Source organism: Microchirus variegatus, assembly GCF_963457635.1.
Source record: "Microchirus variegatus genome assembly, chromosome: 1".
Lineage (NCBI taxonomy): Eukaryota > Metazoa > Chordata > Actinopteri > Pleuronectiformes > Soleidae > Microchirus > Microchirus variegatus.
The window spans coordinates 42066663-42138751 of record NC_139802.1 but is presented as its reverse complement, the minus strand read 5'-3'; the positions used below and the strand labels follow the sequence as shown (position 1 = coordinate 42138751).

The 72089-nt window shown below is 40.7% G+C and overlaps 3 protein-coding genes across 3 annotated transcripts in view; 1 reads left to right on the top strand and 2 right to left on the bottom strand.

Moving 5' to 3' along the window:
- Nucleotides 1-40727: 40727 nt before the first annotated feature.
- pigo (phosphatidylinositol glycan anchor biosynthesis, class O) lies at nt 40728-48489 on the bottom strand (the record flags this gene model as incomplete). Its single annotated transcript, XM_083905570.1, has 10 exons — nt 40728-40857; nt 41977-42047; nt 42820-43010; nt 44106-44309; nt 44647-46243; nt 46474-46656; nt 46930-47089; nt 47262-47385; nt 47786-47929; nt 48009-48489. 10 exons carry the CDS (start codon nt 48487-48489, stop codon nt 40728-40730), a joined length of 3285 nt encoding a protein of 1094 aa, XP_083761696.1.
- A 2484-nt stretch (nt 48490-50973) lies between these two features.
- stoml2 (stomatin (EPB72)-like 2) lies at nt 50974-54871 on the bottom strand. The gene is made up of 10 exons (XM_083900416.1): nt 54718-54871; nt 53877-54029; nt 53674-53773; nt 53526-53584; nt 53337-53438; nt 53119-53253; nt 52886-53030; nt 52724-52803; nt 52500-52628; nt 50974-51832 (listed from the first exon to the last, which is right to left on the bottom strand). Exons 1-10 carry the CDS (start codon nt 54757-54759, stop codon nt 51725-51727), a joined length of 1053 nt encoding a protein of 350 aa, XP_083756542.1. The 5' UTR covers nt 54760-54871; the 3' UTR covers nt 50974-51724.
- Nucleotides 54872-56413: 1542 nt separating this feature from the next.
- Nucleotides 56414-72089, top strand: part of LOC310933289 (protein unc-13 homolog B-like) — a gene marked incomplete at both ends in the record, with an annotated part of 62140 nt that continues 46464 nt past the window's right edge. Inside the window, 2 exons of the mRNA XM_083896735.1 lie at nt 56414-56435; nt 64563-64592. Of these exons, the coding sequence (XP_083752861.1) occupies nt 56414-56435; nt 64563-64592 (52 nt within the window). The remainder of the gene's footprint in view (nt 56436-64562; nt 64593-72089) is intronic.

The window sequence follows — 72089 nt, the reverse complement described above, 5'->3', positions numbered from 1 at the left end:
CCAAGAACCCTTTTAAAACCCTTTATTCAGGAAAGGGGTTTTAAATGGTTCTCTGGATCAAAATGGTTCTCACTGGAACCATTAGTGTTACCAAGAACCCTAGAAAAACCCTTTCTTCGGGGAAAAGGGTTTTTCAGAAGCAAATGGTTCCAGATAGAACCTCAGCCCTTGTAGAAGGACCCTTTTGGAACCCTTACTTCTAAGAGTGTAACCTTAAAACCATTTCACAGGTGCTGCACTTCATAATGTTCCCTGGGTTCTGTGCTGTCAGGCCTGAAAGATATGATGGTCAAATCTACACACACACACACACTGAGTTCTGATTAATGTCAGAGTGAAGCCGCTGAGGCTCGGCCGTCACCTAAATTCACCCATTCATACGAGCGAGGCAGAGGATGATGAGGATAAAACAGTCCCTGAGGCTTCAGTGGACTCAGCATCATCATCATCATCATCATCAGCAGCAGCAGCAGCTGCCTCCACCGCTCTGCTCGGCTCGGCTCGGCTCAGCTCTCTTTTCCCCCCTGATCCTTCTGAATGATTTAAATGCCCCGGGATAAAAAAAAGGCTCTCAGAGAAGTGAAGTAGAACAGGGACAGAGCAGTTATTTTGTCAGTCTGCACGGCAACAGAACAGTCGCCAGGACGCGTGTTGCGTCAATCGCGAGCTGAGCTGTAGTTGTATATTTATCCATATTCTGCCGTGAAAACCATCGAAAATGAATCATTCATTTGGTTTTTCTCCGGGTTCTCTGACGTCTTTTATACTTTTGTACGTCTATAAACCAGAAATATACATGGTCTGTGTCTCGTTAGCTTTAGCCCAGGTTTTTGCTAGTAATTTCCCCCTCGAGTTTCTTAGCTTCCGTCGAAAGAGTTATTTTGTTTGTTAGCTTTAGCCCAGGTTTTTGCTAGTAGATTTTCCCTCAAATTAGTGGATTTTCATTTGTTAGCTTTAGCCCTTGTTTTTTGCTAGTAGTTTTTCTCTTTTATGTGTTTTGTTTTATGTTTGTTAGCTTTAGCCCTTGTTTTTTGCTAATAGTTTTTCTCTCATATGTTTTTTTTTGTTTGTTAGCTTTAGCCGTTGTTTTTTGCTGGTAGTTTTTTCTCCCATATGTGTTTTTTATGTTTGTTAGCTTTAGCCCTTGTTTTTTGCTAGTAGTTTTTTCTCTCATATGTGCTTTTTATGTTTGTTAGCTTTAGCCCTTGTTTTTTGCTAGTAGTTTTTCTCTCATATGTGTTTTTTTGTTTGTTTGTTAGCTTTAGCCCAGGTTTTTGCTAGTAGTTTCCCCCTCAAAAGAGTATTTTTTTGTTTTGTTTCTTAGCTTTCCTCGAAATAGTTATTTTTATTTGTTAGCTTTGCTATGTTTACGGGAAACTTTTTAAGCGTGTGCACCCCCAGTGGGCCGCCAAGGTACTGCAAGGTCATTAACTACAAAAATATATATATATATATATATATATATTTTTTTCAGTTTTAGTTTAAAATTGCTGGATGTATGTATGTTGGAGTTCAAGAAAGACATGTTTACGGATCTCAGATATGACATATGGAGTCCAGTTGAAAGAGATTGGTGTGTTTGGGAATTGACGATGAAAGGAGAAGTTCTTATTTCTGTGAGAATAAGACAAAAAAATATATATATATCTCTGGTTCTTTTAAGTTTCATCTCGTACCTGATGGTTAATTTCACCCGGAGTCATTTCTGTAGCTGTTGTGCATCACGGACAGTCTGCAGATAAAAGCCGAGCCCATGAATCTTTAACTGTCAGTGTATTAGAGGCCAGTGGGGACACCTTAAGGTCTTTATTAGTATTCAGTCTCTTGCTCACAGAGTGTCACTGTGAGCAAGTTATTGAGAAATACACACAAGCTATAACTATAACACCAATTTATCAGCCTAATGGGGCGAGAGAGGAAAAAAAGAAAGAGTCACCGCTACGAAGAAATGGGAGTTGGCATCACACACGGACAGAATTTGGCTTATTATTTATAATACTTAGCGGCTCAGGAGCCTCCGAGGAAACTTGACAGGATGTTACTTGAAGGTCAGCGTGACAACGAGACAGATGGTCACGAAACGGTCTCTGAAGACAAATTAATACGAGAGTGTAATCAAAATAATGAAGGAAATATAGCGAGAGGGGGGGGAGGCAGACTCTTGGTTCTTTTTTTTTCTGCAGCTTATTATTTGTCTCAAATCACAGCCGGTGAGTTTGTGTCAAAGTCATTTTCCGCACATCAGTCGCAGGTTATTGCTTCAGTCTGGATGAGCTGAAGTGCGACTGCGTCACTGGAGAGTCGACGTAGATCCACCGTTTATCTACATCTACAGGCCACTTTATTAGGTACATCACACCTCTGATAACAGCTTTCAGGGATCATCTTCTTCATAACTTGTACTATGTATTTGAGTCACTGCTGCCGCTCTCTGGTCTTTGACCTCTGACCTCTGACATCAAACATGCTGCTATTCACTGTCACTATTTATTGTCCTCTTCTCTATTAACACGAGGCATGCTAGCAAAAATACTCTGATGCTCTGGTTTAACACATTCAGCTTCTCATCTTGACTATAGTGGTGGGAATTATTAATTTTAACAGTGTTCACCACAGGTAACTTCCCTCCTCTCCCTTGTGTTTTTCCCTCCGGTCTTGATTATCTTCCCCACCCTGATCGTTTCCACCTGTTCCTCATTACCGTGTCTACATATATATGGTCTGCGTCTCACTTTGTCTGTTGCTAGTTCAGCTTTGTGGACCAGCGTAACCCAGTGCCGTTGTCTTGTTTCTTAGCTTCCCTCCAAAGAGTGGTTTTGTTTGTTAGCTTTAGCCCAGGTTTTTGCTAGTAGTTTTTCTCTCATATGTGTTTTTTTTGTTTGTAAGCTTTAGCCCTTGTTTTTTGCTAGTAGTTTTTCCCTCAAATTAGTGGGGGTTTTTCTTTGTTTGTTAGCTTTAGCCCTTGTTTTTTGCTAGTATTTAACTCTCATAATGTGTTTTTTTTGTTTGTTAGCTTTAGCCCTCGTTTTTTGCTAGTAGTTTTTCTCTCTTATGTGTTTTATGTTTGTTAGCTTTAGCCCTTGTTTTTTTGCTAACAATTTTCCCCTTGAAAGAGTGTTATTTTGTTTGTTAGCTATAGCCCTTGTTTTTTGCTAGTAATTTTCTCTCATGAGTGTTTTTTTGTTTGTTAGCGTTAGCCCTTGTTTTTTGCTGGTAGTTTTTTCTATCATATGTGTTTTTTATGTTTGTTAGCTAACAATTTTCCCCCCGAAAGCGTGTTTTTTGTTTGTTAGCTTTACCACATGTTTTTGTTTGTAGTTTGTGTTTTTTTGTTGTTGTTTCAAAATAAAATATTTATTTTTTCAATTTGTCTCCCGAGTCGTGCAATTTGGTTCAAAGTCCTTGTTCAGTCGCTACAAACAACGATAAAAAAACCTTTATTTTCAACCTAGCTTGATTGTACTTTTTTTATTAGCATGGGTGGCTAAATTTAATAAAATCAGTTTTGTTGGTTTTTGTCTCAAGAAGTCAATTAGCAGTGAATTTTGGTTTTGGGAAAAAAGAAAATCAATACAAACCTAATTATTGTGACACAAAATCCCTAACATCTACTAGTTGCTTGTGTGTGATTGGCTGAGTAGATTTGTAAGGCTTAGCAGGTGTAGCTAATAAAGCTGCTGATGATTGAATATTCATAACCAACTCTCATTTTTATATTTCTGATCCTGACGTTTGGAAACAACAAACTCAAACACTTCTCACCAGTAGTTCTTGATTATTTTTCTCTTTTTTTTTTTTTTTCAAATCATCAAATCAAACCTCATTTCTCCAAACCGCACTTTTGTCAACAAACTGTTGCATTTTTTTGATTATAAAAGGCATCATTTCTCTGCTTTTTTCTGGCTTTGCTCTGGTGTGTTTTTTTTCCCTCCAGCTGGATGATTTCCTTTCCCAAAGCTGTTGGATGTCACTGGTATGTGCTGATTAGAATCACAACCAGCCTGTCTTTTCATTCCTTGTTCCAGTGTGTGTGTGTGTGTGTGTGTGTGCGAGAGTGTGTGAATGGAAGCACCACAAAGCAATCCCGTCTTTTCATGAGAATGAATCCCACCCCATTTAGCCAAAGATCTCACCCGCGACCCAAGGAAGCAAAGACCTGGAACTAATTACACTAATGAGTTCACCCAGATCTGCAGCGAGTGAGTGAGTGAGTGAGTGGAATCATTAACAAGCGTTTAAAAACACACACAAATGTACTGTACGAGCACTGGGACACACAGGGTCTAAATCGCCGATCAGATTCCTCGTCGACCCACAGCTCTTCCTCCAGCGTCGTCTCCTGACTCCTTCTCCTATTCTCTATGTTTTCCGTTTGTTTCCACAGAAACAAAAAACCAGACGCACAATCAAAGCACAATAACTGTATGTGTGTATGAGGGTTGAATGAAACCAGATAAGGAACAAAAGGGAGCCGGAGCGGAGGAGGAATTTAAATCTCAGCGCGACCGTGAGTCTGTGGAGGCGACAGCGAAGGTTGTGGAGCTCTGACGCAAGTTGGGTTTCTAAAATCTAAATATCGCGATAAAAAAAACAACTAATGGAAACACCTACATTTCAAAGTAGATTCTCGCACGGGACGAGCTTTTACAAGAGTTACGGCTCATATGCAAAACGCGCTTCAAATAGCAACTGTATTTTGTCCGAATTTTTGCGAAAAACCGCCATGGAAACACAACTCGAGCCGTAGACTGAGCATTAGTGCTAACACATGCTAGCACATGTTTAAAAAAATGTGTTGTTTTTGTGTCTTCATACACACAAAAACCTGCCTGCACAAAAAAAATACTCTAAACGTTGTAGTATACATGCCAGGCCTGTATGTGGCGCTGTGACGCGAGGCGGGGGCTGCGACGTCATTGTTTACTCAACGTCGTTTATACGTGAAATCGCAAGGGGGGGTGGCGTTTTCCAAAAGTAGCATTTTAGTGCTTTTATGTGGCTAAGAAGCCGATAAAGTGTTTTCTTTGTGTTGTTGAGTCAAAGTTATGATTCCTGTTAAAGCCCATTTTTAGTCGTGATATGAAAGTAGCAATACGTGTGCAAGAAGTCACAGAATTAGACCGTTTTTATTTCATTTTTGGTTCATAAAAACGAGCCGAGCGAACGTTGAACTGTGACGTGTTTCCGAATTTCACAAATTCAATCCGATTTTAAGCATTTTGAGTACTTTTCGCTCAGGTGTTTTTGATATAATTCGGATATAAAAAGCTCTATATTGCAACTGGCCATAAAATCCTCCTAATATGTCACAGAGACTCAGGAATAATGTTCATATAACAAACTGAACTCACCAACAACAACAGTACAGACAAAATATTTGCATTAAAAAAAATATTTTGCAGACTGCAAATCATGTTTATGTTTTGGTTTCATGTGGCGCCACCTACCGCCGTCTACCAATCATTGCAGTCAGTAGAGTCTCAGCTGCCGAGCAACCACGGGTTGCCAGTTACGTCAGAAAACGAAACCTAAAAGACCTCGGTATTTTGAATTTGAATGTAGTAACCGTTTTTGGCCACATTCTTATTCTTACATATGGCGCCTTTAAACACAGTAACGTTACCAATAACTGATCCAAAAACGTCTTTTATTCCGTGAGCGGTTGAGCTTAAAAACTTGTATAATAACGAAGATTTTAAACCAAGATGCGACGTAAATATGAATGTAAACGTACGTGCTTTGTCAAAATTTCCCTGATGGGACAAATAAAGTGTCCATCATCAACATAAAATGGTATTTAGAGGCAGAAACGTGACACGAATGTTGCTTTATGTTGTGGGTTTGGTGTAGAAACCCATTGTTTTTGTGTTAGGAGACAATGGCTGAGCAGGTTTTGTAAACAGAGAGCGGTGGAGGACGGTGGACGACTGTGGACGGTGGGTTAATGGACAGCAGCTCTCTCTCTCTCTCTCTCTCTCTCTCTCTCTCTCTCTCTCTTTCTCTCTGTGTGTGTCCTGTGGGACAGTGCTGGGAAAAGTGAGCAGCTGGAGACGAAGACAGCTGCTGCAGAGGAGAACCACAAACACAGCTCTCTCTCTGCACCTTTGTCCACCAGGAAACACAAAACAAAACTCACAACATCTCTGGTTTTTGGGGATTATTTTGCCTCCGCCCACCAGATGAAGCCAGAATTTGTGTGTTTTTTTTTACGTGTTTGCTTCTGTTTCACTTTTCACCGTTCTCGCCTCGACAGAGGACACGAACATGACTTGACATGAAGATGAGAAAAACAGCAGCCTAGTCCTTTAACAGCCCCCCCCCCCCACACACACACACACACACACACACACACACACAGTGACGCACATGTGCTCTCTGTGGTGCAAGAATTCCCAGATTTCCTTTTATTTATTTATTTCCTTGTCTCCTCGCGTACGCATCCACACCCATGCATGCATCTCTGAGTGTGTGTGTGTGTTCTTGTTTCGGTCGCCTCTTTAGGACATTTTTTCTGTCATAAACACTGGCCTTATCAGGACCAGGAGTCCTCATCGGAGACCAAAACCTGGTCCTAATGAGTCAGAGGAACTGATTATGGTTATAACCGGTTATAACACTCATGGAAGTCAATGCAGTGTCCTCAGAAGAATAGCTGTGCAAACCTGTGTGTGTGTGTGAGGACATTTTTGGCACATTTTGAGAGCTTTTTGTGCGTTCAGACTCTCTAAGTTTTAGGGTTAGGGTTACAAGAGTGCATCTCTGTGGGGACCATAGGAATTGAGGACATTTTAGTGAACGTGGGGACAATTTTAGCTATTTCTTACAACTTTAAAGGACAATTTTGAAGGCGAGGGTTACAATATATAGGAATACATAATGTCTATAAGCGTCCTCACTCAGGAGACTGTACGGGAATCAGTGTGCGTGTCTGTGTGTGTGTGTGTGTTGACCTAAATCTGCATCGAGGCTTCAAAACACACACACACACACACACCTACACTCACTCAGTGCCGTCACTGCCTCGAGGTTTGCAACATTAAAAAACACATGTCAGTTTGTTATGTAAGAGAGTCTCACTCACACACACACACGCGCACAGACACGCGCGCACACACACACACGTGTGTGTAAAACACACACACACTGACCTTGTGATTAAAGAGGCTGATGTCCACACACACTTTGTCCTTCCCGTCTCAGAGCCGGCGGTGCAGCATGGCAGGACTTTACACCGGAGAATGAAGTCTGTGCTCGCAGCCCCGCAGAGAGATGAATGAATGAATGAATGAATGAGTGGATGAATGAATGAATGAGTGGATGAATGAATGAATGAATGGCAGGAACAGTAGTTTGTTATTCCTTCCCCTCCTCACGGCGTGCCCGTGTCCACTCTGTGTGGAAAGCAGCTCGTCTCTTCTCCCGTGCCGTGGACAGCTCCAGTGCTGAAATCTTCTCCTCCTCCTCCTCCCCACACCCTTCCTCCTCCTCCTCCTCCTCTTTCCTCCTCCTCCTTCTTCTTCCTCTTCCTCAGCTGCTCCTTCAGCATCTACACAAACAGCCAGAGGGAGACAGACTCGCGGACTGAACACAGGACAACTTCAATCTGGGATTTATCATCCTCTCGCTCCCTCTCTCTCTCTCTCTCTCTCTCTCTCTCTCTGTGGTGCTGATCCACGTTGAAGAACTTGTCTTCTGCTCTGGTCCAGCACAGTCCGGAACCCCCAAGGTCCCCAAACACGTCACATGACGTGGTAGAAAAAGAGAGAGCGAGAGAGAGAGAGAGAGATGCTTCCTCAGCAGCCAATTACATCCTCATAGAAATGTGAGCTCTAAACAAAAGAGGGGGAGTGATGGAGGGATGAGAAGTCTGAATTTTAGCACATGAAGCCTGTAGATTTAAATACACTTGTGTTTTATTCTAATTAGAATAGAATGTTATTTAAATAGGGACAATAGTATATAGTCAGTACACTTTACAAGTCAAATACATAAAAATACTCAAACTTTAAACAGTAGAAAGTACAAAACAATAAGAACACCAGTCTAAAGGCAGCAAAGGGATAAAAGGGTTAGCGATTGTGTCTTGAAATGTGTCTTTGGAACCACGAGTAACATCTGACCTGGTGAACTCGGAGTTGAGTGTGAACCTGTAAACAGGTCAGAGATCTAACTGGTAACCAAGGAAGGGAGGCTAAGGCTAGCTTAGCCGCAAAAGTGGCGTTGCATTTCCCACTTTTTATTGCGCGTTTAGACGAGCGTCTTTGGGTGGAAATCTGCGCGCACTCACGGTGACGTAAAAAACGTGTGAGAAAAATTTGATGTAGTATGCATGCCAGGTGGCTAGGTGGCACTGTGGAGCACTGCCATACAACTACAAATTCAGCAGGAGCGCATGCAGCGTTGAAACTTCCTTCTACTTCTCTCTAGTAGCGCGAAGTAGCAGCTACTTGAAAGCTAACTTGAAATGTCCGACTGATTGTGCTGAGTGCGGAAGTCAAACAATCCACGCAGAAAAGCAACAGCGCTAGCCACGAATCTCGCGATGTGGCCCCAAATCAGTGTATTTCTACTTAAAATGGGACTTTACAAGCCTGGTTGCTTTTTCCACCTTTTTACTTTACATCGCTCCCCGGGATTTTTCACCCTAATGTAACAGCTTCGGAGTCATTGTCTCCACTGCCCCCTACTGTCTGTTAGCGGAAAACCAGCTTTGCAAGATCAGACCTCATGACTTGGGAGTCCTCAGAATGAAAGGGTCTTTTTCGAAGTCTCGGGTCTCGAGAGAAATATAAATCGCTTCATGCGTCCCAGACTTGTACCCGCCACCTGATGGTGAAGTCAGGTACTACAGGACGTGCAATGCAGCGCGTTGCAGCATGTGCGCGGAAGTATACCAGGGTCTTTTTTAAGGAAGTTACACTTTAAGTGATTTGTTTGTCGGATTATATCCATCAGCGACCGTGAGACTTTTACGTGAACCGTATAATAACGTACACATGATCCAAGACGTTAAAACGACACTAAACACACTAAAACAAGTGAAATAAAGCTAACGTACGTACAGTAACTACAGAGATGCATGACTTCGTGAATGTTCCACAACATTCTCTAACCAGCGTTGGCGCCATGTTTGACCCAGATGTGATTAAAGTGGAGACTAATGAACGAACGAACGACTGAGAGCGAGCCTTCATTTCTCTAATTGGAGTTTCACGCAGTGACTTTCTTCCCCGCGCAGAAACACAACGTGCAGAGGAAAAAAGGCGCAATTAGCGCTGCCCTGCACAGACCAATCACTGCCATCACGGCCATTGTTCGGATTCCATGTGAAAAGGCGTTGATTGCAGTTCACCCTAAATAAAAACTAAAAAAAACCTCAAGCTCATAAGCAGAGGAATGCAGTTCAGAATGTCAGAGGTTTCAAGTCCACATTTTTACTTTTGCCTTTCCTTCAAGGCCATTTTTCTGAGAAAAGTTGAATTAAAGACGTTGGACACAGTTTTCTATTAAAAGTTCTTAAGTACAGAGGTCATTATTAAAGATTTCGTGAAACTGCAGATTAGAAATGAGTTTTTATTGTTTATTTTGCAACGCGGAAGAAACAAAACAGACAAAAGAAGTCAAATGCAGATGATGATGCGTTGATGTGAGACTCCGTGCGGAACAAGGAGCGAGTAAAGCTACGCAAGAGAGCAAATGACGATGTGATGCCTGGGAAATTAAAATTCAAAAAGATCTCATATCCAGATGCAGAAAAAAAGTTGACACCATGGACGAAGCATCTCTTACAAACAGTCCTTCTACACTCTTAGATATAAGGGTTCCAAAGGGTCCTTCTACACTCTTAGAAACAAGGGTTCCAAAAGGGTTCTTCTACACTCTTAGATATAAGGGTTCCAAAAGGGTCCTTCTACACTCTTAGATATAAGGGTTCCAAAGGGTCCTTCTACACTCTTAGATATAAGGGTTCCAAAAGGGTCCTTCTACACTCTTAGAAATAAGGGTTCCAAAAGGGTCCTTCTACACTCTTAGAAATATGGGTTCCAAAAGGGTCCTTCTACACTCTTAGATATAAGGGTTCCAAAAGGATCCTTCTACACTCTTAGATATAAGGGTTCCAAAAGGGTCCTTCTACACTCTTAGAAATAAGGGTTCCAAAGGGATCCTTCTACACTCTTATAAATAAGGGTTCCAAAAGGGTCCTTCTACACTCTTAGAAATAAGATTTCCAAAAGGGTTCTTCTACACTCTTATAAATAAGGGTTCCAAAAGGGTCCTTCTACACTCTTAGAAATAAGGGTTCCAAAAGGGTTCTTCTACACTCTTAGAAATAAGGGTGCCAAAAGGGTCCTTCTACGCTCTTAGAAATAAGGGTTCCAAAAGGGTCCTTCTACACTCTTAGAAATAAGGGTTCCAAAAGGGTTCTTCTACACTCTTAGAAATAAGGGTTCCAAAAGGGTCCTTCTACACTCTTAGAAATAAGGTTTCCAAAGGGATCCTTCTACACTCTTATAAATAAGGGTTCCAAAAGGGTCCTTCTACGCTCTTAGATATAAGGGTTCCAAAAGGGTCCTTCTACGCTCTTAGAAATAAGGGTTCCAAAAGGGTTCTTCTACACTCTTAGAAATAAGGGTTCCGAAAGGGTTCTTCTACACTCTTAGAAATAAGGGTTCCAAAAGGGTTCTTCTACACTCTTAGAAATAAGGGTTCCAAAAGGGTTCTTCTTCACTCTTAGAAATAAGGTTTCCAAAGGGATCCTTCTACACTCTTAGAAATGAGGGTTCCAAAAGGGTCCTTCTACGCTCTTAGATAAAAGGGTTCCAAAAGGGTCCTTCTACACTCTTAGAAATAAGGTTTCCAAAAGGGTTATTTTACAAGGACTGAGGTTCTACCTGGAACCATTTGCTTCTGAAAAACCCTTTTCAGAAGAAAGGGTTTTTCAAGGGTTCTTGGTAAAACTAATGGTTCCAGTAAGAACCATTTTGATCAAGAGAACCCTTTCCTGACCTCTTTCCTGAATAAAGGGTTTTAAAAGGGTTCTTGGTGGAATGCTCCAAAAGGGGTTCCAGGTGCAACCTTTATAAAAAAGGTTCTACCTGGAGCCAAAAAAGGGTTCTCCTATATGGACAAGCCGAAGAACCTTATATGATTCTACTTAGCACTTTTATATTAAGAGTGTACAGATTTTTGTAGCGACAGCTCAATGGACCGGAAGTAGACACAGGTTTGGAGTCGCTTGATTTTTGTGGTTCATTTTTGCTCGATTCCTAAAGTGTTGTTTGACAATATTATTAACACAAATCTTAATCCATACATGTGTGTAATAGTGTAACTCAGTACAGCTGTCAGGTTTATATTTGTACCTTTTGTACAAAAGGCCAGTCGTGAGTGACCACAGCAGGGGGGAAAAAAACAGCGTCACGGTCGGGTAAAAGTGTAGCTCCGGGGTCGGGTTTCCTCCGTGACTGACCACAGATGGACATATCCTCCTCCTCCTCCTCCTCCTGCTGCTGCTGCTGCTGCTGCTGAGGAAAGAGGTCAAGCGCTGTCAGAACCTCGGGGTCAGCGTGCACTTAAACGTCCTCATCAATAATGCACGTCCTTCCATTTGTTCATACATTAAGCATGCGTACGTACGTACGTGCACCCCGCTGTGCCGCGAACCGTCATCCTGACTCAGTGTTTTCTTCATGTATGACTTCGTTATATATATATATATATGTATATATATGACACAAACACTTTCATGTGCAAACAGCCTCAGACAAAGCGCGCGCTGCATGTGCTGAGGCGACACTTTCACGGTCACATTTACATGTATATTTATACACTGTATATTCTGCGCTTTGAATTTTAATCCTAGCAGTATTTTTCTGCACAGACAGGTTTTCAATTTTTTTATAGACACGGGTTTGTATTAAAAAAAACACGCTGACGGAGCTGGATTTCTGCCTGTAGCGGATTATTATTATTATTATTATTATTTATTATTATTTATTTTTCTTGCTTCACACTCCTGTCGCTAAATCAATTTCATGTCAGGTCGATGCTGGAGGCGAGTAGATGTGTCGCCTTTATGAAAAAAAAAAAAATTTGATTTTTGGAGAGACTGATGGTTTTTACAGGTTAATATATTCCTCGTATTCCTATATGAGATGGATTTTTTCTGACCAGGAGCAGAAAGAAACATCGCAACAACATATTTTTGAGCTCCCTGTTTCTTTCAGAACGGATTTCAAGATTCTTAATTAGTTTTTTAAAGCTCCAGCGTGGAACCTTCAACGTCCCTGTGGACGTCTGAGTAATTAACAAAAAACAGTGTGGTCTCTGTGACCTAGTTGTCTTTCTGCTGCCTGTAACCACTCTCACACAGAATAGAGAGAGAGAGAGAGAGAGAGGGGCTTTTGTTATGGGGTTAAGTTATAATGAAATCCAATTTGGAGCCGCACGGCGAAGGGAACAGCAGCAGCAGTGATTGTGATTAAAATAATATTGTTAAGTGAACGTCCGGGTTTATTTTAAGCGGTCATTCCTGATTCCTGTTGCTATATTTGCGATGATATTTTAATTTGATGTGTTTTTAAGAATTGTTATTTATTTAGCAAATAAACTGAATTCACCTTTTTAGACGACAAAATCTATTTGTCTAACAAAAATATTGATGGAACTCAAAAATTGATTGCAGCAAGTTGCCTTGAAATTTTGAGTTTTATAACTTTTTTTTTTTTTTACAGTGTAAATACTGGTGTATTAACCATTACAGAAACATTGATTATTAACAATGCTGTTCATTTAAAGCAGCTGTGGCTTTGTGTGGTGGTCTAATAAACTTGTCACCCTTTAAATAAATAAAGTTATAAAGTCCGATTCCTTGATTGATTGACAGATTGATGTCCTGTCCCACGTAAACCATGTGTTTGAACACACCAGAGCGTCTCACCCCAACAGCTGCAGCACGACGTTGTCAAAACACACAAACTTCTCAAGGTAAAAACCCGAACCCAGGAGTGAGAATTTATTTCGCCCGTGTCGCAGAATCCAATCGAAAAAAAAAACCCTGCGACGCGACAGATCAACGGGTGTGAAGACGGATTACTGCAGGAGGCCCCAACACGATCCGGAGAAGTACCTGGAAATCACGCTTTAATTTCTGGACTCGCAGTCGCGGAGAGTCAAAGACGCAGAGGTCAAATGAGATTTATTTTCAAGTCCCCCGAGGCAGAAAAACAACCGTGATGGAAAAATAACAACAACAACAACACCGACAAAATCAGATTGAGCTGCAGTTGCTTCTGGACATTTACTCAAGGTCTTACAGAAAGTCCAGGATCAGAGTCAGAGGATGAAGTTTTAAATCAACATAAAGTCGTAAAAAATCGTTATTTAATGTTCACCTTGTGTCTGTGTACACATATTTAATAACTTAATAACCATTTCATCTTTCTAAGTTTGACCTCCAAGGCTGTAAACCTGTTGATGCTAATACCAACGCTGTTGCCGGGCAACAAATGATGATTTAGATTCAGCCGATTGTCTGTTCCAAAGTTTAGAGGGTGTCGTGTTTTAGGGTAGGTAGATAGATGCTAGTTGCGTCAGCGCCGTTGTCATGACAACAAATATAACATATTATATTTAAATATATATATATGTACAGAAAATTATCATTTAAGAAATCTGTATTTGGACCATTCCGTTTGACATTTCACTGCCTGGGCGTTTGATGGCATAAATAATCTCAACTGTCAGGACTCCAAAAATGCTAATTTAAACATCGACATTTCATCATTTTTTGGGGCCCCGATTTTTGTTTCCATGGCAATAGCCCACACGTAAAAAGCCATTTATACAGACAGGAATATGCACTTGATTCTGACCGCTAACGGCCAAAAATAAAACTTGAAATAAATATTTAATATTGAGTGATCACGTGTAACAGATGATGACCGTGAAGTGTGGGATTTGTGTAAAACCTATTTAGACATTTTTCTGTTGGTAGTTGCGTTGCTATGTTTTCATTTCCAAATAATGAACACATGTTGTTTTACAAAACCTTTTTGAAGGGTTTGGATTAAGGATCATGTTGGTATGGCAATATATACTCTCTTTTAATAACACAGTGTTGATGCTGCACCAACACATCAACACAAAATACTCAACACATCAACACAGTATTTTTTGTTGATGTTGTACCAACACATGAATGCAGTATGTTATGTTGATGTTGCGCCAACACATCAACACAAAATACTCAAAACATCAACACACTACTTTGTGTTGATGCCTCACCAACACATCAACACAGTATTTTGTGTTGATGCTGCACCAACGCATCAACACAAAATACTCAACAAGTCAACACAGTATTTTGTGTTGATGCTTCACCAACACATTAACACAGTATTTTGTGTTGATGTTGTACCAGCACATTAATGCAGTATGTTATGTTGATATTATGCCAACACATCAACACTATACTTTGTGTTGATGCTTCACCAACACATTAACACAGTATTTTGTGGTGATGTTGTACCAATACACCAACACAGTATTTTGTGTTGATGCTGCACCAACACATGAATGCAGTATGTTATGTTGAAATTACGCCAACACATCAACACTATACTTTGTGTTGATGCTTCACCAACAAATTAACACAGTATTTTGTGTTGATATTGTACCACACATCAACACAGTATTTTGTGTTGAAGCTGCACCAACACATCAACACAAAATACTCAACAAGTCAACAAGTATTTTGTGTTGATGGTTCACCAACACATTAACATAGTATTTTGTGTTGATGTTGCACCAACACAGTATTTTGTCTTGATATTGCACCAAAAGCCACAACTATGTGGTAAGTAGTGAGTCATCCAGTAGCTGAATAAATAAATAAATAGTAATAATATGAATAATTAAAAATGAGCGAGTGGATATTGGATATTTGAAGGAAAAAGCAGAAACATCAGCCTTGACTTGCTCCCTGTGACCTCCCCCACACGCTGTAGCTGTGGTCGTTCCACAGACGCTCCATCACAATTTTCCAAGAACAATTAGATCAAACGCTTCCTCAAAGCACATCCTGCCCACATATTCATTTCACTCATAAATCCAGAATGTGCCACGTTACGTAAGACGCTCTGCCCGTCTGACAACCACGATGAAAACATCACTGAAAGCCAAGAACAAGGACAAAGGTGGGGGAGGGGCGGGGACGTACTGAGACATGTTTAACATATGAAAACATCACAGTACAATAAAGCAGCAGAAACAAGTTTACAGTATGATTTTCGGCTTGTCCTCATAGGAGAAGCCTTTTGGGCCTCAGGTAGAACCTTTTTATAAACATGGAACCCTTTTGGAAGGTTTCCACCAAGAACCCTTTTAAAACCCTTTATTCAGAAATGGGGTTTTAAAGGGTTCTCTGGATCAAAATGGTTCTTACTGGAACCATTAGTGTTACCAAGAACCTTTGAAAAACCCTTTCTTTGGGAAAGGTTTTTTCAGAAGCAAATGGTTCCAGGTAGAACCTAAGCCCTTGTAGAAGAACACTTTTGGAACCCTTAGAAATAAGAGTGTACTGGGATTCACTGAAATTCAGATACAATGTACTGTATGTTTTAAAATCTTGCAAGATCTGTTTGAAAATAATACACATAACGCAATTAATATGTAATAATAATAACAAATACGTTCTACACGTATCTCCCTTTTAGAAACATTGATGAGAACATGAATCAGAACAACGTTAGTCCGACTAATATCGAGGGAGTCATAGTCCGATTACTCCTGGATGTATGCACTTAGTTGGACTGGAAGTCTGATTTTAGTCAGACTAAGACAATATTTCGGTTTTCCGAATGTCATGTGAACACATTAGTCCGACTAATATCTAGCTAGTCTTAGTCGGACTAACACAACTGGACGATGCGAGTCATAGTCCGATTATTCCTGCATGTATACACTTAGTTGGACTGGAAGTCCAATTTTAGTCAGACTAAGACAATTTTTGATAGCAACCTATTTGTCTGTGTAAAACCACAGTTTCCACATCTACTTGTATGGATTTACAGGTTGGACTTGCCCATACCAAGATGGCGGATGACGCATTTGTGAAGTTTGTCTACGTCCTTACAAAAGTATAGTCATATTTTCTGTTGGTAGTTATTCTTACGCCAGAGTTTCCCTGACAAACCGAGCTTTGTTTACCTTTTACCTTTGTTTCTTACATCACACAGAGGCCATTTCCTGAACTCGGTTGAAAAAATGAAAAATTACCATAATCCCCTGCAGGCTGATTAATGGATCGGAGATGCCGTTTTTGTTTCCCCCTCAGACAATTCGACATCTTCATCTGCTGCTGCAGATTTATCACCAGACCGAGATCGAGCCCCATTATTCAGCACCGCTGACGTATTATGGGCAGCGTCCGTGCGTCCATTAGGGACGAAAAACAACAGTGGGGGCCAAACAAATCCTGTCAGCTGGAGCCTCTGGATCTAATTAAACGCGTGACACGTGTTTTTTTTTTTGACTATTTACGGCCTGAGAATTCAACGAGGGACGAACTGTAACTACAACGAGAAAAATGTAACTCATTATTTTTTACGGCTACGTTGTTTCAAGAGAGATTAGAACTTTGATTAATATGTAAGACTTGTGAAATACATTCTTTAGAAATAGATATATAAATGCAACTAGGCCATCTCTGTAAAAGGCATTTAAAATATGATAGTATAAGTGTGATTGCTAGATTGAAAATATCAATACTTAACACTGTGATGATCTGAATCAACAAATAACATGACTAGATACTAGAGCTGCAATGATTATGTGATTATTACTCAGTTAGTACCTTTATTGTCAACTATTTTGATCCAATTGAGTGATTTTTTAAAGATATTTTCAGTTTTTTTAGCTTCTCAAGTGAAGAAGATGATGTATGTTGTGATTTGGCACAATACAAATTGAATTGATTTGAATTAAATGTGAATATTTCTGGTGTCTTTTGCTCCATATCCAAGCTAACCCTAACCCTAGCTAACCCTAACCCTAGCTAACCCTAACCCTAACCCTAGCTAACCCTAACCCAACCATTGAAACTGAATAATTTCTCGGTTTGTGGACAAAACAGGACATTTGAGAACATCGTCATCTCCAGTTTTCTGATATCAGTATAAATGACATCGTACACTCTTAGAAATAAGGGTTCCAAAAGGGTCCTTCTACAATGGGCTGAGGTTCTACCTGGAACCATATGCTAATGGTAAGAACCATTTTGATCCAGAGAACCCTTTAAAACCCCTTTCCTGAATAAAGGGTTTTAAAAGTTGGTGGAACCCTCCAAAAGGGTTTTCAGGTTTTTATAAAGGTTCTACCTGGAGCCAAAAAGGGTTCTCCTATGAGGACAAGCCGAAGACCCTTATATGGTTCTACTTAGCACTTTTATTTCTCAGAGTGTAGTCCTAACTGATTTAGAACGGTCTTGTGCAAACTTAAAAACTTGATTCAATTGTTATCCTTCTGTTCCCCATTTTAACCCTTTCACCACAACCTGTCTTGGCAGATGGCCGCACATCTTTTTGAGTTTCTGTGCACACTAAAATGTTGTCAACGTCTCTGTGCCGTCAAATAATCGAGTAAAAATACATATACACTGGTTTACATCTAGTTTAAAGCCAGTATGTGAATTTAACTTGTTTTCTTAGTCTCTGGAGGAGACTTTATGGTCATTTTATGTCCTCACATGCAGTAATACACTTCTTACATACATCACCAACACTTAAAATAAAAAATGCCTTCACACGACAAAATATGGAGCCACTATCTTGCGAATAAAGACACACACACACACACAGAGCTGAGCAGAGTCACAAATTTAGGACGTCTTCAAACAAACGGTGCCAGGCGGCGACTCAGACGACAATAAATCACAACGCAGACTTTCTGGATCCATATTAGGTTTGTTTGGGCATTCGCGATGTAATGAGCCCCATTGTCTCGCAGCGATAATCAATCTCGGCCCGAAAAAGGTACAAGCAGATTCAATAGTGGCTTTTGACTGTTTTAAAAATATATAAATAAATAAATAAAAACATTGATCCACACAGACAGGCACTGAGTATTATATCTGACGACTCATTATTATTCTTGTCTTGTGCGTTTTCTTTTTACACAAGGCCTTAAAATCTCTGTGTGACATTTTTCTGCACATCAAAGTTGAGACGTCAGGAGATAAAAGTCTCCCTCGGGCCGTTAAGCGTCAGAAAAAATGACAGTCATGTATTTATATAAATATATAGAGGAATATAAATAGCAGTGCATAAATTAAAGGGAGGGAATTTAAAGGAGGATTCACTGAAATTGAGATACAATGTACTGTTCAAATCTGATCTGTTCAGAAATAATAAAATAATCTATATAATATGTAATAACACAGATTTCTTCATATTTCTCCCCTTTAGAAACATTGATTAGAACATGATTCAGTGCATTTACATTGAACTAAGACAATACTTCAGTTTTGTTAGTCTGACTAATATCCAGTGAGCCTTAGTCGGACTAACACACCTGGATAATGCAATTCATAGTCCAATTACTCCTGGATCTATACACTTAGTTGGACTGGAAGTCCGGTTTTAGTCAGACTAAGACAATATTTTGGTTTTCTGAAAGTCATGTGAACACAGTAGTCCAACTAATATTGAGCTAGTCTTAGTCGGACTAACACACCTAGATATAGTGTGATTCATAGTCCGATTAGTCCTGCATGTATACACTTAGTTGCACTGGAAGTCCGATTTTAGTTAGACTAAGACAATATTTAGGTTTTCTTAATGTGATGTGTACACATTTGTCCAACTAATATCGAGCGAGTCTAAGTCGGACTAACACACCTGGATAATGCGAGTCATAGTCCAATTACTTAGTCGGACTGGAGTTGGACTTCTGCGCATGCACCAAAATGTCCTCCCCGATTTTTGAAGGAGACGATGTATACCAGGTGCGAAACATACACAAACAAAGTACGATCCATCTCATATTAGTTAATTCATAATTAATAGAAGTATTTGACATTTTTAGATTTTTCTACACTCCATGTTGTTCTCACACTTTTAAATTGTCATCATACATTGGCAGTTTTTCCTATAAACCCCGGAGGATCCACAGATAACAGTATTTTTGCTGAGTCATCATTTTCACATCCTGAATTCCATTTTTGGGCCCAAATTGAGTTCTCGCGGTCTCAATTCCACGGACACTTTTCTCATTTCCTTGACAGTCGTGCAAAATCGAAAGCTTGCTGATGCAGCGTTTGTCGCTAATCAGATAAAAGCGCGGCATATACGCTCGAATCTGTAGGTTCTTCTTTTCTTTTCTTTTATCAGCGTGTGCTCACTGAAATGCTCTGTAGCAACTGTTTCTTCAGTCTAATTCCGCTTGTTAGACGACTGAATGGCTATTAATACCTCAATTAAATTGAGATCCACGCTACTGTCACCAGGACTTTTCTCAGCACGCACACACACACACACACACAATAGAGACCGAGCGTTATCAGTGGCTACCAAGGTAACGCACTCCTGCCGCTGATGGCTCTGAAAGGACCAGGCGGGGTTAATTAATAAGACATGAAGTGACAGAAAACGGCATCTGAGACCACCGCGGACAAAACACTCTGCCTCACATGGTAATTTCCAAGGTGGAGAAAACGACCTTGTAAAGTTTAGACAAACATTCAGAATCGTTTCCACTCGTCTTTTCATTTTACGGACGCTCGTTTCTGTGCACTCCGAGTACGGCAGTAATGAAAGGAAAAGCCATTAGCCGCACACGCACACACACACACACACACATAATAATAAGAACCACCTCCTCGTCTCGTTTGCAGGCAGATCATCATCCAGAAATTAGAAGTACAGCGCAAATGACAGTCCATAATTTCCATGGCAGCCGCCCAGCAGAGCGTTTTAGCACAATTTAATATTTGATAGGACTTTCTTCCTGCTCTGGAAAACCTCGCGTTTCGCAATTGCACTTGAAAAGGGAATCGCAGAAACAGAATCACAACAGCACAGGATGTGGTCAGCAGCAGCAGCAGTCTGGTTCCAGAGCGACTCAACACTCTGAGCTCTTTGTTGTGTCAAAGCACAAGTGTCTTTTGAATTAAACTGTGAACAAATTAATTTATTCAAATCAAAAGCACCCAGTGTGGATTTCAGCACGCGTACGCCACACACGCAACAGCCATCAGTCAAAGCCCGGTGAATTATTTCCACTCAAATTTAAAATCACAATTGGACCTGAAGAAGAAGAAGAATGAGGGGTTTGACGAATCCATTTAGTAAAAAAAAAAAAAAATGGATGGAAAACAGAGAGCTGCGAGCGAAACACAGATCTAATTACTTTCTTCCGCACAGCCCCCGCAATTACAGCAGAGAGCAGCCGCCACAAATCACCGCGTACGCTAAGTAAAATATCGGACGATGTAACCGTGTTACGCTCGTATAATAACGACAAGTCAGGGGTGGAGATGGTTGGGGTTGTTGCCGTGTTTTTGCGAAGTCTCTCAGGTGTTTGATATAATTTGTGTCAGGGTTAGTGTTCAGACATTTACTCTCACGTTCACCATTCAAAAGTGTTCAATTAACCCTCGGAAAATGGAGAACCCAGAGGAAAACCATGCATACACAAGAAGAACATGCATTTGGACCAGGTTGTGAACGTTGTGTTGCGTTGAGGGTTTGTTGTGTGCGTCAGAAGTAGAAGAACTTTACCCCAACACTAGCTAATTAATGTACGTTTTGTTCTAGAGAAAGCGGCACTGTCTAAAAGACAGGAAGTGGAGAAGATGCTGACTAGGAAGGACAGGATTAGAAAATGTTTGAGGGACAACTCAGATTGAACGGTTTGGAGATAAAGTCAGAGAAGGTTGAGAGGGTTTGGTCCTGTGATTATAGTGGACAGAGGGTGTTGAAGATGGAGCCGCTAGGCAGAAGGAAAAGCAGGAGGACCACAGAGAAGGTCCATGGATGTTGTGGAGGACATGAGATGAGGATGAGATGATCCACTGTGGTGACCTCCTAAAGGTAGAAGCCAAAAGTGGACAAAATGAGGACTCTACGGTGGCCCTCACAGACCAGAAAAGATGAGATTCTTTGTCCATGTTATAATAGTCATATATACACAAAAATATAATAATATTACATACTGAACCCTTTTTGGCTGAAGGAGAGAAAATCCATTCAGCTTGGTTACAAAAAATGGAAAATGGAAAGTCTTCCCAGAAAAGTGAATTAGCTGCTTCTTAATAGCCGTCATGTTATAATTAGATTCTCTCCATTCCATTTTCCCTCCCTGTCCTTTGTTCTCCCTCCCTCCCTCCCTCCCTCGTGTGGTCGGTTGGTTGTTTGTTCGCTGTTTGTCACGGGTGTGGAAGCACAGTTCAGTTTTCACACCAAATCCACCTGTGTAATCTCTCATCAACATCACAAGCTGCTGCATTATTTGAACAAAGGCCTGACACCAGCGCTCTGTGCCAGATCTGACTCCCACTCGTGGTGAAACGGCCTCAGCCAACTTCTTCTGCCACTGAGTCACTGAGTTGTTGTTGTTCTTCCATGATCCCAACTCTGCGTTTGTCAGCGTCTCAAAGGTTCCTCGCTCCGGCCTGTTACCGTGTTACCCGATCCATACCAGTAACCAGAACTGTTCCTGTACGGGGGTTCTTCTTTTGTTTTCTGGTGGATGGCAAACACAACTGCTAGTAGTAACAGGAGTAAAAATTAATTATCCCTAACCCTAACCCTTGCCCTAACCCACCAACCCTAACCCTACCAACCCTAACCCACCAACCCTAACCACCAACCCTAACCACCAACCCTAACCCTACCAACCCTAACCCACCAACCCTAACCCTACCAACCCTAACCCGCCAACCCTAACCCACCAACCCTAACCCTAACCCGCCAACCCTAACCCACCAACCCTAACCCTAACCCACCAACCCTAACCCTGCCAACCCTAACCCTAACCCACCAACATCTGACCTGAGGATCCAAAGTCCTGTATCATATTTATTCAGTTTGCGCTTTTGTTTGTAGCATTTATTGCACTTTCTGTTATTTTCATGGATTAAATATCTTTTATCCTGTGTTTTTTGTACTCGTTTTATGACAGTTTCTCCTTGTTTTACCTCCATGCTGATTGTCTGCTGTCAATCACCTGTGTCTTATGAGTTTCACCTGTGTGCATGAACCCTGCCTCCACAGTGTCTTCGCAGGTTCCTCCAGTTCTGGTCCATGTTCCTCAGCTCTTTGCGTTTGAAGATATTCTTTACCTTCTTCCAACAATTGTTGGTGTCTTCTCATTTTGGGCTGATTTGAAGTCTTCCTGGTTTCAATTCGTAAGTATTATACATTTACAACAATAACCAATGTTGTTGGCTGCAATCTTAGAAATAAGGGTTCCAAAAGGGTCCTTCTACAAGGCCTAACTATTTGCTTCGAAGAAAGGGTTTTTCAAGGGTTCTTGGTAACACTAATGGTTCCAGTAAGAACTATTTTGATCCAGAGAACCCTTTAAAACCCCTTTCCTGAATAAAAGGGTTCTTGGTGGAACCCACCAAAAGGGTTCCAGGTGAAACCTTTTTATAAATGTTTCACCTGGAGCCAAAAAGGGTTCTCATGAGGACAAGCCGAAGAACCTTATATGGTTCTATTTAGCACTTTTATTTCTAAGAGTGTGGGAAACGTATTTTTATTTAGAACCATAACTTGTTCCATCTTCTCAGCCATGACTTCATCCATAGTTTATCTGGCCAACAGTCCGCCTCCATGTCTGTTTATATTCTAAAGTCACGTTACATCATGTGAGTTTCTGTGCGATCCCAAATCCCTGGAATCCCCTCCCTGAAATCATTGGATTGGATTGTGTTGTCCTGGGTCTTGACTGGATCGTTTAATCTGTGCTTTCTCAGGATTAATACACTGAAAATCAGTTAGAGAGTCCGTTCATACAACATTATTGTTACAGGCTCTTTCGTGATTGTTACTGTATTGAAATTTAGGAGTACGTTTGCCTTGTAAATGCACGTTTATTAAGCTAGCGGGGTTGTATATCTTGTCTGTTGTTTCATGCAGTGTCAAATCTGATTTGCCTACTTTTTTTGCACGTTTTTTTCTTTTTGCAATTTCGTCTTCTCTGCCTTTCAAATGACTGCATGAATGAACGCACAACATTTCCTCATGAGTCTGGCTGGACTGTCTGTTCATGCACAACGTGCAAAATAAACACCTTGAATGTTGAATTCTAAGTGTGGCTTTAGTGTGAAACTGCCATCACTTGCAGTAGGAGGCTGGTGGAGAAACACTTGTTTACCGCCTCAGTGAACGTGACATTTCGAAGACGCCGGAGGACTAAAAATTTATTTTCATGGTTTGCGAAGCCGTCGCAGGTGAATGCGGCGGAGCTCTAAAAGGACAGAGGAGTCTCACTGAAGGTTTGGTCACGAGCTGCGGAATAAAGGCGGCGCCGCCACAGCCGTCGTCGCGCAAACATCACGGGCGTCACGCCACGTCAGCCGCGATGCTCTCATGTACTCGAGTGAGAAAGGCCGCGTGTTGCTAACATGCATAATTGATTGAGTCACTGGGTTTAGATGAAAGACAGATCTGCTGTTGTGCTCAATGAGAGACGAAAAAAAAAAAAAAAAAAAGTTTCCCATTGGCTGAGCCCTAATGTGAAAGGAAATGGACTTGCCACTTATCGCAGATGCAATGCAGCTTTATGGATGTCTCGTTTCTGCGGTGAAGCCACCGCGCCTGTTTGTTTTTGTTTTTTTTCAAAATGGATACGTGATGGTCAAAAGGTTAAGAGAGAGGGTTTATAAATAGGACTCAATATGCAGATGATTCAAGGATTTATTTGATTAAGAAGAGTGCTCACAGGGCAGAGGCTTGACCCAATGTTTTTGGTTTTTTTACAGTGATCCTGATATTAAATTGGTTGTTTACTTATTCTTCTGTGTCTGTTGAGGAACGAATAGCACGGAGCGTTGCTATTTTTAGAGAGACTTTATATTAAATATATATACATGTATATATATATATATTTAATATAAAGTCTGCATATAAGTTGCAATTTACTTATATATACACACACAAGTAAATTGCAACTTATATAGTCTATCAATATAATGTACATTCTCACCAATTCTCTTTCTTGAACAAAGAGAATTGGTGAGAATTTAAAGACATTTCTTTTTAGGAAATCATACAATTAGGGCTATGTATTTTTAATACTTTAATGTATGTTTTATGGGTGCCTTTTACCTGCCTTTGTAGTACTTTGAGATTCAAAAAAAAGTAAAAGTAAAGTAAAAAACAATTAAAAGCTCTAATGCTAATTTAATAAAATTAGCATTAAATTCTGTTACATCAATTTCTCATTTGGCTCTATTATTTCTGTATTTTTATAAATAACAACATTTTACCTATCTTAACTTTATTTCAGATAGAAAGAAGAAGTAAAACAGCACACCCAATATTTCTATATTATATAAATAACCCTAACCCATATACATACATATATATATATGTATATATATATGGCACACTGAGGCTCATTGTTTTGAGTTGTAATGATAATATTAAAAATAATATTTTATAATCAACTTTGTATTTGGAAAAAAAAGTGCTCCAAATATTGCATCACTAAAAAAGATATAAAAGCCATTATACAAATACATAATAAACATAAAAACAGCAACTACTGGATGAAACCCGAGGTCAAGCTTTGATCTCATACCTGAGAACAAACCCTTGGATATTTATGTGCCTTCAGTTCTCAAATAAATGTTTCAGAAAAAATGAATAAATAAAAAGCTGTTTTCCCTCAGAGCAACAACATCCTGGAAATAAATATTAGAAAGCATCGACCAGGGCATGTGAAGGCTCAGTCTGTAACGGCCGTTATACTGTGCTCTAACTCTGACTCGGTCATAAAGGTGTAAATGCACTAAAGACAAATCCACCAACCACCAAACCACCACCGGACGTGGTCAGACACATTCACGTAAACTCCATCACGTTAACAAACGAGCAGTTACTTTAGCCCACAGAGAACATGACGCTAGTTAGGACGCTAACGGTCGTTGTCGGAATTTAGTTTAAACCAACAAAAAACAGAGAGAGAGACAGACGTCACTTTAACGAAGAACGCTAACGCACGTTAGCTGAGCGGTCTCTCTTGGTCACCGCTAACTATGTAGCAAGAGTTGCTAAAAATGCATCGGTAACAGGGAGAACAACGCTGGTCCAAGAGCTGTAATGTTTTAATGAACTGATTAGCTAGGGTCACTGTATGGAATGTTAGCATTAGCATGATGTCATTTGAACGGCTGATGCTAGCACTACTGAAATGTCACCATTTCTTAACTTGTAATTAACAAACGTGAACATGACGTGAACACAGCATAGAAACGGACCCACAGTGCAATCTGGGTTCTGGTCATATTCCAAACTGTTTGCAGTAGTCTCGCTTTACTAGCGCAATGTCGCTGTTGGCTCGTCTATCTGTGGGAATTTTGGCAGGTGACACGATATACTGATAAAAACAGAGAGTCATGTTGGGAAAAAATTATGCTAATTATGTTATTTTTTATATTATATTATCTTAAACAAGCAATAATTAATTAAAACACATTTATGTACTTTTATATAATATAATAAAAATAAATTTTGACAAGTTTTATCAATTGAAATTGTACTGCATGCTGTGAATTGAGCCACATTCAAGATTATTTTTTGACTCTGTTGTAGGTCACTTCCGTTGTGTCGTTTGTATTTGCGTTGTGGCGATTGTATTTGCATTGTGGCGTTTGTGTTGTGGCTTTTGTATTTGTGTTGTGGCTTTTGTGTTTGTGTTGTAGCGTTTGTGTTGTGGCTTTTGTATTTGTGTTGTGGCTTTTGTATTTGTGTTGTGTCGTTTGTATTTGCGTTTTGGCGTTTGTGTTGTGGCTTTTGTATTTGTGTTGTGTCGTTTGTATTTGCGTTTTTGGCGTTTGTATTTGTGTTGTGGCTTTCATATCTGTGTTGTGTCGTTTTTATTTGTGTTGTGTCGTTTGTTTGTTTTGTTGTGGCATTTGTGTTTGTGTTGTGGCTTTTGTATTTGTGTTGTGGCGTTTGTATTTGGTCTGACACCTCTGGGCCACCGTATGTTTCTGATCAGAATTGACTATATGCAAGGTGTAAGCGTCAATTACAACTTCCAATAAAAATCTTTTAATTCCGGTCAGTTTTAGATGTTGTGTTGTTGCGTATATTTAAAAGTGACTCACCACAGTTACACAAAAATACCAAGTTTTTTAGAAAAAGACTAACATTTCACAGAGTGAACGGTGGACTAAGTGAAAGAAGAAACACTCTACTTTATTGTGCTCTCAGTGTAAATGATCGTTCTCCTCTCTATAGTAAATCACACTAACTGTATCGATCCGCCTCCTACCTGAAAATAAGTGTCTGCAGTCAGTGAACCTCCTCTGTGTTGTTTTGCCTCCACCTCGGTGTGTGTTCTGTTGTGTTTTGTTGTGTGCCCACAGCTGCGATAATAACACCAAGGCGACAGCACTCACGTTCCCCGGTACATGATCACAGTTCCCCGGGGACACGTAGGACGAAGATCTGCCCGCGTCCACTGTGTCGAGGCTCCCCGTGAGCACTTAAAGGAGGTAGCAGGAAATAAATGACTAAGTGCCCATTTTCTACTCAACCAAGACCTGTAATTTACTGACCTGCTGTAAGATAAAGAATTTCCTCTGGAACCTCTCGCTCATTATCTTTGCATCTAAAGTGTACGGCATTCAGAGGTCCACAGACGTACGCATCAATCTAAAAGCTAATAAGCATTTACTGCTAACAACACGCCAGCTGGACGAGGGAAGTGCACTTTCAAACGCTGTCTGTTCGACAGAAGGAGCCTTTAGCGTCCGATTATTGGTATTTATTTATATCAATACATGATGAATGCGAGGTGGTCTCCAAACTCGATAATGTAAAAATACCTCACGGTTGACTTGCCCGTCCGCTAACAATGAAGACCGCAATCGAGCAGAGATTCACTGCGTTTTATTCAAATTTAGCGCATCTTTTCAGGCCAAATATCATCCATCATCTTTACCGTCGTCGTCTTTAATGGACTCGCCCCTATGTCAAAAGGTTTGCCACGGCGTTTAGCGCTTATCGTAGCTACTCTGTGGCTTTCTTTGGTGATGTTTATATTTAACATCATGAACCATTCGTAAAAATAGCTCCTGCTGGGGCCAAGTGTCTCTTCACATTGTTTTTGTGACCTCAGCGTGTGTGGACAGTATGGATGCACAATATTATCCGCACAATATCGGTATTAGCCGATACTTGTATGTTTTTTAAGCTAGCTCTGAGTTTAAGGTATGTTTTTAAATCTGCTTATGTAGCATTTTGAGACTCGTTTCCAAATTTCAAGTGCTTTATAAATCAAATAAAATTATTATTATTAGTATCTGCTTTAAAATGTATTGACAAACACATTGGTTTTGCCTGATATTTGTATGTTTTTAAGCTAGCTCTGAGTTTAAGGTATGTTTTTACACTTGTTTTTAAATCTGCTTGTGTAGCATTTTGAGGTGTGTTTACAAATGTCAAATGCTTTATAAATCAAATACAAATATTATTGCTATTATTAGCTTTAAAATGTTTTATCAGGTAACGACAAACACATTGATATTGCCTGATATTTGTATATTTTTAAGCTAGCTCTGAGTTTAAGGTATGTTTTTACGCTTGTTTTTAAATCTGCTCGTGTAACACTTTGTTTCCAAATGTCAAGTGCTTTATAAATCAAATAAAAATATTATTACTATTACTATTATTTGCTTTAAAATGTATTGTCAGGTAACGAAAAACACACTAAGACCCAGTGATATTGCTAATGGCGAAAGAAGGAGTCTGAATAAGCTGCTACCTTGACTTTTATGCTAGCTAGCATGTTTATTATTTTGCACAATGAAGACAATGTATAGTAATATACAATATTATGTTCATTTCATGTATATATGTATCAGTTATCGGCCCAAACTCTCCAAAAAAGTCCAAAATTGTGCTTTCCCAGTTTTTAAAACCCAATATATTCACCAGTGTGACAAAGGACCAAAGTTCCACTCCCTGTTAGTTTCTGCTTTGCTCATTAGCAGCACCTGTGCTGCATTGATTGCTTCCACCTGGTTCTCGTTAGCCCTCTATATATTCTCCACTCACCCGTCGCTCCCCTGTTTGTTTGTTTGCTCTCTCTCAGCGTCAGCGTCGGCCATCGGCCTCCTCACGATCTCCACACTGTTTTTTTACAATCAACCGTCTTCGCGAGTCCGTCTGTGTTTTCTCAGTCGAAGCAGTTTCTTTGTTTTCATGTCTGTGGTATCGACCTTTTTTTTTTTTTTTGACCAAATCATAGAAAACATCAGACGGACTCTTGTTTCCTTTTTGTTTGATTGTTCTCCGACGGTAACTTTGCACTCCGCTCCGCTGCTCATTGATGTTGTTTTTTGTTAAGTAAACGCTGCAAATGAGCCTCAAACCTTTGATGGTGCTTCTGAGAGACGTATTAGCTCAAGCACTTAAGGGTTGGACTCTCTTCAGATCGTGTGTTATCGTCACATCTGAGTCACACAGAACAAAGCTTTTCTGTTTCTTTTTAATTAGCATCAGCGTGACGGAGAGTACTTATTATTATTATTATTATTTTTCCTCAATGCTTTTTGTGAAGCGTGAGCAACATTTCAATGTTGACAACAGCAGTCGACTGATAATAATAATTATAGTAATTGATTGAATTAATTGTTCAAAAAAAGAACAACAATATTTTGATTAATTCTTTTTTTTGCCTGGGACATTTAAGGAAATTGTATTGTTTGACATTTTTCACCATTTTCTTCAATTTAGACTCATTGTTAGTTGCCATGACAACTGACCGGAAAAAGACGCCCATGACGTCATGTTTACCGGAGTCCAGGCGCCTTCTACCAGTTAGCTCCGTTAGCGCCGTTAGCTCGCTTACAGTGGAACTGGAGCGGTCTGTTTATTAAAGGAAAAGAGCAACGCTAACAAATAACTAGCGTAACTGTGTACTTGCGTATGTGTGCCTCTGTTTTTAAAGTTTAGCGTTACTTAAGAGACTCATTTTAACAATCCAGAGTCGGGTTAACATGGCCACGGTTAGTCGTCATGGAAACGCGCTGTGCTTTAACGTTGATGCCGTTAAACGCTGTTGACGCCATTAAATGCTGTTGACGCCATTAAATGCTGTTGACGCCATTAAACGCTGTTGACGCCATAAAATGCTGTTGACGCCATAAAATGCTGTTGACGACATTAAACGCTGTTGACACCGTTTAAACGCTGTTGACGCCGTTAAACGCTGTTGACGCTGTTAAACGCTGTTGACGCCGTTAAACGCTGTTGACGCCATTAAACGCTGTTGACTCCATTAAACGCTGTTGACGCCGTTGAACGCCGTTGAACGCTGTTGACGCCGTGAAACGCTGTTGATGCCGGGAAACGCTGTTGACGCCGTTAAACGCTGTTGACACCGTGAATGTTTGACAGCACTAGAAAAAATGTTATATGTGCAAATCTTTACAATGTTTCCGCTATTTTTATTATCTTAACATTTAATATTCTCTATTTAATGTGTAATATAAAGGGATTTTGAAGGAAATTTTCTTTAAAGTAGGAAATATTAAAGGTGCATTATGTAATAAATCTAAAGCAACTGGCCATAAAATCCTCCTAATATGTCACAGAGACTCAGGAATAATGTTCATATAACAAACTGAACTCACCAACAACAACAGTACAGACAAAATATTTGCATTAAAAATACATCTTTTGCAGACTGCAAATCATGTTTATATTTTGAAATGTGGCGCCACCTACCGCCTTTTACCAATCATTGCAGTCAGTAGAGTCTCAGCTGCAGTTACGTCAGAAAACGAAGCCTAAAAGACCTCTGTATTTTGAATTTGAATGTAGTTACCGTTTTTGGCCACATTCTTACATATGGCGCCTTTAATTTATTCATTGATTTCAAGATGCATTTAATGTGTTTACTTTTCGTCTGTCTTTGTCGTTGTAGCGTTGCAACTTTTCCCTTTTGTGAAACTAATAATAAAGGATTATCTTGTCTTATCCTTCACATCTTTTCAGAATCACCCTTCAGCAAACGTATAATTTAAAGGATTTTTGGTGGAAAATGTTCTTTTTCCAAAGAGGACAGATTCATTATAGAGCACTATAATTTCAACCTCTGCAAGCATCAAAAAAAGTACTTTTCATCAACCTATACTTTCAATCAGTGATGTTTCTGCTCCTGTTCCTCTGATTTTAAAAAAAACGGACGGAGGAACGGCGATTGTCCAGCCATCTCGAATGGACGATACATTAGCGAGCAGCTCGGGATGGTGATGGCGTTTTAGTTGAACGACTAAAGTCCAGCGGCTTCCTCCATTAGCCTAAAGTGTTCTTTTCCACTCGATGGCCGATCCCCCCTCTATGCCTCCATGACTACTTTGTCATGCGCTCGTCTCTCTGTTGTGTTCAGGGAGGAAGATGAAAGAGAGGAATATTGCAGAGTAATCGTCAGGAAGTGCGTCTCTTCAAACAGCCCGTAACGCCGTGAGAATACAGACTGAAATGTGCCTGAATAAATGGCAGACATGGTTCTTCCATAATGTGTATATATTATATTTCTATAAGAAAAGTTATTGTCCAAACCATGTTGGTTTGAACCAACATGAAGAAAATGTAAAGAGCGTTTACATCTTTATTAAAGGCGCCATATGTGGAATGAGAATGTGGCCAAAAACGGTTACTACACTCAAATTCAAAACACAGAGGTCTTTTAGGTTTCGTTTTCTGACCTAACTGGCAACCCGTGGTTGCTCGGCAGCCTAGGCACTACTGACTGCATTGATTGGTGGACGGCGGTAGGTGGCGCCACATGCCAAAACTTGATTTCTAAACATAAACCTGATTTGCAGTCTGCAAAATATGTTTTTTTAATGGAAATATTTTGTCTGTACTGTTGTTGTTGGTGAGTTCAGTTTGTTATATGAACATTATTCCTGAGTCTCTGTGACATATTAGGAGGATTTTACGGCCCGTTATTACATAATGCACCTTTAAATATTTAATCAACATCAAACCTCAGTAATGGCAACATAAATTCAAAAGAGTTTATAGTGAATGAGAAATTGGAAAAAAATAGACGCCAAAAAGATCGTGGAACAGAAAAGAAAAATGAAAAAATGTAAGGAAGTGGATTTGGAAATAATCTGAGGGGAAAAAAAATACTCTGAGATTAAAATCCCGACTTTAATCCCTTTTTTTTTTTTAATTACAGTTAAAAAGCAGGAAAAATGGCAGATTTCTGACATAGAATTCTGCCTTTAAAAAAACCCCAATATAAATACAATCACAAGCATTTTTACAGTTGCTAAAAGAACTCTATACTCCACACTTATAAGAGTGCTAAGTAGAACCATATAAGGTTCTTCGGCTTGTCCTCACAGGAGAACCCTTTATAACCCGTTATAACCCTTTATAACCCCTTTATAACCCTTTTGGAGGGTTCCACCAAGAACCCTTTTAAAACCCTTTATTCAGGAAAGAGGTTTTAAAGGGTTCTCTGGATCAAAATGGTTCTTACTGGAACCATTAGTGTTACCAAGAACCCTTTTCAGAAGCAAACGGTTCCAGGTAGAACCTCAGCCCTTGTAGTAGAACCCTTTTGGAACCCTTATTTCTAAGAGTGTATACAGAACTGGACAGAATTACTATAATTAATCATATAAGTTGAGCTTGAAGCTTGAATTGTGTGTATTTTTGTGTTGTTTTGTAAAATCGGAACCGAAAAGACCTCAGTATTTTGAATTTGAGTGTAGTAACCGTTTTTGGCCACATTCTTACCTATGGCGCCTTTAAACTCCCTCTCGTTAAAGACATTTTTTGTCGGTGGAATTTCAACATGTATAATATTTTTACAGTCGTCTTGACGTTAGAACTCTCTGGACCTTATGTTTCTGTTTCCCCCTCTGCCTCAGGTGTAATGTTCCATTTATCAAACATGTTCCTAAATGCTAACATTATTGATTTGACAGTTATTTATTTATTTATTTATTTATTTATTATATCGTTTACTGGATGTCTTTTCCTGTCACCGTCTCATCCAGACCTGGAAGCGACGGCACCAACAGAAAACACTAGAGAATTGAATCTATAATGAAAGTAATTGATGTTTTTTTTTGTTTTTTTTTCTTTCTCTGGTCAATATGTGTTTGACAGAAACACTGCACAGACGCAGCGGCTGCTCCTGTCCACTCTCCTCTCTGTGATATTTTATTTACAAGCACCGTTTCCAGTTGGAAAATAACAACAACAACAACAGCAACAGCAACAGCAAACTCTTGTGTCTTTAAGCACTCTGTAATTTTCCCATTTCTCTCTGGATCCACTTGTTTGTTTTTAGCTAAATGGATTAGATTATTATGTAATTGGTGGGGAGTCTGTTAAAGTGGAGTTTTATAGAAAACACTGCTGCCTCCAGGCTGTGGTGAGGCATCTGGTGTGTGTATATATGTGTGTGTGTATATGTGTGTGTGAGAGAGAGCGTTTTCTCCAAAGAGAAGAAAACATATTAAACCAGAGGAAAAACAAAGAAGTTTTGCTGTGCGATTGCTTTCATTTGCAATCCAAAGGTGTGTTTGTGTGTGTGTGTGTGTGTGTTTGTGGGACATCGCCAGGTTTGTCGATCGTGGGCCTGGAACGACGCACATTCAGTTGCGTTTGCCACGGCTGTAAACGCTCGACCCAGCACTCAGGGTTTGTGACATCTGTGGCATATTGACAAAAAGTGACAAAAGTCCACATTTTGGTGTGCCCCTTTTATGGACCACACCATAAGGAGTTGTCTGTGTACTGGTCGCGCATATTGACCACCACTCTGCCTATGCTCCGTGAGTTGAAATACTCAATCTGAGATTGTAGACTTTGGGTGAATTCCAATTCTTCGCTTAATCCTCAATCTTAACCCTCAATCTCAAAAATGTGCGCTCCCTCTAGTGCAAGTGCTGTCCCGATTCTCATAAAAATTAAGTTGAGGGGCGAGTTTAAGGGCTGTATCGCCCTCAATATTGAGATTTTCCGAGACCACCCTTGGGAGCAAGGGCTACCCAGAATGCATTGCGTGTTTTCTCATAACAAAGATGGCGTCGAAAGCGGCGAAACGAGTAACGCTACAAATGAAGTATTTTCTTTGTTAATAGAGATATAAAAACGATTAAAACCATTGTATTATCTTAGTTTAGGTCCATATTATGGATTACTGACGTCATTGTTTTGCGTAACATTTATTTTTTTTATTTTACGATCTTCTGTCAATAGTCGGCCGGTGCGGACAAGCGATCGTTTGCTATCGTTTACTTTTCAATAAGCCGTGGTGTGTGGTAACTGTCAGCTGAATATGTCCGTGGTTGTGGTATTTGTACGAGTATCATCTTATAACTAACTGACAACCTAATAACTTGACTGACAAACGGATTGTAATAAATAATCCTGACGTAAATGTGGACGCAGCTTTCGCGTTATTCTGCCCCCTACAGTCTGAAGACGTAACTGCATTTAAGGGGGTGTCCCATTTCTAAGTGACAAAATAACCCCTCAACACTTTTGGTTTTGAGGGCCAGTTAAGATTAAGGGTTGAGCTTGAGGGTTAAGATAGGAATTGGAATTCGCCCTTGGAATATGAGTGGCCAAGTGACACTGGACTGCTGGGTTTGAGCAAAACAAATCATTCCATAAACAAAAGCATCAAGAATCTGAGCAAATGTCACAACATTCTGTTCAGATCCAACGTGTTGATAGAAGCCACTGTGATGTCGTGTTTTTGATTGACAGCGGCCGCCTTCTTGTTTTTTTTATGACCCCTATTGTTGGTTTTCACCTCGGTTTACTCAGTTTACCCCAAAAGTTTGTCAACTAAAAACTCCCCCACAAAGATTTAGTGACTCCGAGCCTCATAATGACAGGAAAACGTCACGGCCATAAACTCAGCCCCGAGTCCAGAGAAAGTCGTGCATCGCGTTCGTCTCGGTCGTAAAAAAAAAGAATCAGAACGGACGGATGGATTTCATCAAACGGGGGGGATTTAGGATCAGGCCTCAGAGAGCAGCGCCGTGATTTTTCCATCACCATATAACACAAATTGGTCTGACTTTAATAGTTGATGCGAGGCAGAAAAGCAAGGGGGGATTGTTGGCCAAAGGGGGCGCTCATCTAATAATGATGAGCAATTACGAGATAGTGAATGAAAGCTTGGCAGCTTCACGGTCACAATGGAGCTAATAGACCCTGCAGCGGCTCCCAATGACCGGACATTATTTTTTCTTTTCTTTATTGGTTTATCAATAATTATGGAGGCAAATCCTCTCTGTAATCACACATCACATCATAACCACAGCGCTTTGAAGGGACACTTTTTTATATCAGCTGGAGACAAACGTGACCATAGAAAAAACCTTTTCACCAGTAACTTTGTTTTTAATGTGACGAAAGTGTTGAGAGTAATTTATGAAGCTGTGAGAAGTGAAGTCATTAAACGTATTAGAGACACTGATTGTGATTATACGTACAATCAGACACGCGGTGGGAAAAAAAACACCACAAACGTGAGAAAATGTAATAACGTTCCCTGAAAGCTTCCCCTCGGTAGTCCTATGGTTGTCATGGAAAGGTTTCCTAATGTAATGGTTTTGGTTGCACATTCAGTTCCCAGAATGTTACCTTTGTCACAACCTTCATTCAACCTTAACAGAACGTTCTTCTAACATTACTTTTGTTACAAACCTTCATTCAACCTTCATAGAACGTTCTCCTAATGCTACTTTTGTCACAACCTCCATTCAACCTTTACAGAACGTTCTCATAACGTTACTTTGATCACAACCTTCATTCAACCTTTGTAGAACGTTCTCTTTTGGTTGCATCAATGTTCTCCTAACATTACTTTGGTCACAACCTTCATTCAACCTTTGTAGAACGTTCTCTTTTGGTTGCATTAAGGTTCTCCTAACATTACTTTCATCACAACCTTCACAGAACGTTCACCTAACATTACTTTGGTCACAACCTTCATTCAACCTTTACAGAACGTTCTCCTATCATTACTTTGGACACAACCTTTATTCAACCTTTATAGAACGTTCTCTTTTGGTTGCATTAAGGTTCTCCTAATGTTACTTTGGTCACAACCTTCATTCAACCTTTATAGAACGTTCTCTAGGTTGCATTAACGTTACTTTGGTCAAAACCTTCATTCAACCTTTGTAGAACATTCTCTTTTGGTTGCATTAATGTTTTCTTAATGCTACTTTTGTCAACAAACCTTCATTCAACCTTTGTAGAACGTTCTCTTTTGGTTGCATTAAGGGTCTCCGAACATTACTTTGGTCACAACCTTCATAGAACGTTCTCCTAACATTACTTTGGTCACAACCTTCATTCAACCTTTGTAGAACGTTGCATTGAGGTTCTCCAAAAGTTACTTTGATAACAACCTTCATTAAACCTTTATGGAACGTTCTCTAGGTTGCATTAACGTTACTTTGGTCTCAACCTTCATTCAACCTTTGTAGAACGTTCTCCTTTGGTTGCATTAATGTTCTCCTAACATTACTTTGATCGTAAACCTTCATTCAACCTTCACAGAACGTTCTCCTAAGATTACTTTGGACACAACCTTCATTCAACCTTTATATATAACGTTGTTTTGGTTGCATCAACGTTCTCCTAACGTTACTGTGGTATATACAGTAGAGCAGTATTTCAGATTTTTCCTCCACGTGCCACAGTTTGAGAACCATGGCCGTAGATTAAACCACTGAGTACAATCGCAAAAAGCAATTTCAAATGTTTCCAGCATTTCAGCGTTCACATCTTCAGCCGCGTGATCACCTCTGCCGTTTCATTATCCCGGCGCGTGAACTGTTACCGCTGTCGAAAACTGAAAGTCTGCAGCAGAAACAATCGCTGAATAACACTATTTTTTTTTTTTTTTTTTTCGAGCGAACCGAGTTTGCCAGCAAGCGAAGTCATATTGCTGCGCTCACAGCTTCCCCCTGTTGAGTTTCACTGAATCTCATTAGCGATGTGGCCGCGTGTTTAGCACAAATCCAAAAATGCCCTCTGGCAGAAAACGGGGGATTTATCTCCTCAGCGGAGCCAAGTTTGTTCCAGTGCCACAGTTTTATCTGGCAGCGGCGCAGTGTTTTATTGTAGTCGTTATTTTTCCGCGCAGACATCTGTTTTAAATGCCTCTTAATTAAAAAAAAAAAAACACAAAATGAAAGGACTAAGTCATGTGAACAGGACTCTGGTGCCATGTTTTGGAATGAAATGTAACGAGAACAATTGAAATTGAAAAAGCTGTCGACGAATGCACCAGTTTTTATTTTTGGCTGATGGGATTTTTTGTGGAACTGTTTTTTTTATTATTGTTAATAACAGCTTATTTGTGTTCTGGTGTATAAATGTGCTTTAAAAAAATAAACTTTAACTCAACAACGAGTTGTAAGCTTGATATTTAAATATCATTTTATTTCATACCCCTCTAACTTTTACAAATCTACCCTTCCAAGTTGGAAATACGTCTTTCCGAGTTGGAAAAAACGATTTCCGAGTTGGAAATACGACTTTCTGAGTTGGAAATTTACCGTTTCAAGTTGGAAATATGTCTTTCCAAGTTGAAAAACACACTTCCTGAGTTGGAAATGTGACTTTCTGAGTTGAAAATTAACCGTTCCAAGTTGGAAATATGTCTTTCCAAGTGGAAAAAACAATTTCCGAGTTGGAAATATGACTTTCCGAGTTGAAAATTTACCATTCCAAGTTGGAAATCTGTCTTTTCAAGTTGGTAAAAACACTTTTCAAGTTGGAAAGACGTCTTTCCAATTTGGAAGTATGTCTTTCCAAGTTGGAAAAAACACTTCTCAAGTTGGAAATACGTCTTTCCAAGTTGGATAAAACACTTCCACACAGTTGGAAATGTGACTTTCTGAGTTTGAAATCCAACTTTCAACAAGCTGGAACACAACAGATTAGATCTTGTGTCCCGTTATTGACATTCCTTGACTGCCTACAGGAAGTCATTTGTTTTACGTCAATACAGATGAGCAAACCGCAACATTGCGCGAGTAAAGCGACCGCAAACTGTTTAGATTATGAAAATTAAAAGAAACAGCAACAGAAACAATTCTATTGCTCAAAAAAAGCTAGTCCTGAAGCAGTTTGACAAGATAAACGCCTCTTGTCCCCCACCCGCCCCTGCTCTGCTGCCGTATACACATAACCGCTCCCTTAGTCGGGTCTGATGGTATTGCCTGACAAAGCCTGTTTTCAGATGAAGAATGACATTATTTCATACCCCTCTAACTTTTACTTTAAAATCATCTTATTTTAAAAAAAGTGTGCTGTTTGAACGTGTAAAAGTATCCATAAGTAGAGATTATAAAAGTGATGGAAGCTTAAAGTCCCTGTCTAACATTAGTGTACAAGTGAGACTTTCAGCGACTCACAATTATGTAAACGGGAAAATGTGGAAAAGCCTGTGTGAATAATGAATGAAGCACCGTGGACTGATGTATGAGCAGGAGATAAGTTGTGGCAGCAGCCACTTCCTTCATTGAGTCACCGGATCAATAAACATTAGTTTGCACTGGAACAATAAATAACTTTAAAACATGGACGGTACGATCATAAATAACAACAGGGAACAACACAGACGTCACGTAGAAAAGTTCCTCTTTTTTTTATTATCATCATCATTATTTCGACAGAATGTGAATTTATTCAATTAATCAAGTTATTTCATATATTAAACATTTAAAAAAAAAAAAAGTTCCCCTTCATCACACGACCGAGTCAACACTTGAGCAGACGTCAAACTACAGCAGTTTCTTTAAACGAGAGATTGTTTGTGCGTTTAAAAAAAAAAAAAAAAAAAAGTTGTGTGTTTCCATACCATGCACCATTAGCTAATGAACGTTAGCTGCTGACTTGTACCAGGACTGACACAGAAATAAATTAACTGATTAGTGTTTCTGGAGGTTCTGGGGGTTTTTTTTAATGGCCCAGACGTCATTCTTACAAACACACATACACACACATGTACCAGGCTAACAGAGTACTGTCCTTCCACACCAACCAACAGTGGACTTGTGTTTCTGGTCATCATTTTTTTTTAAATAAGAAAAACAGAAAAAAAAATTATTTTAGAATGAGGCAGTGAAATACCAGCTCCTGCCAGTAGGGGCAGTGTTGAGGCGGCGCTTTAATTTTCACACATGCAGGTGTCCTCTTGGCAAAAATAATTAAACAAACATTATTAGAAGGTCTGAGACATTAATTCAGCGTGATTTAAAGCATGACAAACGGGGGGGACCTGAAAAATGTCCCCTGTTGGCGTGGACGTCCCCTGTTGGTGAGTGTGAAACGACACCGAGGTCCTCTGTTGGATAGGTAGACGAGTACACACACACCTATTCCAGAGACAAGGTGTATGAGGCTCGATTAAGACAACCGTTTCATTAGAGATTAGAAAACTTGTCAGTGATTTCAAAAACAATCTTGATTATATAAAAAAAAAAAGCATTAGACTTAAATATTAAAAAAATAAAGAAAAAGAAAAGAAAGTTTCATAATCTTATCACAGTAATTGATAGTGTGTAAATTGGCAGTACATCCTGACAAAAACTTCCTTCCTTCGGCAGACGCTGGATTTTGCCAAGCGGAGCTGAAATTAAAGCAGCTCCACGCGGTCGCTTCCCTTTCTGCAGAAAGTTGCTTTAGCTGGGTTTTTTTTTTTTTTTTTTACCTGCTCATTATTTAGAAATCACTGTCAGGGATAAAAAAAAAAAAAAAAAAAGTTTAAATGTAACTTTCAGTGACTGTAACTGCTTTTTCCGCCCCACATCACATTTAAAAACTGCTCAGTTTGGACACTTTGTTGCACATTAGGGAGACGTCAGAGCCGACTCTAGGCACAGGTCATTCAGGCGGTCGCCTACAGGGCGCCATCTAGTGGAGAGGCGCCACACAAGCAGCACATGCAATGATTTCCAGTGTTCCGATGGTACATTGTGTTTTGCTAATGGCGTCAGAAGGCTATTGGAGGATTAGAAAACCCTTGCGCAATGATGTTAGCACAGCTGGAAACAACTTTGCTGGTCCTTTGACGAAAGGGCAAAGTTATTATTTTGAATAAAAAAATCATTATTTCTAATCTCGTCAATGTCTTGACTATATTTTCTAATCATTTTGCAACTCTTTTGATGAATAAAAGTGTGACTTTTAATGGAAAAACACAAAACTTTTGAACTGTAGCGTAAATAAGTGTTTTAATATTTACTGGTGCTGTCAAACGTTAGAGCGTCAACATCGTTTAACGGCATGTTAACGCACGGCTCGTTTCCATGACGACTGACCGGAAAAAGACGCGCGCGACGTCATGTTTGCGTGACTCCCCGATTGTTAAAATGAGTCTCTAAAGTAACGCTAAACTTTAAAAACACAGACACACGCATACGCAGTTGCACAGGTACGCTGGTCATTTGTAGCGCTGCTCTTTTCCTTTAATAAACAGCGCTCAAAAGAGCTAATGCGGCTAACGGCGCTAACCGGTAAACGGTGCCTGGACCCCGGTCGTCGCGGCACGTAAAAACAGGACGTCGCGCGCGTCTGTTTCCGGTCAGTCGTCATGGAAACGACGTTAAGACTTGTGTGTTAATGTGTTATTCTCGTCGACAAGCAGCTTTGTTTGGGAGGAGCGAGGGCTGAATGATTCGTCGAAATGACTGCGTTTTTCAAAATCACAGGACGAGGAGGACAACATTTCTTAACGGATAAAATGTGTCAAATGACCATTTTAGATCAAATATTGTCCTGACCTGCACACGTCACATTCTACAGAGTGAAGAAAACACCTTTGTTCTGAACAAACCGCTATTCGAAAAAACCCTCCGATATCGCAATCGTAATTTCAGTCAAAAGTAATCGCAATAAGACACATACTCAAAATGGTTCAGCCCTTTTGAGGAGTTACTTAAAAAAACAACAGCAGCATGATGCAGAGAGCCGGCCCTGACGTCCGTCTCGGTAACGGCGTGGAGAAAAAAAAATCCACCTCATACATATTCATTATTTTGAACGTAGTGTTTCTTGTCCAGCTGTGACCGGTGTGTGTGTGTCTGCTGTAAACTGTGTGTATTCAGCACCTGCAGCACACGTCAACACCGTCCGGCTTCATAGTTTCTATAACTTCAAAAGTTTCATTCACCGGTGGATTTTAAAGATAAACATTCATTTTTTTTTTCTCTCTCTCCCTTTTTGCACGTTTACGACGCCGGACCTTTAAAAGGCCTTTAATCCCATCCGCCTGTGTGAGATGATTTTTACCAAAAAAAAAATAACAAACGCTGTATAAAAAAAAGTCCACAAGCTCACAGTTTTTTACGATGTCTTTGAGTTCCTCTGGACGAAAAGGAGGCGGAGCCCCGAGTGTGAGAAAACACACACTCGCGACATCCTCAGAGGAGTTACAGTGACGGGCAAGGTCCGCTTCCCTGCGTTCGTTTAGTTTAGTCGTCGCTACCTGGACGAGTCGGGGATGAGTCTCTTAAACCAGCGAGCGACGGCGACGTCCACTCTCAGCACCAACGTGACGCCGATCACCACGCACACGCTGCTCAACACGAAACCTAAGGCTTCGAATAGTAACCTGAGAAGAGAAAGGAAACAGGACAGACACGGATATTACATTTCTACCTTTTAAAATATGTATCTTTTACTGATTATATCTGCATATTTTAAACACATTATATACAGAAAATACTGTTTATCAGTATTTAATGGAGTGGGAGAGAGTAACACACGACTAGCAGGTGTTTTATGGTGCGTTCCGTTTCAGGAAAACTGGAACTGGAAGTGATGTGAGGTTTGTGGTTGCGCCAACTTCTTGGAAAAAAACACTTTCGAAGTTGGAAATACGTCTTTCCAAGTTGGAAAAAACACTTTGCGAGTTGGAAATTTGCCTTACGGAGTTGGAAATATGACTTTCTGAGTTGAAAATTTACCGTCCCAAGTTGGAAATATGTCTTTCCGAGATGGAAAATAACACTTATCAAGTTGGAAATACGTCTTTCTAAGTTGGAAAAAACACTTTTCAAGTTGGAAATACGTCTTTTCAGGTTGGTAAAAACACTTTCCGAGTTGGAAATCTATCGTTCCAAGTTGGAAATACGTCTTTCCAAGTTGGAAAAAACACTTCCTGAGTTTGAAATGCGACTTTCTGAGTTGGGAATCCAACTTTCAACTTCAGCTGGGACGCGTTAGCTTAGATCTTGTGTCCCGTTATTGACATTCCTTCACTGCCTACAAGAAGTCATTTGTTTTGTGTCAATACAGATGAGCAAACCGCAACATTGCGCGAGTAAAGCAACTCAAAGAAACAGCCTTTAAATGTTTCAGAAGTGAATTCTATTGCTCAAAAAACCTGGTCCTATAGCAGTTTGACAAGATAAACACCTTTTGTCCCCCACCCACCCCTGCTCTGCTGCTGTATACACATAACCGCTCCCTTAGTCAGGTCTGATAGTATTGCCTGACAAAGCCTGTTTTCAGACGAAGAATGACATCTCTTTTCACAAAAGACCGGAACAATGACGTCAACAAAAGTGACGCACTGCAACTTCTAAAGACACCCCAGAGTTACAGATGTAAATGTGTTAAACTCAGATTCACAGAGCTGAAGTGACACCGCGTCCACACCCTCAAAAAAAGCCCGTCACTAGCTCTGTGACAGCGAGCGTGAGCTGGAAAAATGCATTCAGGCGCTTACTTGGGTGCAAAAACCTTCCACACCATTAGGTGTCTCCTGAGAATGGCCGCCGCACTGACCGAGGCGAAGACCTGCGAGGGGGAGAGAAGAGGGGACTCAGTTCTGTGATGTGAAACGAGAAAGGAGGAGCTGAGACAAAGAGATATGTGATTAAAATATAATATTTTAGCACATTAGAGGAGACGTGAACTGTCTCTGTATAGAAGGTTGTCCACAGTGGGACAGGGATCATCACCAAAACCAGCCAGGTGCATTATTTGGCGTCAGGTGTTTTGCTGACGCCAAATAATGCACCTGGCCCATTTGCCTATTTGCTTTTAAGCTGCTTATTTTTGTTTTTAACAACATATTTCTATTTATTTAAGGTTAATTAGCGAATTTTCAAATAGATATAAATATAGCTAAGCTAAGAAAGAAGAAATCCTCGTTCAGCATTTTACCGTGTAATCGATTAGAAAAGTAATGAAGCATTAGCACATGATTCACCGTCAAACTATTCTCTCCTCACTGTGGCAGAAGGATATGAAAATGTTAATTACGGCGACTGAGGCGCTCACTGAGCGACGAGTGTTACCTCTGGGTGCGACATGGAAATTGTTAACTCGGTCATTAAATATTCATTATTGTAATTTAGCGATCGATTCTGTCGCTAAATTTTCACATTTCTGTTAATTAGAAGAAAAATGATGTATAATCTAAACTTGGATTTTAACCTTAATAAGGTTTTAAGATTCCCCCCGCTAATGTCTTATCTTGGCTCTGCTTAATTACCTGTTAAATTAAGATTAAAGTGGAACAGTGAGATAAGTCAACGTTAGCGATTTGCTGCGTCTGCGTCTGTACCTGTGCTCCGAGGATGAAGAGGTAGCGCGTCGACAGCTGCAGCAGAGCGGCGCTGAACTGCTGCGGGTTTTCCCTCAGTCTCATCTCCATCACGGCGTCTTCTCCTTCGTCGCCGGCAGCAGCTCTTCCTCCTCCTCTGCTCCCACGCACCTCACACACCAGAGGCCAGAAGAGCAGCAGAGGACAACTCACTGTTGACAAGAAGACGACAAACAAACCCATTATTTTTTTTAAGTGCAAAAACCTATAAAATAATCAATAAACTAAAAGAGGATTAACGTTTTTTTTTATTATTAATCATAACAAGTAGCAGCAAGAAATACATTACAATTTACTGCAAAATTTGAAGTGAATTTTCAAAGAGCGTTATTTCACAAGAGAAACAGAAGGTGGCGCCAAAATGTGAGTCACCACAGAAAAATGATACGAATCTGTAACTTTACTAACATAACGGAAATATGTCTTTCCGAGTAGGAAAAAACACTTTCCAAGTTGGAAATACGTCTTTCCAAATTGGTAAAAACACTTTCCGAGTTGGAATTCTACTTTTCCAAGTTGGAAATATGTCTTTCCAAGTTGGAAAAAACACTTATCGAGTTGGAAATCTGCCTTCCTGAGTTGGAAAATAAACTTTCCAAATTGGAAAAAAACACTTTCCAAGTTGGAAATACGTCTTTCCGAGTTGGAAATATACCGTTCCAAGTTGGAAAAACACTTTCCAAGTTGGAAATATACCGTTCCAAGTTGGAAAAACACTTTCCAAGTTGGAAAAACACTTTCCAAGTTGGAAATATACCGTTCCAAGTTGGAAAAACACTTTCCAAGTTGGAAATACGTCTTTCCAAATTGGTAAAAACACTTTCCAAGTTGGAATTCTACTTTTCCAAGTTGGAAATGTCTTTCCAAGTTGGAAAAAACACTTCCTGAGTTGGAAAATAAACTTTCCAAATTGGAAAAAAACACTTTCCAAGTTGGAAATACGTCTTTCCGAGTTGGAAAAAACACTTCCCGAGATGGAAATCCAACTTTCAACTTCAGCTGGAACACATTAGATTAGATCTTGTGTCCCTTGTTGGAAACCAACAATGACGGGATGAGCCCATGGTCAAAAATCACTGTATTTGGGTTTTTTGGAAGAAGATAGTCTTAACTTTATGTGATCCAAAAATTCTAAATATCACAAACCAGCATTTTTGTTAAAAATACATTAGTATAATTTTGAAAAACAACAACAACTTCTGACTGATATCGGACCAAAAGACGCGCGACGGTCTCATTATCGCTACCTGCAAACAGGATGTGCGAGGCGAAGGTGTTGAGGGTGACCAGCGAGGCGGGCACTGCGGTGCCCGTGTGTCCGTCAGGGAATCCCACGAAGGCAGCGCTCCACTGGATGGAGGGGAACGTGGGGAGGTGACCTGTCGCGTGGAAGAACTGCGTGGCGGCCAGAGACCACATCACTATCGGAGCCCAGGGGACGTTGAAGCCGCCTGAGGAAACGCAACGAGAAGGTCATTAAAGTTCTGTTATCAGTCAAAAAGATGGTAAAATCTTATTAATGAGATTGTTTTCAGTTAGTTCAAGGTCAGTGCTTAGTCATTAAAGCCAAATTTGTGCGTCAAGATTCTGTGCTTGGACTATAAGCACTATAAGGACTATTGGTTCTATAAGCTAACACGAGTAAACACTTATAAATGTCAACCCTTATGCAGATGATACACAACTATACTTCATAATATACCTCAATCGAGGGCCAAAGCACAGAGGGAAAACTGGGGTTTTGTGACTCTAAACGACACAAATTAAGCTGATTTGATTTAATCTTACCAGAATATGTGCTTTGTAGGCCGCGTAGCGTGGTGGCGGAGGCGTGGATGTGCAGCAGAGCTCCCATCTCCAGCAGCAGCAGGAGGAAGGACAGCGCCATGCCCTCTGGGTGCAGCAGCAGCATACCGAGCGCCAAGAGGCCGCAGAAGAGCAGCAGCGGGGCAGAGTACACGGTACCCAGGCCGTAGGCCTCCACCGCGGGCCTGTTGTCCACCTCGCCGCCCACGCTCGGCTCGCTGTCGTCCAGGGAGCGACGCATGCGCTGGTAGATCTGCGGGATGAGGTGGTGCAGCTCGGCTTGGGGGCTGATGCCCGTGCTGGCTCGGTAGCGAGGCAGCGGTAGCGAAGAGTTCCTGGCCGAAGCCGCGGCTCTGGTCTTGATGAACACAGTGAGGGGGTCGAGACAGATCAGGAACAGCCCCAGCGCTAGGAGACAGAAGGCGGCCCTGGGGAGGAGCAGCTGGCCCAGCTTGATCAGCTCGCCGAGGTTCCTGAAGCTGTCCTCTGGCGTGGCGCTAACAGCCCAGTGGAGCCCGAGGCACGTGGACAGCAGTGGCAAAATCCAGCGGGCCGTGAACACCGCCCCGCCCGAGGAGTTGAGGTTGCCGTAATGGCGGAGACACTGCCTCAGCAGATACGTCCACACGCCCAGAGAGAGGACGGACAGCCCGTAGTGGAGGTTCTTCAGCTGGCTGTCCTGCAACCGCGACAGAGGAGTCAGGAACGGAGAGGGCTGGCAGTCGCCCTGCTCTTCCCGACAGCCGTGGAACGACAAGGAAAGGTAGAGGCTACCGACGAGGAGTCCGACGCAGGCCAAGAGGGAGCTGCTTTCCTTCCTCACAAACGAAGGCGACAAGGCCGGGGAGGGCAGCAGCCCGGCGGACTTCAGAGGGTCGTAGCTGGGAGGGAGGAGTAAACCATCCCAGTTGAGATGCACGGGAGTATAGACAACCAGGGAGAACAGGAGGAAGGTCACGACCCGTCCTTCGGCGATCACATAGCTGTCCGAGAGCAGCGAGGCACAGCGGAGGAAAGCGACCAGGACGGGAGGAATGAGGAGACGACGCCGAGTCAGCCAGTTGGTCCACTTCGGCGGTTTGGATCCATTTTTTGCCACATGAACGGCCCGGGTGCGATAAGCCGACCAGAAGAAGAGGAGCTCGGTGGTGAGCGCGGCAGCCGCCAGGCACCACGAGAACTCGACGTACCCACGCGCGAGCAGCTGAGCCGCGGCCGCGCACGCCGCCACGGCGAGCGCCGCGACGACCGGGGCCTTCAGTGTGCGAGCGTTCTCCCTGATGAGCGCAAACGAGAGCTCCGACACGACGTAGCACGTCAGGCAGGCGAAGGCCAGGATGACCAGACCGGCCGCCATCTTGAGCGGGTTGAATCGAGCCCACGTGGCTCGGCAGGTCTCCCTGACGGAGGTGAGGTAGGCCTGCATCGAGGCGGTCAGCTGAGCGGAGGGCGGGCGGCCCGCTCCGACCGTGGCCAGGTACTCGGAGGAGAGGCGGGCGAATTCGGCCTTCAGCTGAGCGAGGCGCGGAGGCGGGATATCTTTGGCCATGGTGGAGTACGTCTCCAGGAAACGGTTCACCTTCACACACAGAGGGGAATCAATCAAAACATGATGACTGGATATTATCCAGGACACGTGAGCCCTGAACTTTTTCTGCATAAAAACACTATTTCCTGGGCTCAAAACACTCAAAGAAGCAAAGAAAGAAGCTAAAACGATCAGAAATCTTGTTTTAATCGTGAAAAAAGCGATTCTAGTATTCATTGCTTCATTCTATCATCAGTAGTGTAACGTGGGCAGTCTGTTACCTGTTTGGCGTTGATCCACAGCGCCTCCAGCTGGCTGGGACCTGCCGGCGCAACCTCTGACTGTTGGTGGGGAGGGAACAGCGGCAGGAGAACCTGCCCCACGCTGCTGTACGGGATGGGGATACCGAGCAGCAGAGCCAGTGAAGGCACCAGGTCCGTCTGAGGGACTATGTCAGGCTCATCCTGCAAAGGAAATAAGATCACATGACCTCCCGTCATTCTGTAAATTGCTGATTAAAGGGAATCGAACACACAGGAAAAGACTGAGTGACTCATTATTTGCTGCTGTTATTTAACAACATGTTCAGGGGTCATGTTTCCTGCTGCAGGTCGTGACCGAACATGAACAGAATCTAATGAATCTGGTTTTGTGAACGTTTGCTACAACAGTAGAGGTGATGGGTCAGTTTTACGTCACATTTCTTTCAACACCGGGGGGGGGGCGTCTCCACCGACCTGCGACGGTGGTCCTGCAAACAAAGGCACCGGACTGTAGAGGAAGAGAGCGGCGTCCGTCTCCTTCAGACTTTCTCCGCCGTGATCTCCGGTGTCCGTCATGCCGTGATCTCCCATCACCACCAAGAGAGTGTCGTTCTGCAGGCGGTCAATCACAGACCTGGAGGGGGAAAATATAGAATATAAACAGTGAATACAGCCTGATTATAGTCTGCAATTTAGATTTTATGTGCTGTTCAGGCCTCTCTTATTCATAAAGGTCATAATGATGATGATGGCTGTGAAACAAACACGTTAACAGCAGCTGCTGCTGCTGCGCTCTCGTCTCTGACCTGATGACTCCGTCCATCTGCGTGAGCTTGTCGGCCATGGCCGGGTGATCGGGTCCGAACCTGTGACCGCAGTGATCCACGCCGAGGAAATGAGCCACCAGGACGTCCCAGTCGTTGCCCGTCACTGCGGAAAACAACAACGTTTTTTTTTACTTTTTATTTTGCTCCATCTAATGAAATGAAGAGTTTAATGACAACAAAAGTTGCTACACTTGAGTAGCCAGTTATTGAACAACAATAACGGTCTTATATATAGTTTTATATCTGTACTGCAGTGCAATTATATACATTATTTTCACTTTATCAAGAACTAAAGGACTAAAGAAATCAACTTCTGACTGATTTTTTATTCTATTTATATAATTTTTATGTCTTTAAAATAAAAATAATAAGCAGGATAGCAAATGTTGTCATTTTGATTTAAATATCACACTGTTTTAGGTACTTAAAAGCCTGCAAAGCTCCTCTGGACAGGCGTAAAATGTACTCAGGGTGACATGAAAGGCATTTTGAATGATACATACTGGTGGAGTAAAGGTTTTGGAGGATGCCGTTGTCCACCGTGTGCAGATCCTTGACGTTGAAAGAAGGGAAGGGCAGACAGCGGTAGAACTTCTTCGGAAAAAGACTTTCCCACGTGTCGTCGCCCATGAACACGACCCGCTTTCCTGAGATCGGACAAACGCGTTGAAAACAAATGGACCAAAATTTGTAAAGAAGTGTTTAAATTCATATTTAACTACTCACCGATTTGACCCAGCTGGTGGATGAGATTGTCCTCCAGGATGGCGCTGGAGGCAAAGTTGTTCCCTACGTCCACAAACGTGGGTAAAGACCCGGTGGTGAAGCCCTTGATCCTCTGCATGGTGGTGGTGGGCGGGTCGGCGTGGAAGGGATACAGGCGGCTTTGGAGCGGCCTGGACGAGGTGACCTCCTCCACCACGGGCAGCTTGTTCTCGTACGGCCGCGGCGCCAGGTTGCCGGAGTCGAACTGCGCGAAGTCGATCTTCAGGGCGTCGATGACGAGCAGGACGGCGCGGCGGAAGCGCGGCCGAGCGTGGCAGAAGTCCACGGGCTCCCGGCCGGGCTGCAGCACGTCACCGCAGGTGCTCGTCCGGTTCACCTCCAGCCTCACCAGCAGGAAGCCGCCCATGAACAGGTAGAGGCCCACAAAGTAGAGCGAGCAGATGCAGAGGAGGAGGAGGGACAGAACTGGAGACCCCTTCATCCTAGAGACACAGATACGACAGATAGTAACAGACGATGGACGCCTTCTCTGACCCTCATCTTATACGAGCACGTCAGAGAACTATTATGGTGGCCTTCACATACCAAGAAGGATGTGTTTTTTTTTGTTTGTGTAGAAACTTCTGCCTCAAAACAAGCTCTGGCGTCTCCGTAAAGTACATAAGTACAAAAGCCAGATCTAAGGCAATAAAAACCAAACTATTCTCATTTTTGAAATAAATATACACAGATACAAACATCCTTTTATGTAGTATATTACCAACAAACCTTTATAATGGTCCTTTTAAAGGTGGCGTTCAAGACATAAAACCAGATGCCAATTTGCCAACTGTCCATAAAGAAATGTTTACACCTAAATTGAGGTGGTTTAACTGGTTTTAACTGACTTATTACTTGATAACGCGCGTGATAACAGTTTTGAACTCCCCAAACCTCTCACTTTAACCAAGCTTTTTCACCTCATTAGAACCAGGCTTTTGTCCTGATGAGGACTTAAGATCATGAAAGACGTTATTAATACAAAGGAAGAAAACAAAAATATGTGCGCACACAGGTTTGTGCAGCTAATATCTCATCGGGGACCTACCCTTAACTTATGCCTCACCTAACTTCAACCAGAGCATCAGAAATGAGGATCTGACTCATCAGGACCAGGTTTTTGGTCTCTGTGAGGACTACTGGTCCTGACAAGGTCAGTGTTTAAACCAGGAAAAGTCAACCGGAGGCTACAAAAAGGACACTTCATTGACTTACATTCATATATTCACCTTAAATAAAGTGTAACCCTAACCCACAACCGATTAATAACCATCTTTGAATTTAAACATAGCCTAAACTTAACCAGTTCTGCCTCATCAGGAGCAAGTTTTGGTCTCCACAAGGACTACTGGTCCTCACAAGGTCAGTGTTTATACCAGGAAATTCCTACAAAGACTACAAAGACAAATACACACACACACATTTGTGCACCTATTCTTCTGAGGACACCGCATTGACTTCCATTCATGTGTATACACACACTAAATAAAGTGTAATCCCTGTCCTTAACCATAAACACATTTCAAATACCAGCCACAATCTTAACCAGAGCCTCAGAAATGAGGTTCTGCCTCATTAGGGACCAGGTTTAAGGACTACTGGTCCTGACAAGGTCTGTGTTTCTGTCAGGAAAATAGTAATAAAGAGGTAATAAATTCATGAAAACGCACAGATCACACACACACTCACTTGTTCCCGAAGTGACACCTGCTACACCTGATGCTAACACTAGCATAGCAGGTTGCCAGTTGACAGAAACTCACAAGTTTCTCTGTGATCGTTGAACTTTCGCTAACCAGCGTGTTGAAAAACGTGTCCGGTTTTTTTTAAATGAATTAACCAACCGATAAACAAACAGACAGACAGACAGACTGCTAACCAGTGAACGCAGTTAGCCGCAGCGGCTAGCTCTCCTCGCTGCCGTCACTGACCTTGTCTCTGGGTGTGTTTTTTTTTTTGTTTTGTTTGTCCTCTCGCGGTCGCGGGCCGGAGGTGAATGTGTGTGTGTGTTAACAACAACACTGAGGTGCAGGGGCCTCAGGTGAACAGAGGACCAGGAGGCGCCTCCCTCACCTTCATTGAGACGCCGGTGCCGTGAGATTACAGGCGGCTTGTCACAGCTAGGAACTTCAGTGAGCGTGGAACTGCCAAGGCGGAAACGCGGCGGCGGCGGACGGTTTTGTTTGTCACACCGAATCAGATTTGTCTTTTTTGTTTGTTTGTTTTTTCATTCTGTGTTACTAAAGACAGACTTCACACCAAAGAAATTGAAAATATCACTCAAAAGCTATTTTGTTGAACAGGAAGTTGTTGTAGCCAAAGCCAGTGTTTCTTATTTTGAAGGCCAGGATGGAAGGAAGTGGCGATAAGTGATATGTGTGTGTGAGAAGACAAATAAGGTCTCTTTTTGTTTACTATTCTCTGTAAATTATAATTATCAGCATTATATAATTATTATTATCATTATTATGATTATATTATATTATGAACATCATTATAACCGGCCTTTCTTCTTCTTCTGACACTCGCCGTCAACATCACTCATCGCCACTTCCTTTCACACTGGCCTTCAAAATAAGAGCCTTGAGCTCGACTACAACAATTTCATATATTAACCTTCTGCACTTGGAAAAAAAAATAAAGCTTATTAGCTACTTAAAAAATAAATGTCGTGATAACTACAACGCTTGGGTGTAGCCAATACAATAATAACACAATTAAATAAAGAAATAATGAATGAGACATCCAAAGACACGTCGCTCATTCACTAACTTTATTTTTATTCAGTTCATTACACCAAAACAAATCCAATAGTTTCTCACTTCACACACCATCTCTTTCTAGTATGATTGTGTATTTTTGAACAAGTGCTTTACAATAATGTATCACCAATCTTTTCACTTTGAGCTTCAAATGCAACACAAACTCAGATTTGGTTGATTTAATTTTGCAGAAAGGAATTCCATGAAATGACAAACGTGCTGCTTTTGCAGAGAAACATTACAAGTGCTGTACTGAACATCCCATATAACATGTCAATTTAACCATAAATGGAACATTTGTTTCTGGAGTTGACATTTTTATTTGCTATGTATAGAGAACATAGAGAAGTAATTGTGGAACAACTTCTCAAGACTTTTTCTCTAGCAACTATTAATTTGGGATTTCTTTTTGTCCCAAGGGTGTTAAATTTTTTCTTAATCAAACACAAGTAAACCAGACTTTTCTACCACTCTGAGGCTGCAGCTCGAAAAATGACACCCACCAACTCAAAGATGCTGGTCCCAGAGAAGCAGAAGTCGGCTGAAGAACTGACAATAACAACTGTAAATTAGTTTTTTGTTTTTTAACTGCATAAATACAACTGAAGCTACAGAACCTGAAAACAACAGTGGAACAAAGAGAGGAAAACATTAAATCAGGGCTGGATGTTTGAAACAAAATCCCACAGCGGTTACATCCCGGTGTTTATTTCCTAACGTGACAAGAACTTAAGAAAACATGAACAAAAGTCAGCGAGGACAACATCCTCACTCCAAGGCAAGACAGCAAGAGCTGGTGTTTCTTCTTCTTCTTCTTCTTTGTTGATGCCTTGGAGTCTTCAGAACATGATCATAACCTCCCATATCCGGTCATTCATTCATTCACTTGTTCCGAGTTCATATTTGAATCCTCTGCTACTGAGTCGGCTCAGACTGCTTGTGGAGGTATTCGCTCTTTTCCTCAGACGCGTCCGCGGCGACCTTTGGTGTCGTCTTGGCCAGCGTGCTGTAAATGGTCATGGCCTGAAGAGCAGGGGGAAAACAACAATTCATATTAAATTAAATATTATTAAATTCTGACGCTAACTCCTCCCACGGCCTGATTTTGAGGGAGGGAAATTGGGGAGTAGTGCAGGAACGAGGTCTTGGGTAACATATATTCATATCAGCTAAAGATGCAGAGATGTTCTTCAGTCAATGTCTAAAGAAGTTACAGAGTGTTTAGCCACAAGTGTATAGAACAGAGCGATGAAGCAGTGCTCTACTTTTGTCCTTAAATTTAAAACGAATTCATTTTTAGAACATTTTGAATCCCCCATGTTGGACATTTTAATCACTAAAGTTAACTTAAAAAGTCCAAGTTTCCCCCTCAACAACAAAAACTGACTGGAGGTTAAGAGGCTGGCTTATAATTTAGCTGAGCTTTTAATTGACGCTCCGTTCAAATAGTCAGTCGTAGCCGTGGATCATCTCAATAGAGGGTAAGAAAAAAACAGTGAAGCAAGAGAAAACACAATTTGAATGCAGTAGCTGGTGTTTTTGGGGCCTATTTGTATGTAAAATGTCAACACTGAACTCTAAACCGTTTATCAACAAATAACATTACTACATACATATATAGACTGAAAGAACAGTGGAATAGTTACACTTTAATGTGAGAACATGTGTATGTATACGTTGGACTTGATACCTGCGTGACCATTCCGCTGATGTCCCCGGTGTTAGACGGCAGCAGGATGGTGTTGGACTGCTTGGCGAGGTTTGAGAACGCGGACACGTACTGCTCGGCCACGCTCAGCGAAGCCGCTGCATTTCCGTTCTGACGAAGACGAGGCACACAAAAAAAAACATGAACGACATGAACTTTTGAAAATGAAGACTGTGATGACGAGTGTTCCCTCTGCCGGTTTTCACCTGCTCAGTCAGAGCCGCTGACAACATACGGATGGCCCTGGCTTTGGCTTCGGCTTTGGCGACAACGGCCTGGGCTTCACCTGGAAGAAAAAAAAAAACATAGACGCACAATTGTAAATAAGCTCTACATAACAACTAAAGTGTTGAACTTGATGAACTCACCGGCTGCATTATTGATCTTCTCTGCTTTTTCACCCTCAGACGCCAGGATCTGAGCTTGTTTACAACCCTCGGCGACATTAATGGCCGACTCCCTCGTGCCCTCGGACTCCAGCACTGTGGCTCTCTTTTTACGCTCGGCCTCTACCTGCAGACAACACAAATAAAGAGTATCTGTTTTAACTTTTGTCTGCGATTAAAGGCTCTTAAAGACTTTCACAAAGTGGAAATCTCACCTGCATCTGCATGGACTCTTTGACACGAGGTGGAACGTGAATATCTTTGATTTCGTAACGGAGGCAGCGGATTCCCCAGTCATCCGACGCTTGGTTGATGGAGTGGACGATGTTGGAATTGAGGGACTCCCTTTCCTTTAAAACAAACGTGGACGTTTATATAAAGCACATGTAAGACTATTTCTCCTTTTGGTCGCAACAGTAGTTCTCGTCTTTACCCTGAACACTTTGTCCAGTGTGAGTTTTCCCAGTTCTGAACGCATGGTGGTCTGAGCCAACTGCGTGACGGCGTATTCTGGATCTTCGACGCCGTAACTGGCCTGAGAACAAACACACAGGGAGGACAAAACATCATCTATATCACTAATATCAAAGTATAGCACAGAGAAAAGCTATTCTAAACGTACCTTAAATGGGTCCAGGATCCTTAAGTAAAGCACTCCGTCAATCTGTAGCGTTACATTATCTGGAAAGACAAGGACATACACGCGGTATCGTTGTAACTCTGTTATAATAAGTACTATACCCATTATTATTATTATTATTATTAGTTACCTAGAGACACAGCAGACTGCTCTGGCACATCAATCACAATCTCCTTAAGACTTTGCACGTAGCGAATCCGGTCGAGCACAGGGATGAGGAAGTTTAAACCCTAAATAAAACATAAAACAAAGCAGAAGAAAAATCAGCAAAGAGACCACACACATTAATACCTTTATCACTAGAGCTTCATAGGAACGACGGATGGACGATACCGGCTCTAAGATGCGGTGGAAGCGGCCCATCCTCTCCACCACCCAGGCTTCCTGCTGCGGCACAAACAGCACCACGGTGTTCATGGGTAAACTGGACGCCCATCGCTGCTGCGCCGGCGTCACCCACAGCCTGGGAGCAGTCCTCTGGCTTTGCTACACACACGTTTAAAACACAACAACAATCAGATTTATATGACAATATTGTTATATTTAGGTTTGTCTTATCTAATATGACTATTAGATTATTAATCGATTACTAAATGAATCTTTTGAGGGGTTTTTTCAATGACTAAAACATGTTATCTGATTTTTTCGCTTCTTAAACGTGAATAAAATTGCTCCATGTTACAAAGAAATCATTAAAACTGAATAATTGTTGGTTTGTTGACAAAATATTATCCATATTTTATGAGATTTTATTGACCAAACTAGTACTCGCAGTACTTTACTAGCTGCTCTAAACATACAAATATATATAAAAACATGAGTAAAGAACTGTATAATAAATATATGTTAATTATATCTTATTTGGAGTAAAGCTTTTCTATTATAGAACGTTTGGAATGAAGCTCTGATTGATTCTGTGACGTTTACCTTTTAAAATCATGAACGTAAAACTTAACAAGCACGTAGAAGAAAAAAAACAATCCTTTAGTTATTGTAATGATTTGTAAAATGATCATATATATACATATAATAACGCAGTAAGTCCACAGACACGGACACAGTGGAACTTGTGAATGACATTTTCGTGGATTATTAACAGCCCGGTGATCACCGAATGACAACCGCTTTCAAGCTAAATAACCAGAAAATAACACAGAAAACGCTGTTCGTTTACCTGCAAAATGGCGCCGCCGGCTCGACACAACGACCGCAACATGATTCACACACAACAGAAGAGAAAGTAGGAAAGAAATTCAGCTTTTTTGTTTTGTTTTATTTGAGTCTACGTTAAAACTCTGCACTCATGTGAGCGAAGTGAGTGACCCTCTCCGAACAGGAAACGAAAGTTACATCAGTGGTCCGACGCTCTAACATGTCCCGCCAGCGCGCGGAACAAGAATCCAACGACAATCGTTCCGCTAGCATGTAGCATGTAGTTTTTTTTGTTTTTTTTTAATTTTACCCATGAACCAGCTCCATGAGCAGCCCGATATGAATGAACTGAGCATATTTTATAGATTTTATAATACATCCATGGTTCCCTCTCATAAAAGTGCACCATATCCTAAAACAAGTACATTTTTAATAAACGTAATGACTCGTCAAGTACACCAGGTGGTGCTGTTGCTTTTGTTTTACCCTCAGTTGCTATTTAAAGCCCTTCTGACAGAGACCATACATTCAAATTAAATAATATACAGTTTTTCTATTGAGTCTACTGTGTTATGCACACAGCTCTTTATGAGAGTTTGAATGTGAATAAGTATAATAAATATAGAAATCACAGGATTGAAATAATCACATAGCACAAACACAGGACAAATTAACAGTTGATTTTAGAATGAGTTACGTAAAGGTCCAGAGTGTAAGAATTAGTGACATCAATACAATCAGTTTATATCAATTATACGCTGATGTAGAAACATGTGTGTAAATTAATGTCTGTTTTCATGTAATACCTAATTTCCCCCTCTAGGATTAATAAAGTATTCTGATTATATTGACTAATACAATAGAACACAATCTGTAGCATTTAGACGTGAGTGTTCACAATAATAATTCTAATTATATCAAATGTTTTCACTTAAAGTTAAACAAACCCTCCCAAATGTTACACAATGGGCACAAATATATTTTTGTTTTTAGGATGTTTGGATATAAAATAGTAACATAAAGCTCCAAATTAAATAAGAATAACAAATAATCCCCATTACACCAACCTGATACGGAACTAGAGATATAAATTAGCCACTGGCTAATAAAATAGGATACAATATGTAGCATTTATATGCTATTTAATTACAATACAATAAAAGTTACAGACAGGACCTTTAAAAAAAAAGGGAAAAAAAGTAATTTTTGACTGAAATACAAATGTTTGAATATAAAATATTAATATAAATCTCCAAATCAATTAAGAATCACAACATATTATATGCAAACATTTAATAATAGTGAATAAAAACACCGTAAAGTTGCACACGGATGTGTCTGCGTCACCTGTTTCCTCCGCAAACCTGTGCCTCTCAGTGATTGGTCGGGGTAGAGTTACGTAGCCCCGCCCTTTAACGAAGCCCCGCCCCTTTCTTCCTCCCCTCTGACTCTGCCTCTCTCAGGTTTGTCCGTCAATCTGAGCGAAAAGCTGTGTGTGATGGGACTTTATATCCGTGGCGTGGCCGTGGCGTGGGCCCGCTGCTGCCGCTGCTGCTGGAAGTCCGGCGTCACGAAAACACTCGCGAACACGAGGAACGAGGACATTTAAAGCGTTTTAAAAGAAAACCGTGGACATTTAAACTTAACGGACGCTGGTGCCATGTAAATCTGCGCCTGCTCTTCAAACAAGTGTCAAACAAGTGCACCGTCGCTCTGCCATGTCGCTACTTTGCGTCAGAGGTGAGTTTTAAAAACACTTATTTGTGATTTTAACTTCGACTTTTATCACATTTTGTTGAATTCCCGGTGATAAAGTCGACGTAGAAACCCCAAAAAGTAGTTATTTTTATGATCTATGTGTGGACAGACGTCTCACTCCCCTCAGGCTGCGAATCACCATCACAACAGTAACAGGTACATTTGTCACATTCAGAGATTCTAGAACTTTCTAAAAAAAAACACAAACTCTACTTAATGCGTGTAAAACATGTATATAGTCACAATTTTAGTATAAATGATGTATAATGTTAATATTATATACTTGTTTTTCCTTATTAGAGCAGTGTACACACAACATAGCAGCTGTTCGGGCCACGTAATAGAATATAAACAAACTCTTTCATGAGGGCATTTGAAAATGATTTAAAGGTGCATTATGTAATAAATCTAAATCAACTGGCCATAAAATCCTCCTAATATGTCACAGAGACTCAGGAATAATGTTCATATAACAAACTGAAGTTACCAACGACATCAGTACAGACAAAATATTAGCATTAAAACAAATTTTTTTGCAGACTGCAAATCATGTTTATGTTTTGAAATCATGTTTTTAGCATGTGGCGCCACCTACCGCCGTCTACCAATCACTGCAGTCAGTAGAGTCTCTGCTGCCGAGCGACCACGGGTTGCCAGTTACGTCAGAAAACGTAAACCTAAAAGACCTCGGTATTTTGAATTTGAATGTAGTAACCGTTTATGGCCACATTCTTACATATGGCACCTTTAATTCTTTGGGGTTAAAAAAATTACAAAATAATCCAAAACAGGAAAGAATCGCAATATGGGCAATACTGCGATTTTCTAATCTGGAATTAGATTTTTAATAAATTGCTTTTTAAATGATAAAGGATACATTTAAATGTGCCGAAACAAACGTATAATGTCATGTCAAGGAAAGCATTGGAAGTGAAGAATATTTGTTTCTGACATTTTAAGAACTAAACAAGTACTCGATTGATAGAGAAAACAACCGTTAGATTTGAGCTGTGTGAATTAAACTTAGTTTTAGTCAAATTTAGACCAACTAATTACACCATTGACAGCTTTTTCATACAAACGTACACATTTATATTCTCAGAAACTTGACAAAAGCAGCAAAAACCGACAAAACTAGCATCCAAAAGGTTTACTTGACACTCTTTACTTGTTTTGTTTAGTTTTTACATTCATTTTCTTTCAAAAGATGTAAGTGCTGAACAGACATTAATGGGAGATTCTAGAGTCAGACCACAAAAAATTACATTTTGCCCCCTCTAAATAAAGAAAATTAAAGGTTTTCCTAAATTTAAGATATAAACATCTGCCTCTTTTTCATGATAGTTTACAGATATGATGATGTTTTCAATCTAAATGTAAATAATAACCCTCTGAATCTAGAGTATGACAGTTAAATCCTCTGTGGCTTTTAAAAACACAGCTTTTATTCATAATTCCAAAGGACAAAAAAAAACATGACCCAAATAATAATAATAAGTAATGGCACCTCCCACCCTCCTCTTTCAAAATAAGGCTCCAGTCTGTTGGTTAAAACACACACAGATGGTGGAGAACCCTCTTGTCGTCTGTAGCATCCTTCACCAAAGCAAAGCGCATTATGCAACGTCCAAATAAATCTGTGCAACAACAAGACCAATGTTTAAACAAATTACTGCCAAGAAGACGAGGAGAGAGAGAGAAAATGGACCGATCCAAGCTTAAAGCAGAGCCCCAGGAAACTAAAAAGTGCTAAAAATACCAAATAAATACGGGTTTTGGTCAATTAGAAGCTTCCTGGTATTGATATTGATATTGTTATAATGTGTTTGTAAAAATTTGGAAAATAGTCAATCCAAATATGGTAATTGATAGGTTTTGGTTTGTGTCCGGTTGGTTGGATGAGTCCAACTCATGGTTGGTTTGTGAAATCAATCCATTTCAGTCTTTCGGTTTTAAAGACTGAAATGGATTGAAAAATATAGGATTTTTTAAAAAGGTTGTGTGGTAGAGTAAACGTGAGGTTCCAAGCGAGCTGAGGCGATTCTACGAGCCACACTCCCGGGCCACCGATTGGTCAGAGTGTCTTCACAAGAATCAAGCCGAACAATGCCGAACTGTATATGAGTTAAAAAGACTTTACAATCCTTAAAAACGTGGACTAATCTCCAACAATTACCAGGGTAATAAATGTCTTAAATCTCAATATTTAACAGAGGAGTCTGGTTGTATTTCGTAGCATCACAAACCCCGTCGCTGTATTTCAGCCCAGTGACCGTGTCAGACGGATTCTGTGCTCCGGTCATAGCTGATGCTAACGATTCAGTTACGCCGAAGTCGCTAGTCACTCGTTTGTGTGTGTGTGTGTTGCATTTAAAACAAAGTCACGGCAGTTTCATGCAGCCGTGCAGCGACGTTGAGTAGGAAAACAAACCTAAACCGTGCCGTGATTTAGTAGAAGCGAGGGAGTTCGAGTTTGGTCAACGTGCCCGTGGTTATCATGAGTTGGTAGCAGATTAAAGGTGCATTATGTAATAAATCTAAAGCAACTAAAATCCTCCTAATATGTCACAGAGACTCAGGAATAAAAAAAATATTTTGCAGACTGCAAATCATGTTTATGTTTTGAAATTATGTTTTGGCATGTGGCGCCACCTACCGCCGTCTACCAATCATTGCAGTCACTAGAGTCTCAGCTGCCGAGCAACCACGGGTTGCCAGTTACGTCAGAAAACGAAACCTAAAGACCTTGGTATTTTGAATTTGAAGTAACCGTAGTACTTGTAGTAACCGTTTTTGGCCACATTCTTACATATGACACCTTTGAGGTTCACCGTGAGGAGGTAACGTGTCGTCGTGCTACAATGGCTACAACCACCAACAATGTGTTTTTTTTCTTGTCTATGTATCGCATTAACATTTTCGAGTTTAGTGTCTTTCATTGAAGTTGCTAATGTTGCTCTAAAAACCATAATACAACACGTTGGGGAAAGGTAAAAAAGTCACTTTTTGTCCCTGACAGTGTTCATTGATAAGAGTTCTAGCAAACAGTTGACATTTTCCATCCCATAAATACAGGACTGTCAGGTGTCTGGGCAGGTGTGTGTGTGTGTGTGTGTGTGTGTGTGTGATCATCAGACGCTGTGACTCACTCTCTTGATACAATAACTCACAGCTGGGCCATGTCGCTTTATCGATCGCTGTAGCTGAGAAGCTTCATCTCCAATCTCCATGGCGATGTGTTTACATAACATAACGTCTAAGTGCTTTCTCTTACAACGCTGGACATTTTTTTGGGGAGGGCGACCGGGAGGACGGGGGGGGGGGGGGGTGGCGGGTTGACTCCTGCTGTGGATGAGGACGGGGCTGAGCGAGTGGACACATGGCTCACGTGGACCCCGACATGCAGCACCAGCACTGTTAGCTTTAAAGGTCCAAGTGCGTAAGAATTAGTGACATCTAATGGTGGGAGTGCAGATTGCAGCAACTCTGGACGACTCCTCTGTTTACTCTTCGTGCACTATGCAAAAATATTGTTACTTCCGGGTTGGTCTCATTTGGTCGAATTAAGTTCTAGGTCCCCTTTTTAAAATATGGTCTATGGGAGTAAGCAGCGGGATAATGGAGTGGAGAAAGCTATGTTAAGAGATTCCCCCATTCAATACAAAGTAGAGCTGCAACTAACGATTCTTTTCGCGATCGATGAATCTGCCGATTGTTTTCTCGATTGATCTTGTAATCATTCGGTGCATATGATGTCAGATGTCGCATAGACCACTTTTTAAAGATGGTCTATGGGAGTAAGCAGCGGGATAATGGAGTGGAGAAAGATACGTTAAGAGATTCCCCCGTTCAACACATAGTAGAGCTGCAACTAACGATTCTTTTCACATTCGGTTAATCTGTCGATTGTTTTTCTCGATTTAATCGAGTAATCATTCGGTGCATATGATGTCAGATGTCGCATAGACCACTTTTTAAAGATGGTCTATGGGAGTAAGCTGCGGGATAACGGAGTGGAGAAAGCTACGTTAAGAGATTCACGGTCCACGTTTAATACATAGTAGAGTGCAACTAACAATTCTTTTCACGAATGATTAATCTGTCGATTGTTTTCTCGAATAATCGAGTAATCTTTCGGTGCATAAGATTTCAGATATGGTCTATGGGAGTAAGCTGCGGGATAATGTAGTGGAGAAAGCTACGTTAAGAGATTCTCTGTCCACGTTCAATACATAGAGCTGCGGCTAACGATTATTTTCACGAACGATTAATCTGTTGATTGTTTTCTCGAATAATCGAGTAATCTGTAGGTGCATAAGATGTCAGATGTCCCATAGACCACCAAATGTTTTCATCATTGCACAAGGGTTTTCAAGGGTTTTCTCATCATCCAATAGCCTTCTAACGCGATTAGTAAACACAATGTATTAGAACACTGGAAATGAGCCTCTATACACCTATGTACATATTCCATTATGCTCCGTTTGGAGCTAGAATAGTCATTTACCACATTAAGAATATAGAGAGTGTATATATTCTGAGTCTTTTAATGTTATATTCATTGAAGATAAGGACATTTCTACGTGAGCCCAAACTCTTGAACAGTAGTCTAGGTGCTGTTGTGAAGCGTAGAGCAGATGTCACAGCTTCTCATTATCATCTGCATGAGATGAAACGGCGATGGTGGTGAATGAGGAGACTCCCTGCTCCAACCCCCCCCCCCCTCCCTCTCATTACATCACCTCAGCTTTTATTTATCACCAGCTGAACGGTGACCACACAGGATGTCCCGCTTGTTTCACGCATCATCGCGCCTTTTGTACACTTGACTCATCTGTTGACACGCGCTCGTGTTGGCCAACGGTGACGGAGCGAAAAAGAAAACCACACACACACACACACACAAACACAACAAAGTTGTCGTCGTTTTTGACGATGTTGGCTCGGCAGCAGCAGCAGCAGGATGAGTAAAACTGGATTGAGGTTGAAAGACAGAAGTCGAGCTGCGCTGCAACTACATTAGAGCCTCGGACAGAGTGGTTCGGCTGAACGCAGCGAGCGTTCAGAGCGGTGGAATTATGAGGGAAAGAGGCAGAGAGAGCGTTTAGAAGATTGTGGACAGTAATCCTCTGGCCATCTGTTGCTCTCTCTCTCTCTCTCTCTCTCTCTCTCTCCACCTGATGATCCCATGCAACAGCCTGTTTGAAATAGAAGTCCCTCTGCTGGACCGAATTGGGAACTACTCCAAATTGTCTGATTCGCTTTTAGACTGTACATGTTGAACTTTGAGTTTTTAATAATCCCTCATGACTTTATTATGTTGTGTTTTTTTTTTAAGTGCCTTAATGTCACTACTTTGGGGTCAATTGTTTAATTTTCAAACATTTATATTTTTTAATTAAAGGTGCCATATGTTAGAATGTGGCCAAAAACGGTTACTACATTTAAATTCACAATACAGAGGTCTTTTAGGTTTCGTTTTCTGACGTAACTGGCAACCCGTGGTTGCACGGCAGCTGAGACTCTACTGACTGCAATGATTGTTATACGCGGTTGGTGGCGCCACATGCCAAAACATGATTTCAAAACATAAACATGATTTGCAGTCTGCAAAATATATTTTTTAATGCAAATATTTTGTCTGTACTGTTGTCGTTGGTGAGTTCAGTTTGTTATATGAACATTATTCCTGAGTCTCTGTGACATATTAGGAGGATTTTATGGCCAGTTGCTTTACATTTATTACATAATGCACCTTAAAGGCTGTGCATTATGGCTTATAAATAACACCTGGATATTTTCTATTTATTTATTTATAGTATTGTCAGTGTTTATAAAAGCCGACTATACACTGTAAATACACTCTAAAATATAATATCTGCTGTTTATGATCTGTTTTACATGATCTTAAAATACACTTATTATTACCCTTCATTTCAGATAATACCTGCTTTCTTTCTTGTTTTTTATGTTAAAGGAAGGATAATACTGACCATAAATGTGGTCAAAAACACAAATAATTAGGCTTAACATTACTATTTATGATTAAATAATGTACTTTTATATATACCATATTTAGTTTATATTATTTAGTGTATTTTTGCGAGTGTATTCAATATATGATGATTATCAATACAACACCCTTTAAAACCAGAAAAAAGTAATCACAGATACCTTATCAAAATCTAAATATCGATATATTGCACAGCCCTGTTTTTAATGATGCTCCAGATTAGAGAAATTCACATTTGGTACAATTTGCAGTCTGTCAGGACTTTTGATGTGTAATGATACCAAAAACACACTAAAAACAAACCCTAAAATACACAAAAACAGATAATTAATGGATTCTGCACTGAATTTGTGAAAATGAAATCAAATCAAATTTGGGACAGTATGAATCGGAATTAAATCAATTCAGGAAGTCGGTAGTGTTGATCATTCTGGTAATAATTATTCAGTAAATGCTGGTAAACCCTGTGTGTCCAGCAGCACTGTTTGAGCCTGAATGGCCTCTAAACCCCACAGAGGAATGATAAGCATCAGTTTCCACTGTAATAGCCTCCTGTTTTTTTTTTTTTTTTTTATGACCCTTTGCTTTTGTGTGTCACGGCTCTAAATAACATCATGCAAATCAGGACGTGAGAGGCCTCTGCTCTGTGATTGGTCAGCGACTGCGAAAAAGTCTTCACTTTTTCCACTGATCCCTTTTTTATCGCTGCACAGTGACGCTTTGTGCAAGCTTCGGGTTCTTCTCTGACGTGGTTAACACTGGGAAATCTGGTCAATCTATCCAATCTCCTTTCTCTGTGGATATAACTCTTAACATTCATGTATCTGGACTGCGATTATTGTTTTTCTGTGTGTGCGATAATGATACAGTATAAAGACTTTAGCGGCTAAAACATAGAAAATTATGAAAAGCATCATTTGTGCCTCCGTCATCCCGTCCTTGTCCATCTGCCGTCGCAGGCTCCAGAGGTTTAGTAGGTTACATTCCTGCACTGCAATCACAATTAATCCCACGCCGCCCTGCAAAGCGCTTCGCAATCCCACAGACGTTATTGTATGGATGCATCAGCGCGGGGGAATAAAGATGCTGCGTCTAAAAATAAAATGATTAAATTGAGGTTTAAGGAAGTGGCTGCTGCTGCCAGACATTTTTTTTTGTTTGTTTGTTATTTCAAGTCCATCTGTCCTGATCCAGATCAGGCATTGTGTGTTTGTTTGTAATACAACTGTTCGGGATTATAGTTCCTTATTATATTTATATATTATACGGCACAATTATCAAATAGTAGGAGGCGCTATATTTACTGAAAGCCCCAAAATGTGTGTCAAATTACTTTTTTTTTAGGTTAAATATTCATCATACTCTCCGGACGGAAGAAAACATCACACAGATCGACACAAATATCACACAGTAATCGTTTTTTTTAAATATGCTATTCAAATGAAAATGAGAATAATTATGTCAAAATGACAAAACAATCATATCACGAAACGAAGTAAATTAGAGCTGCAACTTACTATTATTTTCATAATCGATTAATCTGTCCATTGTTTTCTCGATTAATCGTTTGGTCCATAAAATGTTAAAAAACGTATGTGGAGCAAATAAACAGAGAAAAAATATTCACATTTAAGAAGCTAAAACAATCAGAAATCTTGTTTTAATCATGAAAAAAGCTTCAAACTGATTAATCGATTGTCAAAATAGTTGCCGATTAATTTAGTCATCGATTAATCGTTTCAGCTCGAGTAAATATACTGTTAATTTTTCGACTCCTGGACAAATTATTATTATTATTAATTCTTTAATGGTCATTTTATGGGTAATGTGTGTTTTTGTGTCATTACAAACCCACACAGTGACTCAACGGAAACATCGTGTGTGTGTATTTTTTGTTTTTGTCGTCTTTATTCATGACAAAACACGTGAAGTGTCGAAGGCTGTTGTTCAGGTGTCACGAGGCGGCGAGTCACGGCTCATTCACATCTCTGCATATGAATGTGTTCTTTGCGTGTTTACGTCTCTCCCGCTTGTTTCCCCCCCCCCCCCTCGGGATAAAATCACTTCAATTGATTTCTTTCTCTTTTCTTTTACAGTGAAAAAAGCCAAACTCCAGGGATCTCCAGGTGAGTCATTTAAAAAGTCTGCATCACATCACACACACACACACACACACACGTGTAGGCGACATGTTCACATAGGTAGGTTAATCACTCAAATTCTGGCCTTCCTCCCAGAACCAGGTTTTTGATTTAGCATGATCTAATACTGCGGTCCTTCCGCGCCAAAGCGTGCACAGGTGAGCGGCTAAATCTCCACCCGGGTAAATCGACCTTAAAGCCCTGTCACAGAGCAGACACCAGCTCCGGCAGCTTTGGATCTGCTGCTGCTGACATTTTCACTCTCACTCTCAGTCCCTGTCTGACCTTTGTAAAGTCAATTATGCAGCAGGTCTCTGCATTGCATCCCTCTAAGCCCCTCCCCTTTTCATCCATGGGTGCATCCGCTCTAAGGCTACGTTCAGATCAACAGGTAGCAGAGGATCCTCATCCTAATTTGCAAAAGGCTCAACTCGACTCCAATCCAATCCAACTTTATTTATAAAGCACTTTAAAAAACAACAACAGCTGAAACAAAGTGCTGTACGTCAGAGATAAATAAATATAACAAAACATACAAACGTGTGACCTCATTGACCTAAGAACAAACAATAAAACAATAAAAATACTATAGACAACAACACAAATATACAGTTCATACAATACAAAACTATAAAAAAAAAGATAAAAAACCAACGTCTCGTAGAAAAGCCAAAGAGTACTAATGGGTTTTAAGGTGCGTTTCAAAAGTATCTCGAATCACATCGTAATTTCAGTCAAAATAATCGCAATTACTGTTAATATTTAATTAAAATCGTTCAGCCCCAGTCTCAGTTTTTGTCTTTGTGGACAAATATAGGCGTCCCGTGTTTGTGGCACTAGTACAGTGCCACAAAGGAGGTATGTATTCCTATATTGGGAGCTGAAGAAGATTTTTCAGTTATGGTAATGCACAATAAGGAACAACAGTCACAACAGCTAGCTACGCGAATGCTAATCTAAAATGAAATTTGCATTGTGCCTAATGAGGTTGCAAAGTGTTTGTATTACGTTAGCCCTACGCTAACGCTAATCGTAGCCTCGCTAGCTTACCTTTGGAAACGGGTTCGCCAAGTTAGCCGCAAAGTAGTAGCATGCTAATGCAAAATAAATATGTGCTTGCGTATTGGTGAATGGACACCTCGTTGTTTCAGTATAACACCGTGTTCTGCATTGAACCGTGTGAAAATGTCTCATCCGCTGTGAGGACAGCCTCTTCACTCCCACCTCCGCGCTCCAGACAGCGCAGCTACTGTTGATGAGCCGCTGCCTGCCTGGTGTAGGGTGATAAATCAGTGAAAATTAAAATTACTCCAAAAAATGTGAAAATCAAGGATGCACACCATCACGCCATGCTCAACCCATATCCAAAGTCTTATGGCGATCTGACTGTCACAGACAGACAGACAGACAGTATGTTTTAGACACTTGTGGCTCTCTCACGTGACAAAGACGTTTAAAAAAAAAGGTCTGTTTCCCAAAAATGAGCCACATGTCTCACACTCACTCACAGTGTGAGACACACATGGTCTCACGTGGACAGTGACAGAGACGTTGCTTGACTTCACGTGTGCCCTAAATGAAAAGAGAGACGTACGGCTGACATGATGCAGCACTCCCACCCAGTGTGAGGCGAGCGTGCGTGACAGAAGCGTCTCCGCTTCTCTGAGATATTGTTTTTAGATTGTGAGCCTCTGTTGGTTTTATGTGTGTGTGTGTGTGTGTGTGGGGGGTGTGTGTGTGTGTGTGTGCGTGTCACACCACACGTCACGCCTGCCACAGAGCAAACAACACAGGTAATTCTGTGCTACGACGCTAACTTTGTGCTACAACTCAGGTTACACAGGAAGTCTAAACGGTTACTTAATACTGTTATTATCGTATTGTTTGGTATTTAAAGTAATGTTAATATTTAATCCAAGTTATTCAAACCAAACTAAAAACATGGCAGCCTCTTAGAGCAACATAGATCATTGATTAATTGGTTTGAGGATTTTTCAATAATTAAATACATTTTCTGGTTTCTCTGCTCCGTATGATAAAGAAATCATTAAAAACTGAATCATTTTGGTTTGTGGACAAAAGAAGGGATTTGAGAACATCCTTATTTCCAAGTTTGAGAAACACTGATCAACATTTTTCGACCTATTAATTGTTAGTTGCAGCCCTGATCAAAGCTAGCTTAATGCAAACATACCAAAACAGGTGCTAGCTAATCAAATCACATTTAATAAAATAACATTTCACTCAAACACTACACAAACAGAGCTTTCAAATTTGTCCTAACGTTCTGTCCGACATTGTGCGACCAAAAATGGCGGCCATCACTTGAGCAACATTAGCAACTCAATTCGCTACTCAGTTAGCGATGACCGTTACGGCTGTGCTAGCTTCTGCTAGCTTCCTCCAGCGCCATACGTCCAGTGTTTAAGAAATAACAACACATTTTCATGTAGTAACGTTTTTCAACCTATTTATCAATTTTTAGTTTAAGGCCTAATCAAAGCTAGCTTATGCAAACATACCAACACAGGTGCTAGCTAATCAAATCACATTTAACTCAAACACTACACAAACAGAGCTTTCAAAGTTGTCCTGACGTTTTGTCGGACAATGTGCGACCAAGAATGGCAGCCATGACTTTAGCAACATTAGCGACTCTTGCTACCCAGTTAGCCATGACTGTGCTAGCTTCTGATAGCTTCCTCCAGCACCATACGTCCAGTGTTTAAGAAATCACAACACATTTTCATGTGGTAAATTAGCAACTGAGCGTTATTTTGCTTATAAATTTAGTAATATATTACTGAGTTATCATTCTCCCAATTAAATGAGTACTTGTTTGGTCCTTAAATTCAGAAAATGTTGAGAAAGTGTTTACCAAACCTGGAAATTATGATATTCTTGAATGTTTTGTTTTGTTCACAAACCAAAAACCATTCAGTTTTTAATGGTTTATTTGTTATTTGTCGCCAAGAAACCAGAAAATATTCACATTTTAATAAGCTGGAAAATCAGAAAACTTGTTTTAATTGTTTAAAACACACTCAAACCAGCTACAGCTGCGTATCAAAGCTAGATCTATAGATCGATAGATAGATATGCACTTAATATACTCTGTACTGACTGTACTTCTGTGCAAATATTATTTTTCTCTGGCCTTTATGTCACTGTACTTCCCATTTCTATGTGAGTTCTGGGAAATACCAGTCCCTCCTTTGTGTTTATTCAGGTTTAGGGAAAGGAATATGTAACACATCTCCTCATTGTTAATTAGTCCGTGTGATAATCCTAACTTGTTCTCCAAAGAGAGTTGTGTGACCATTGAAGGAAGTTTACACAAGGTCTGTGTGATCATGTGCTTCCACCACACCTTCACCAAGGTGGTTTTAAGGCTTTACTTTTCAGGACATTGCATCAATTGTTTTTCTGTGCAAAGTCAAACCAGAGGTGACCTCGTCTGGGCCACCGGCCAGATGTCATACTTTCCACTGAAACGGCCACAGGAAACTCGGGCTAGATAAGCGCCCGTGTCCGTGTGTTCCTGAATTTATGTGCGGTGTCTGTTTTTCTGCGTGCCTGAGAATTTAAGTATTGTTTTTTTTAATGCTCGCACAACAACCTCGGATGATCTTCGGCTGCGGTGAAGAAGTCCTCTGTATCCGCAGTCGTGTCTCATGCAACATTGATGAGCCGCCTGAATTTTAAAATGTCAAGCCTTTCCGACCTACCTGTGTTTCTCTGACTAATTCATCGAAAAAAAAAACTCATCGTCGATCAATATTAGATGAAGACGCAGCGAGCATGGAAGTCTGATAAAAACCAAATATTGTGAACCTGCAGTTCATCGGATTCCAGGTGTCATTTCAGATTAGGGTTTGGACAAAGCTTGATTTATGAAGATTTACTGTCCAAAAATCTAATAATTCTTCATAATGATCAATAATTCTTGTCAAATTGGTCAAACGAATGGGGAACATATCTTATAAGTCTAAATTTGCAGGGTTCTGAAGTTATTTTCTGTTAATTCTACCCTGACTGATAATAATACTGGTAATTGGGACTGTACTCGTATGTTCAAATTTACTGTTATTTTAAGCTATTCTAATGTGTTTTTATTGCGAGTTTAGGTCTTGTTTTTAGTGTTATCTATTTTGTTTTGTTGCCTGTGAATGGTGAGAGAATGGAATTATGTGTATTGTCTTGCCTTTGTTTGTTTTTTTACTTTTTTATTATATGTAAAGCATCTTTGAGCTCCATTTAAAAGCATTATATCAATAAAAATGTATAATAACTCAAATATACACTTGATTTGGTGTATTATATTTGAATAACAAAACAATAATGTCTTATTTATTCACTTAATTTCACATTATTAGGATAATTTCTTTAATAAAATGTATTATTATCCATTATCTTTACATCTATATAATTTTGACACTGATTATCCCAGTATTGGCCTCAATCCATCATGGCCCAGACTCATGCATGTGTGGTTTGTGTTTTTGCAGCCAGTTACCGCGCGCTTCCTCCTCCACAGTGCAGATCATATCGGGCCACGCATAGTGGACACCACCTGCTGTAAAGGTCCCACAGCCACTAAGTGGCTCTTATCTAATCCAACATCCTCCTGCCTTATCTCATCTCCTCTATTCATGGGAGGCGGCCCAAGTGGTGGCACAAAGCATGGACTATCTAATTAGAGAAAGGCTTGAACATCCCCCAGGCTCCTTTTGTAATTATGGCTTTGTTACCGCTGTCCTCTAAGACACTTAATTGGGTCCGTGTCCTGTCGCTGACAGAGCTGTCACTCCGCTGCTTGTTTACAGCTCGGTTCCATTTGTCCACGAGTCTGATTTGAGCTTTTATTTTGAGTTTACGCGCCGAGCGACGGGCAGAGGAATGTTTTTGCGAGAGTCCGCCCTCGTGACGGCCGTTTTTACTGTCTCGTTGTGTCAAGAGTCGCGTTTGCTTATCTGGCTGCCGTGTTAGAGGCTATGTGCTGAGTAAATGTTTCAATATGTCGCCGCGGTAACCAGGGAAAATCTTTGTTTAACCCCGGTCAGGTGGTCTGACTTTTAAGGAACAGCTGAGGCTCTGCTTCTATTTCCCATACGTACAAAAGGTGGACTTTTTCTGACATAAACACTGACCTCATGGATGAAGAAGGATGTTTAGGGCTAAGATTAGAATTGTGGTTAATATATTTTGTATATATTATAGTCTTGTTATAATACTAAGTTGCATATAAAGGTTTATTCATTAGAAAAGTCCAAGTTAAGACACTTACAGGTGGTTTTAAAGTAGTGCTGGGCGCTAGGTTAACGCACGCCCACTTCTGCCCTGCTGCTGCACACACACAAACGCTCCCTCAGTCAGGTCTGATAGTTTTTTCTTGACAGAGCCTGTTTTCCAGATGAATATAAATTAATGCTGGGCACTAGGTTAACGCACGACGCGTTTCCATGACGACTGACCGCAAAAAGACGCGCGTGACGTCATGTTTACGTGCCACCGTTTACCAGTTAGCTCCGTTAGCTGCATTAGCTCCTTTTAGCGGCATTAGCGTGCCTACAGTGGAACTGGAGCGGTCTGTTTATTAAACGAAAAAGAGCAGCGCTACAAATAACCAGCGTACCCATATACTGCGTATGTGCGCCTCTGTTTTTAAAGTTAAGCGTTACTTTAGAGAGTCGTAAACATGACGTCACGGGCGTCTTTTTCCGGTCAGTCGTCATGGAAGCGCTTCATGCGTTAGCGTGTGTTAACGTTGATGCCATTAACCGCCGTTGATGCCATTTACTGCCGTTAACGCGCCCAGCACTAATTTCAAAGCTAAAAGACCTTTATTTTGTATGGTTTCAGACATTAAAAACACACACAAATGAGTTTCAGCTCATGTAATGTTCAATAGAATAGAATTAATTATAGCTTTTATTGTCGAGCTGCAGCAGGAACTATTTCTTTGGACCCATGATTCTGTATATTCTGTCCTATTTATGGCTGAATGTGTATATTCCATGGTTTCTCTAATGATATTTTTCTTCCGAATTAATATTTTATGACTAGGATTGTTTTATCCATGTTAAATAAAGGGTATAAATAACAGAAAGGGTTCAATTCTAAGTCTAAGTAGCACCTGTGTTCAGGTAGTGGTCAGATTTATGCTGCTTGAAAGGAGAGACACAGGGGGAGACGAGTTTGACGCTCGGCCCTGCAGCAGGAAATGAAAAGTGGTTGTTGTGTTTCAGGCTTGTGTCTAATCCCTCTCACCCTCCTCCATCACCCTCCCCTCCCTCACCCTCCCTCACCCTCCGCCTGGTGCTGACAGCTGGCACAGTTGGTTGTGACTCCACTTTCTGCAGAGGCTGATGTTGAGATCAACAATCGGCGTCACAAAAGTTCCCGCAGAATCGCAGAATCGCCTTTAATCCAAACTGGAATCCACGTGCAGTCTTGATGGAATCAGGTCTGACGGAGACCTTTTACTGTAGCTTTATAGTGTCATCAGCTCCCTCTGTTACACACACTATACTGTATGTTAGAGGCAGTGGCAGGGAGTTGGATCCTGTATCTGCTCTCACTCTCACTCTGTGTATGTGTGTGTGTGTGGGGTTGCCTGTGATTGGAGATTAACAGGGTCAATTCACTGGTCTGGCCTGGCTTGGCTCAGCATAGAGAGTGGGAGGAGGCTTGTCTGCTGCTTTCACTCCTGCTCAAGCTCCTGATATCATTTTGCTGCCCACACAAAGAGTCTGTTCAGTATCACCTGCACTAATCTGGTTAAGTTTAGGGCTATTGTGGTTTGTATTGTGGTTCGGTTAAAGCAAGGGTTCGGTGTGAACTGGTTATGGGCGAGGTTAAGGGTTTATGCTGCACAAACCTGTGTGTGTTTGTTTGGTACAGTTGCTGATAATTGACCCTGATGTCTACACAAATAAAGACGAACAAAGAATATAATTATTCCCTAACACTAGTCAGAAAACCCCAAATATCACATAAATGATGAGTCATGATGTGTTTATGTCTTTTCCATGGAAAAGAATATAGGTCAAATGTGTTATGTTGTTGTTTGTTTGTTTGTTTTTCAAATGGCAGTTGCCAACGCATCGACGCACAGTAAATGTTGAGTCATTTACAAGATTTAAAGCAATTTTAAAGCTAGCTTTGCGCACACACCGCTTACTGATAGTGAATTTGACCCTTGTATTTAACCTAGCCCTTGACCCTTCCTGGGATTTGAACCAGCAACCTTTTGTATATGAGCCCAATTCCTTTCCTCTTAGCCATTAGCTGTCTGTTTAGTATATGCTATACCTAAAAAAAAAAAAAAAATACATGAACGCAAACGTATCCCAGGCTAGCCATAATTAGCCTTTGCTAGTATCACCAGTTGTCGATAGCGGCGCTCTACAACACAGACCGCGTATAGCGTCATGTCAACAGATACATTTGGAACAGTACTATGTGTACGACTGATTTAAT

Excerpts from the sequence above, each read along its gene's own strand:
- stoml2 (XM_083900416.1), bottom strand. The coding sequence starts at position 54,759 with ATGTTGCGGTCGTTGTGTCGAGCCGGCGGCGCCATTTTGCAG. Across the intron at positions 54,030-54,717 it reads CCGGCGGCGCCATTTTGCAG|CAAAGCCAGAGGACTGCTCC; the intron begins GTAAACGAACAG and ends ACGTGTGTGTAG. Across the intron at positions 53,585-53,673 it reads GCAGTCTGCTGTGTCTCTAG|ATAATGTAACGCTACAGATT; the intron begins GTAACTAATAAT and ends TTGTCTTTCCAG.